Genomic DNA, 61,326 nt, shown 5'->3' with positions numbered 1-61,326 from the left:
CCAAGGTGGGCGTATCACCTGAGGTCAGGAGTTCAAGACCAGCCTGGCCATCATGGTGAAACCCCATCTTTATTTAAAAAAAAAAGAAAGAAAGAAAAGGAAAAGAAATGAATAGTAATGAGCACACATCACAGAAAATCTATGGGGATGCAGTCAAAGTTATACGTGGAGCGACACTGATAAATCACTTGTTTACGTTAGTCAGCATGAACAATCAAACCAATACATAAACTAGGTATTTATTTCAACATTCTAGAAAAACAACTGTAAAATAAACCAAAAAAAAAAGATGAAAGGAAATTAGAAAGTAAAAAGCAGAAATTAGTTATTTTAGAAGAAGGGTAGAATTGATGAATAAAATCGAGCTATTTTATAGCTACTAAGATTTTCCTAGAGAAAAATTCTAGTAAGTGTGACTGAAAGAGAGATAGAACACAAGAGAGAAAAAGAAAATGTGGAACATTCAGATGAAGAATGAAGTCTATTTACAGAGATGAAAAAAGTTAAAAATTATAAAAGAAAATTATATGTAATTGTTTGCCTACATGTTTGAAATCTATATGGAACAATTATACGTTACAAACTGTAAAAACTGATTCTAGAAGAAATTAAAAACCTGAATAGACCGGGCCGGGCGCAGTGGCTCACGCCTGTAATCCCAGCACTTTGGGAGGCCGAGGCCGGTGGATCATGAGGTCAAGAGATCGAGACCATCCTGGCCAACATGGCGAAACCCTGTGTCTAATAAAATACAAAAATTAGCTGGACGTGGTGGTGCACACCTGTAATCCTAGCTACTCGGGAGGCTGAGACAGGAGAATAGCTTGAACCTGGGAAGCAGAGGTTGCAGTGAGCTGAGATCGTGCCACTGCATTCCAGCCTGGGCAACAAGGAAAGACTCTATCTCAAAGAAAAAAGAAAGGAAAAAAAGAGTAGAAACACTGCAAGGAGAGCACGTGGCGCAGTCTGGGGCAGCGAGTGATTGTTATCGTTACACAGGGGTCAGTTTTACTCATCGACAGGGATGCCCGCACTTGCCATGAGGCCCTGCGTGTCACTCTGAGGCTGCCGGAGAGCTGCAGCCAGAAGCCCTGATGCTGCCTTCTCCAATGGCCAAGCGGACGCCCTCACTCAGCTCAGGGAGCCAGCACTGCTGAGAGCAGGCCACTGGCCACGTAGGAGTGAGGATAACGCTTTGACAGCCACAGAGGTGTACATGACTCCCGTGTTAGCTTATCTTCTGTGTGGCAGAGCACCTCTGCCACCTTCCCATCTGGGAGTACCTGAGTCACTGTGGTCACATTTGCAGGGAACAAAGGGCATTCGGGCAGGGATAGACACTTGCTTATCACCACCCACCTGACAGGGACTCAGGTTCACCATGGTGAGCAGGCTGAAGCGGGGGTGACCTCTCAGGAGGACACCCTGAGAGGTGCACACCTGGACACCGGGAAGAGCTTTCCTGTGACGTCACCCACGTTCTGGGCTGACTCAGTGCCTCTCTCTCGGGTGGAAGTCTCATTCAGCGCTGCCGCAGTTCCTCTGACGTCTCCATAGCAACGTTCACGCGGATTTCAGAGAACAGAAGGTGTTTGAGCTGGAAGGGACCTCAGAGATCGGCTCCTCCTGCCCCCTCATTTCATGGAGAGGGGAGCAGGCCCAGAGAGGGAATGCCACAAGCCCAGGGGCACACAGCAAACTGGGGACCCCTCGGAGAGCACAGACTGCTGAGCTCCAGAGGACAGTCTTGGGAGGTGCCCTGGGGGCACCGGCCGTGGGGGCTTTGCTACTCCCTGGCTTGCTAAGAGCCCCCTGAAGTCCAGTCCAGCTCTTTCCTGCTCAGCCACAGAGCAATCCCTCAAGTGCCTGGCAGGAGCAGGAGCAGGCAGGATAGGATCCTGTCCTCAGGAGGCTCACAGGCTGGTGCAGACGACGTGCAGCGGCCAGGACAGGGCTGGAGAACATCCAGGGAGCCAGAGGTGGGGCAGGACGAGCCAGGGCAGGCTCCCTGGAGGTGGGGACCACACACAGAGCCTGGAAGCCTGAGGAGGCCTCACTCTGGGCACACAGGGGCCAGCCCGAGGGCCCCGCTCAGGGGACAGAGTGTAGGGAAGAGGCTGGAGGGTTTGGAAAATGGGGGCCAGAGAGAGACTGTCCCAGTCCGTGGGTCCCAGGGGTTGTAGTGGCTGAGGGTTCATGGCATACATACGTCCAGACACCCAGGATGGTCAGAAGGCACCGGCAGGAGCTACAGGCCACAGTGTGAGGGGCTGTCAGAGGGTAGCAGGAGCGAGGCCCTAAGGAAACCCGAGGTGCTCCCTTCCCTTGAGGACAGGAGCTCGTGGAGACCCTCCCCTGCCTGGCAGAGCCAGCTCTGCACCAGAAGGGTTGAGGGCTGGAGCACCCCTCCCAGGGAAACACAGATCTCACTCTCCGCCTCCAGCTCCCAGGGCTCATCTCAACCTCGGAGCCTGCCTCAGGGACTGCCCTGGCTCACAGGCCTCCTCCTTTCTCCAGGTCAGAAGACGCCAAGAATTTGGACATCCCAAGGCCTCCCTCCTGGCCTTTCCCACCATGCTGGCCTGCTGCCTTGCCGTCACTGGCTGTCTGTTGTAGTTATTTACTGCTATGTAACAGAAACATGTATGAATCTGCAGTTTAAAAAGGCTCCAAGGGGACAGCTCCACTCTGCTCCGCATGGCATCTTGGGCTGGGGCACCCACCGCCAAGATGACTTCTCTCCCTGCACGGCTGGCAATTCGGGACCTCCCCATGTAGGTTTCCCCCAAGGCTACTTGGGCTTCCTCCCAGCATGGCAGCTGGGTTCCAAGAACCACAGTTCCAGGAGATGGAAAGGTCTGGGTCCAAAAACGGATGCCAAGTCACTTCTGCCATAGCTGCCGTTCCAAGTAATCATAGTCCTGTCCAGATTCAAGGACAGGGGACGTGGGCCCTTTCTGTCCTTGGGAGGAGTACCAAAATATTTAATCTGTCTCTTTTTGTTTGTTTTTTGTTTTCTTGAGACAGAGTCTCTCTGTGTTGCACAAACTGGAGTGTAGTGGTGCAGTTTCAGCTCACTACAATCTCTGCCTCCCAGGTTCAGGCAATTCTCCTGCCTCAGCCTCCTGAGTAGCTGGGACTACAGGCATGTGCCACCACGCCCAGTTAATTTTTGTATTTTTAGTAGAGACGCGTTGGCCAGGCTACTCTCGAACCCCTGACTTCAAGTGATCCACCTGCCTCAGCCTCCCAAAGTGCTGGGATTACAGGCATGAGCATTGCGCCCAGCCCCATTTAATCCATCTTTAATCTGCTGCAGCATCCCACTGGTCTCTGTCCCATGGACTCCAACCTTCCCTTCCCTGCCTCCAGGCCTCCAGCTTTTTTCCTGGAGGTCCTCTCTGTTGCTATTATCACTCCCCTGGGTGACTACAGACGCCATCAATCTCATCTCCAGGCCCACAGGCTCCATTGTCCATCCCCTCCTGCCAGTCCCTGGTATTCCTGCAGCACAACGTCCTCTGCTCAAAAACCATGCATGGCTCCCTACTTCCCACTGTACAATTTCCAGGCTCCTTGGAATAACACTCAGGTCTCCCTTCCCAGCTGACCCCGTTCTGCTTACCAGTTTGGATTACCTCCTGTTTCCTCCAAGCAACTGGCCCACACTTTGGCCACCTCAGCTCAAAGTGCCCCGCTCCCGGTGCTCTCGACCTATGCATATTTACTTCTGTCACCTGGCCACTTTGTCTCTCATATTGGACTTTAGCTCAATACTCAAAGACCAGTGCAAATCCTCCCTCCTCCAAAAGGCTTCCCCTCACTACTGACCACTCTTGTCTCAAATCTTTGTTAGCAAGGACGTGTCCTTCTGAAGTGACGCTTGTGTTTCTAAGTCACATTTCTTTCTCTTCTCTCTTTTTGTTTTTAAGACAGAGTCTTGGTCTGTCACTCAGGCTGGAGTGCAACAGCACAACCTCAGCTCACTGCAACCTCTTCCTCCTGGGTTCTAGCGATTCTCCTGCCTCAGCCTCCCAAGTAGCTGGGATTACAGGCCCCTCCACCACACACGGCTAAGTTTTGTATTTTTCATAGACACAGGGTTTCACCGTATTGGCCAGGCTGGTCTTGAACCCCTGACCTCAAGTTATCTGCCCGCCTCAGCCTCCCAAAGTGCTGGAATTACAGGCATGAGCCAGTGCGCCCAACCTCTTTCACCAACTTAATAACCGCTTATGGAGGCCCAGAGCTGGCTGCTGGGGACAGCAGTGACCAAGACAATCTGCTTCCTGTGCCCAGAGAGCTTACACTCCAGAGGGTGAAACAGATGGCAAACACAGGAACCAAGAGACATAATGATCAAAGATTACAAGGCCTGCTGAAGCCAAGAGAGGGGTCTGTGATGCAGGCACCCAGAGCTTCCTATTTTCAAGAAAAACCAGAGACTTGGATTTTTACGTAAACTCTCCTAATTTTAAAGGTTGCCAAAGCAAGCCCGTTTCCTCTGCTCGCGAGAGACTCCCTCCCCGCCTGGCCTCCCACTTTCTCCGGCGCCTACCTCCTTCTCTTCCTGGTGGCCCCATCACACTCCTCCCCTGCAGGATGCCCTACTTGCACCCAAATCCTCCTGCCACCTATGCCCTGGGGATATCTGAGCAGCAGGCAGGAAGTGGTGGGGAGTCCATGGCCCAGGACCCTGGGGCCAGTGCACAGCAGCTGCTGAGGCCCCCATCTAAGACCTTGTAGGGGATGAACACCTGGAGTCCCCAGGGCTGGAAGAGTGGAAGCCAAATACCCTGGCCAGGCCCACTGCACACACATTGGGGGTTGCTCTGGAGGAGTTGGGGGGCCAGAGGAATGAGAAAGGAAGGGAGGCTTGGGGAGTTCTGAAAGGGCTTCCCAGTTTGCCCCCCAGCTCTGCCAGGTCCCTGGGGAATGAGTCTCTGGGGATCTCTGCCATGGGACAGTTTATGTTCTCTGGAGCTAGCATTCCCAGGAGCAAATTCTAGCTCTGCCCCTTCTTAGCCTGCTGACCTTGGACAGCCCTCCTTGCTGTTCTGGGCCTCAGTTTCCCCATCTGAACACTGGAGACCATACCAGCACCCACCTCGCAGGATAATTTTGAAGAGGTCATGTGCCTGGCACGAAACAGCGCTCAGGGGAAGGCAACCTTCCATGGCCTCTGCTGTGCTGGCTGCTGCCAAGCCCTCTCGAGGAATCACTCTGCTGGGCACTGCCCCTCCACCTGTGTTTTCTCAGGCCTCTGATCTGAGAGGCAGCTGATTGGGCTCTGGGCACTGCCAGCTGGGAGGGCTCAGGCCTCAGAAGGGTCCAAGGTCCTGGTGACAGCTGTCACATCTCCAGGGACAGCCGGGTCAACTCTCCAGCTCCCAGAAAAGCATCAAGAAGCCCCCCCATGCCAGGGACACCGCCCCCTGCACCCTCTGCACCACTGTCCCCCAGCTCTGACCACTGCAGTCCCATCTTCTCTGTGGGAGGGGGTGACAGAGTTCCAGTCAGCCCAGGTGGTGGGGAGGTGTCAGCCCAGGTCCAGGAGATAGGTCTGCCAGGGACCAGTTTAGCCAGTTTAAGGTTTGGAGAATCAGCCCTGGTCACCTGAAGGTCCAACCTCAAGGGGAAAACCAAGGGGCCAGCCACAGCCTGGTCAGGGGCGTCTGCCTTCCACCTTCCATACCCTGAGGGCAAAGTCCCAGGGGAGGGGCCCCTCAGGGGGCTGGCTGCCACAGCAACTTCCCCTGTCCCCGGATCCCGAGGCCAGCACAGCGGCAGAAGCTTCGGGGGACAGCACTCTGCCCGCTGTGTCCTCTCAGTGACCAGCTGTCACCCAAGCCCAAGGAGCCTGCCCCAGCAGCCGGGTGTGTTTGCCAAGCAAGTGCTGGAGCTTCCCGGACCCACCTGCCCTGGAGGGGACGGAGCAGTGAAGGGCAGTGGGCCTGGCGGCAGGCTCTGGGACTGAGGGGACAGAAGCCCGAGGTGCCCGTCCATGTCCATGTGGGCCCTCTGCCCCAGCACCCACATCTCAGGACACCTCCTCCCCCTGGTTTGGCAGACCAGTTTGGGGATCACCGAGCTAGGGTGCTGTGTAGCCAGCAGAAGGGATACAGGATCCTGGGGTGCCCCTTGGCCTAGTCCCGCCACCCCACAGCCGGCTCCAGCCCCCGAGGCAGACCGGGACAGGGGTCGTGGGCTGGGGGTGGGGCGGGGCCCGGGCCTCCTGACCCCGCCCCGAGTGGAATGTATTTGCATGTCCCCGCCCCACGCGCGGCATTGGCGGTGGCGGCGGGAGGCCGGGCCTGAGTGGCTGCGCGCCCATGGGGCGGCGGGGGCGGGGCGCGAGCCGGGTGCCCGGGATGATGCCGCTGCCGCCGCCGGGGGAAGGGTTCGGGTCCGGGTCGGGCTCTGTGGGCGCGAGGAACGGGACGGCCTGGGGCGCGACGGCTGCAGCGCCAGCACACTGAGCGCCTGCCCGCCATGTCCAGGAAGAAGACCTCCAAGAGCAAGGGGGCCAGCGCCCCCGCTGCCTCCACGCTGCCCGCCGCCAACGGGCCCCAACCAGCGCGCTCTGGGACGGCGCGCCCCGGCTCCGACGCGCCGCCCTACGGGCCCCCGCAGCCCGGCCGGCCCTCTCTTGGCAGCGGTGGCGACTTCTACGACGTCGCCTTCAAGGTGAGCCAGGCTCCCGCCCCCCAGGCCCGCGCAGCAGGTGGCGCCCGGTCTGAGCCAATGGTTGGGGGTCGGAGAGGGGGTGCAGGGCCCGCGGCCCCAGGGCACGGAGCCGACACGGGAGGCACCCCATGGGGCTGGCATGGTGCATCTCACACATACACACAGCTGTCCAGCCCGGGTCTAGGGTATCCAACAGCTGGCGGGGCCTGACCCCCGAGCCCCAGCCGGCATGGCGGTACAAGGGGCCCCGCGACCATCAGTGCCCGCATCCCGTGCCCTAATGCCCTAGCCCCTGCCTGGGGTCTCATCATTTCCCATATGCTGCCCTCTCTTACCCCAGGAGCTGTGGGCCTTTTTTTTTTTTTTGCTGGGGGAAGAGGTTTGGAGCAAGGCAGAGGCTATGTGGACTTGGCAGGCGGCTGGGAGGGCCATCTTTGGGTTTGGGATCACAGATTTTGGGGAGAGGGCCTTGACTGCCCCCTCGCCACCCCCACCCTCCCCATCCTCAGATTCGGCCCAGGTCCTTCCTCAGGTCGAGATCTAACTCTAACGGAGCAAATTCCTCTTGAGCCTTGCTGGGGTCATGTCCCTGCTGGGATGTGGAGAAGCCCCTGGGACAGAGGCCCCCCGCAAGTCTCTTAGGATGTCCCCAGCTGCCACCCCACCTGCTCCCTGCCTCAGATGAAGCATGCTGTCCACCGTCGGAGAATATGGACGGTAGGGAGGGTGCGGGATGGGGTGGCCGCCCTCATTCCCCACTGACTGAGATGGCCACTGTGCGGAAGGACAGAGCGGCCCAAGCCTTCCAGTGGCAGAAGCTGGGTGTCCAAGCCATTGGGGTCGCTGGCTGCGGTGTCTCCCCCGGGCTCCATAAGCCCGAAGACCTGGGCCGCCTCTTTCCACTCCTGCCCCTCACCTGCAGCCCCCTCCGACCAGGTCAGCTCGGGCAGAACAGGCTCCCCTGACCCTCCCGCCTGTCCTAGGTCATGCTGGTGGGGGACTCAGGCGTGGGGAAGACCTGCCTGTTGGTGCGATTCAAGGACGGCGCTTTCCTGGCAGGGACCTTCATCTCCACAGTAGGCATTGACTTCCGGGTGAGTGGAGGCCCCCGCCTGGCCCCACATCAGCCCACTGAGTCCTGCCAGTGTCCGCGGGCAGCCGGTTTTCTGTTACCACATGGTACCGACAGGCTCAGGAGGCAGGAGCTCCCAGCGGGGCTACCTGAACCTCAGGGGGGACGCCTTAGCCACCAAGCTGCCCACCTCAACCTCCGAACACTTGGGCTGGTGGCTGCACAAGCAATTTGTTGCCCTGTGCCAGGGCTGGCACTACCCAGGGATCATATCCTGTGCCTTGGGGGAGGCAGATGCTGGTACCCACAAGGGGTGGGTCAGAGGAGGCCTTGCCCGGCCCTACAAACACATGCTCCCCGCAGAGCCTGAGCTACAGTGTTTCCAGGGCTTGCTCAGGGAGAGGACCCTGCCCTTGGGTGAGGAGGCCCCCACCTCTGCCACCAGCCTGAATTCCTCGTGCTGAGGTGCTGGCGTGTTCTCGGCAAATCTTAAATTTGCATTTTTCTCACCCTTTAATTAGAGCCGGTTAGCGGGAGGATGGAGGGAAGACTGTTCCAGGGACAGGAAAGGGGGCTCTCTCCAGTCTGGGGAACTGTTCTCTACCCCGTCTGGGGGGCTCCAGGCATCCTCAAGTCCTCTTGGAGGGAGTGAGGAATGAAGTGCCCCATGGGGTCAGGCCAGTCCTGTCTGGTCCACACTTGCCCACCTCTCCCGTCTCTCGGGCGGGCGGTGAGAGGTGAGGCCATCTGGTTCGCACCCTTGTTCAGGATGCCAGGGAAGGCGGTGTCCTCCCCAGCCCAGCAGATGGTCCTGCCTGGTTCCTGGGAGACTGAGAAGCACTCTGACGGCAGCTCAGGCTGAGGGAGGTGGCAAACGTTCCAGCTGCCCAGGGCCTCAGGCTGCGGCTTTGAAGCCCCCTGCCCCCACCTCAGCAGATGGGACTGGGGCTGAGCCACTCCCTGCCTCAAGTCTAGTACTTAACTGGGAGGGCCCGGCTGGGGACGCTGCCAGCCAGCACACAGGAGCAATGGCTGCCAGGCAGTGCTGGGCTCTGTGGTTGTTGCCTGGGTTCAGACAGGCCCAGGTGCAGCCCTTGAGAAGACAATCCCAGCAAGAACAGATTGTCTTTTGAGACAGGGTCTCACTCTGTTGCCCAGGCTGGAGTGCAGTGGTGATCACAGAGGACTGTAGCCTCGAACTCTGGGGCTCAAGCCATCCTGAGAGGCCTTCAAATTAGCAAAAAAGAGCTACTGGGGAGGCGGAGGCATTGTAGCTTGTCAGTTACTGCAGCAGCCATGTGGTGGGGTTCAAGTCAGTCAGCACAAGAGGTTCAGAGGGAGAGATCTGCACTTTCAGGTGTGGACGAGGCCAAATTGGCTCAAGGGGGCACAGGGAAGCCCGAAGGGGCTGGGCTGGACCTGGAAGGTCCTGGGGTATGGGAAGGAGGAAGGAGAGCCAAGAGACTCTGATGGGGCGTGGGGTGGCAGTGAAGCTGGTGGGGCCAGAGCTGGCTGGTTCTGTTTCAGAACAAAGTTCTGGACGTGGATGGCATGAAGGTGAAGCTGCAGGTGAGGTGACTGGCAGAGGGCAAGCTGGGGAACAGGGGTACTAGCGAGGGGCTGGACAGCCTGACCAGCGCCTGTTGCTGCAGATGTGGGACACAGCCGGTCAGGAGCGGTTCCGCAGTGTTACCCACGCCTACTACCGGGACGCTCATGGTGAGCCCCTGGGCACCTGGGCTGGGGAGGGGGTCTGAGCACCTGAGGGTGCAGGTGATGGTGGATGTCCTCACTGCCCTGTCCCCAGCTCTGCTGCTGCTCTACGATGTCACCAACAAGGCCTCCTTCGACAACATCCAGGTCAGTGGCCTTCCTGGTGTGGTGAAAGGGCTCCAAAAGGGCCTGACCCAACCTTAACCTCCTTCTGGTACAGATGGCATCAGGGTTCCAAAGGACCCTGCTGAGAGGCTGAGGGCGAATGACAGCCTTCTGGGCCAGGAGGGGCTCAAGTGGACCTGAGTGCCATTCCAGCTCCCTCAGCGGGACTGTGTGTGTAAGGAACCTGTAAGATGGGCGCCCCTACGTAGTATACAGGGGTTATCACTTCTAAAGACAGGTATCCTGGACAGGCGTGATGGCTCACCTGAGGTCGAGTTCGAGACCAGCCTGGCCAACCCCATGTCCATTAAAAATACAAAAATTAGCTGAGTGTGGTGCTGTGCACCTGTAATCCCAGCCACACAGGAGGCTGAGGCAGGAGAATCACTTGTTCCTGGGAGGCAGAGGTCACAGTGAGTCAAGATTGCGCCACAGCACTCCATCCTGGATGACAAAGCAAGATTGTCTCAAAAAAAAAAGAGATAAAATGAAGACAGGTGCCCTCTACAGTATAGCCTGGTGGGCCAGGGTTCTGGGGCAGTAGGCAAGCGGTGCAGGGAGCCCCAGCCTGGTCTGCTGCCCCCTACAGGCCTGGCTGACCGAGATCCATGAGTACGCCCAGCACGACGTGGCGCTCATGCTACTGGGGAACAAGGTGGGAGACCCGGCAGTCCTTAACTGGGCCGCAGGGCAGGTGAGGGGGCAGGGGCCAACCATGGGCTGGCTGCTACAAAGACCCTGTACCTGGGCCAGGTGGACTCTGCCCATGAGCGTGTGGTGAAGAGGGAGGATGGGGAGAAGCTGGCCAAGGTGAGTCAGGGCTGGGGGTGGTGAGAGGGTGCTCCTGGAGGCTGTGGAGCCTAGGCTGTCCCCGCCAGGCCACCACCTGGCTGGCAGCAGCTGTTTATAGGAGTATGGGCTGCCCTTCATGGAGACCAGCGCCAAGACGGGCCTCAACGTGGACCTGGCCTTCACAGCCATGGCAAAGTAAGTCCTGGTGGTTACCAGGACTCCCCCAGCCCAGCGCCTGAACCCTCTTATTGGAGTCCATGCCATCGTGTCCCCTTGTCACCCCCGCTCTGCAGGGAGTTGAAGCAGCGCTCCATGAAGGCTCCCAGCGAGCCCCGCTTCCGGCTGCATGATTATGTTAACAGGGAAGGTCGCAGGGCTTCCTGCTGCCACCCCTGAACCTGGCTGAGCTCAGTCCTCCGGAGGAAGCTGCCCAGCCTCCAGAAAGCTGCAGGTCTCCAGGCCCTTCTGACTTTGTTGCCCTGTGGCCAATGCCAGAGTGTGTTTCCAGGAGCCCCAGGTCAAGCCTTGCCCCTTCCTCCTCCCAGCAGCAAGCAGTCCCAACAAGCGGGCTTCTGAGAGCCCATGGCCTGGGCACTGGCCGCCACGGAAAAGCGGTCTTCTGTAACAGAGGGTGCGCACCAAGTGGACAGACCTTGCTACGGTGCTCTGCTGCCCCCTCCTGGGCATGCCTGGGTGAGGCTGGGCCAGGGCTGGCACTATGCACAGTGCCTAAACCCCTAGAAAAGCCATGTGTTCACCTGCACAGGCTGCTCAGGCAGGTAAGGGAGGAGGATGCTTGCCCATGCCTGGGACAGACGGCTTCATTGCTAATCACATTGTGCTTTTGTATGTCCTGGGAGCTGCTCCCAGCCCACCCTCTAGGAGGCTCTGGCTCAAACAGCAGCAGGGTCTTCCTCAGTGACCTCGGAGGATGCCTGTGGCCTTGTGATAGAATGTGGGAAATCACATAAACGCCAGAAAAGGGCAACTGCCAGTCCGGCCTCGCCACAGCTGAGGTCTGTGATTTCCAAATAAGCTCCACCTTGCACTAAAGTTGGCCTTTTAATTGCAAGCCTTTTGTTTTCAGTCCTAGTGAATAAAGTTGTGTTTTCTGGAGTGTCTGTCTCACCTGTTCTGTAATCCCAGCACTTCAGGAGGCTGAGGCGGGTGGATCACCTGAGGTCGGAAAATTGAGACCAGCCTAACATGGAGAAACCCAGTCTCTATGAAAAATACAAAATTAACTGTGTGTGATGACTGTAGTCCCAATTACTTGGGAGGCTGAGGCAGGAAAATCATTTGAATCTGGGAGGCGGAAGTCGCCCCATTGCACTCCAGCCTGGGCAACAAGAGCGGAACTCCGTCTCAAAACAAAAAAAACCACAGGCAGAAACGGAGAAGGCAATCCCAAGAGTTGTGAAGTCACTGGTAACATGACTTCCGTTTTCATGTCTCTACACTTTCCCAAGATTGCCAGTGGAAGAGCCAGACCCCTGGGGTGCAAGCATAGGGATTTAAAGACGTTGGAGAGAAAACTCAATCAACTCACTGCCTTTGTTTTATTGCTAAGTACTTCAGATAAACACAGCGCCCACCTTACCACTAGGCCCTCCGGACTGAGGTTTACTTAGGTTCAAAATTTGCAGCCGGCTCACGATGAAACCTGAAAGTAAGACAGCGCCAAAATGTAGACATGAGTCCCCACTCTCCCGTTTCGGGCAACACCCGTTTCCATTCCCAGCCCCTCCCCAACAGGATTGCGCACTCCCAAGCCTCAGTTTTGCAAAATAATCAGACTGCACATGCAGTTTTCATACGAGGTGTCAGAAGTCAAAGCAGTTCATCACAGGCTCGGAGAATAGGGGAACCCAAGCCTGGCCCAGTCTTACCTGCAAGAAGCTGTGGGTCTGAGATTCAGGAAGTAACGTTTAAACGCTCAGGGACAAAGTGGAGCGTAGGCCAGGGCTGGACGCCCGAGGACCTGGCCAGCCTGCAGCGTTCGGCCGGCCCTCAAAGATACGTTCGTAGCCCATTTCTTCCCTGGTTAGTAGCACATGGTGTAGTCAAACATACAGTCACCACCTCACGCTCGACCCCAAAAGAACGGACACGTGCCAGGCTCAAGCTTTAATAGAAACTGTCCCACCTCTGTGATTGGGCAATTCCTGGCGGAAGTGCCCGCCTTTTATTGCAGCTGATACGCTCCACTTCCTACCGTGTTATTTTCACCAATCGTACCTTGGCATTTCTTTTGGAGGCGGTCTCTCGGACCCAGACCTGAAGCACCTCCCTTATGCAGAGTCCGTGAAGCCTAACCGTGAGTGACGGATAAGTATAACCAATAAGACTTCGATCTGCAACATAGAGTGATTCTGAAGCCGCCAATCCCGCCCTGCGACGACGGGGCCGCCGGAAGTCGTAGTTTTAGAAATGCCGCGCCTGAGGCAGCTGCCCGGGCCCCGAGAGGCTGGGAACTACAAGTCCCGGCGGGCGCAGCGGTCGGGCGCTTCCGGCTCGCTTGTCCCTTTCCCGGCCGGCGGCCGAGGGGGCATCATGAAGCGGGCTGGCGGCGTTGCGGCTCCCAGGTGGCCGCGGGCGGGTGAGTGTCCCCGCGACGCGCCCGGCCCGGGGCTTGCGCCTCGGGGCCGCGCGGTGGGGCGGGATCTGGCGCGTCGAGATCTAGGCGAGGCGAGGGATCGGGCCGGGGGGGGCGGGGCTGAGACGATCGGGGTCCGGGTCCGTGTCGCTGTCCGTCCGCCTGTCGGTTGTCCGTCGCTCGCTCCGTCCTGTCCTCGCGCGTTCTTTACTCATTCCTTCTTCCTGCGTTCCACGAGCCGCCCGCGTGCCATACACTGTTCTGGGCGCTGGAAGACTGCGGAGAACATCGTCCCAGTTCTCCTGAGCTCGGCGTCTGCTGCAGGGTTCCCCAACCTCCGCACCATCGACCACGCGGTCCGGGTCGCTCTTTGCTGCGAGGGGCTGCCCTGAACATTGTAGGATGTGGAGCAGCCTGCCTAGCTCCTGCCCGCTAGATACTAGTAAACACCCCCACTTCCTCAGTTGCGATAACAAAAGTCACCAGGCATTGGCAAATGTCTCCTGCGGGCCAACTCCCCCAGTCCCTGGTCTAGACAGACAGGGTGGAGGGATTGACAATAGACAGAATCATAGGGAGCGGCGGTATATGCTGTGAAAGAAAGAAACAGGGTGCTGAGAAAGTGAGTACTGGCTGGGGGTTGGGACGGCGCTGCCGTTAACCAAAGCCTGGTGGAGAAGCAGCCAGTCCTGGGACGTTGCAGGAGGAGCATTCCAGGCAGAGGGAGCCAGATGTACAAAGGCCTAGGGTGAGAAGGGGCCTGGTGTGCCCCAGCAAGCACTGGCAAGTGGAGAGGTGAAGTCGATGAGGCCAGACCAGGTCCACAGGATGCCTGGCAAGTGGCCTGGAGGAAGAAGTGCTGGAGAGGCACTTCGGATCTAGGTCTGGTAAAGAGCCTTCTGTGTGTGCACCAAAGACTTTGGAGTTCACTGGGGAAGCAGGAGAGAGGTAGGCTAGGGCATCCTCTCCTACTCCCCACAGGGGTCCAGCTGTCAAGGCATCTTTGCCTTGAGCCAGCCCAGAGTGGTCATCTGGGGTTGAGTCTGGAGTCAGCAGGGGCCTGCTGGATCCTACCCTGCTCTCGGAGTGGGGGGCCTCTCACTTGCTGAGGAATTTCATGGTGCCCCAGCCTGTCTGCCCACCTTTCTCACCGCCCCTCCGACCTCTTCCTGGGCACTAGCCCTCCCTAAGGGAGGAGACTCCCTCTTCCTCATTCCTTCTCTTGGGGCCTCTCCCTTCCTAGGCCCCTTCCCTGTGCCTCTGCCTCTCTATTGTGAATATCCTGACTTCACTGCTCTGGGCATTTATAGTTCTCCGGAGAAGCCCTGGGCCCTTTGTCCTGAGGGTGAGCAGTGGTTTGGGCAGCCTGGCCGATGGAGGGCAGAGGCCAGGAGTCGGAACCCCAACTGGATGCCCCAACCTGAGGGTCTCTGATAAAGTGACTTTCTCCGTGGCTCACTGGTGCTGAGTGTCATATTTCTGGAAGTGAATGGAAAAGTTCAGGGCCTTTGGTACTCACCGAAAAGTGCCTGTGGCAGATGGAGTGGCGATTGATGGGGCTCCTGCACATCTGTCTGCCTGTGTCCCCCACCAGGCCCCTAGCTCTTCCTGGGTCAGATTCGTGTTCAGCCATCACACGTCCCCATCCTCCTGCATAGGACCTGGCACCCTGTGGTGGGACTCTCGGCCAGCTGGTTGGGCATAGGAATGAGTGGTTTGGGGAAAGGAAGAAGGTGCAGTTGAAGGACCTGCTGGCCAGGAGACATGGGTAGCCTGGCCTTGGGATGCAGCTGCTCCCCAGCTTGGCATGGGACTGGTTCAGGCGCTGCCGGGGCTCCTGGGTGTGTGGCATCCATGGGGGAAGCAGAAGGAATGGGGCTATGGTCACCGCAACACGGACTGCTGGCTGTGTCCCAGGGTGGCCTCTCCGCCTTCCTCAGTCTCCATGGTCCACTCAGCAGAGCTACCATCTGTGGTGCCTTCACTCTTTTTTTTTGAGACGGAGTCTTGCTCTCTCACCAGGCTGGAGTGCAGTGGTGCGATCTCGGCTTACTGCAACCTCCACTTCCCGGGTTTAAGCAATTCTCAGCTTCAGCCTTCCTAGTAGCTGGAATTACAGGTGTGTGCCACCACGCCTGGCTAGTTTTTGTTTTGTTTTGTTTTGAGACGGAGTCTCGCTCTTTCGCCAGGCTGCAGTGCAGAGGCACAATCTCGGCTCACTGCAACCTCCGTCTCCCAGATTCAAGCGATTCTCCTGCTTCAGCCTCCTGAGTAGCTGGTACTACAGGCGCGCGCCACCGTGCTGGCTACTTTTTTGTGTTTTAGTAGAGATGGGGTTTCACCATGGCCAGGATGTTCTAGATCTCCTGACCTCATGATCCCACCTCGGCCTCCCAAAGTGTTGGGATTATTGGCATGAGCCACTGCGCCTGGCCAATTTTTGTACTAAAAGTAGAGGCAGGGTTTCACCATCTTGGCCAGGCTGGTCTCGAACTCTCGCCTCATGATATACCTACCTTGGCCTCCCAGAGTGCTGAGATTACAGGCCGCCCAGCTGTGCCTTTACTCTTGACGACGGGTGCGTGTTCTCTTGGCTCCTTCCAGACAGGGGTCTGGCTCTACTCCATTCTCTCTCCAGAAGCCTGAGGCCTGGGAGGGTGGCAGCTTGCCCAGACACATAGCTGTGAAGTGGCAGAAGTGGAATCTGAACCCAGCTCTGTCTGAGCCCAGTGCCCGGGGCCTTGTCCATGGTGTCACACCGTCTCCCTGACAGACACCCTGCTGGGTCAGGGAGGGCAGGTAGAGAAGGCCAGCACATGCCCAGGCTGAGAGCTGTTGTGGGACTTCACCAGGCACTCGGTGTGGCGCATGCAGGAGGAACCTGTGGAGAGGGACCCACCAACCCCTTGGCCTTCGATAGATTCCCCCGCCGTCCCCAGCCTTGCTCCCTGGAGGAGGAGGGTGCAGCCAGGTGGGGCAGGTGAAAGGGGAAAGTGGGCACTGGAGGCTGGGGCTGGTCACGTGCACACCCGGACACCCCCAGCTGGAGGAGGCCAGCTGCCTGGAAACTTGGGGTGGAGGTGACCCAACCCTACAGGCACCCAGGTGGGAAGTGGGGGGCAGCCGCACAGAGGCCCAGGACTGAGGGGCATGGGACAGTGTGGGGAAGGAGGTGGCGGTGCAGCTGGCATGAGGGCGCTGGGTGATAGAGTAGGTCTGGTGGTCTCTGACCTCGTGTTCCTGTTGCCGCTTCGGGTCCACATCTGGCTGATGTTTGTGTCAGCTCCCCGCTGCTGCAGGGCAGAAGGAAGGAGGGAGCCTGAGAGACCAAGCCACACAGGAAGCAAATGAGAACACAGCCCAGGACTGGGGCGCATGGGCTGAGCGGGGGCACTGCTGGCCCTTGGCTCTTGGGCAAAGCTCATGACCTGTTTCCGAGAGTCTGAGGCCCACGTGATTTGTATCAGAATCAGAAACACTCCCCAGCTCAGCGGGCTGAAGCTGGGTCTCTTCCTGTGCCCCAGAATACTCTCCCCACTCCGGATGCCAGTAGCCTCGTCCTCCAGGAAGCCCTCTGTACTTCACCCGGACTGGGCCAGCCAGGTCCCCACACAATAGATAGCAGTGAGATAGGGAAAAAAAGGACTGAGAGATGTTGCCAGCTCCCAAGGAGCTGGAGGGGCAACAAAACGCACCCTTACTGTGAAGTCAGGGTAAAACCTTGGCTGAGCTGGGGGGACCCCCTCCCTGCAGCAGAGGGAGCTGTGGATACTGGATAGGCTTGGCCAGGGCAAGACAGGCTTGGAGGCTGGGTGGATGCAGTAGAGACAGAGCTGGGGGAGGAGTTCAGAGGCCTCTGCAGAGCTGGGGCTGTGGGTGTGGTGGGCAGGGACAGGCGAGGGGGGCGAGGTCCTGGGCCTCGGTGCTAAGAGGGAAGGGAGGTCGGAGCTGACCTCAGACCAGGGCCTGCTGGGGTTCTGAGGAGATTCTGAGGACCAAGGCAGGCAGAGGCCAGGGACACCCCAGGGGCCTTCGACGTCACACCCTGCCTATTTGGGATGGAAAAAGCGTTCTAAGGGACGGCAGGGAACAGCCGCGGAAGTGCGTGTGGCTTTGCTATAGCAACCAGGACTGTTTCTACAGAATTTAGCGGCCTGGGCTTGGGCCAGGGGGCCGAGGCAGGGGCCAGGCTGGGGCGGGCAGTCTGTGGGTGCCCTGGGTGGGCTCCGTGATGCCAGGGGCCGTGCTCAGAGCTCTGGCTGCAATCCAGCCATATACAGTCCTGTGGCAGACCAGGCAGAGACTTCTGGAACCATCCCAGGCACTTCCCAGGGCAGTGGTAGGCCTGATGGGCACACCCACCCCCTGCTGGGTTCACACACCCCACCTGCTAGAGGAGCTACTTTAAGGCCAGGTCTGGCTCCAGCAGGGAGCTGCATCTGGAACCCCCAATTCCTCCACTCAGCAGGGCCCCCCAGGGCTGCTGCCAAGTGGGCAGTGACCCCTGACTCAGACCCCCTCCAGGTGTGTCTCTGGGGATAGGGGTGGGGGTTCACATCCCACATGCCCCCAGGGCAATGCCCCAGCAGAGCCCTCCAAGCCCAGCTTGGGGGTTGTTGGGGAGGGCTCCTGGGGGATTTGCTGAAGCGGGTCTGGGGTGGAGGCAGAGAGGGACTGAAGAAGACCTCCAATTCCTTACTGCACAGTGGGTGCTTCCAGGGCCCCGGGAACCCCTCCTGTGTGGATGTGGGGTGGACAAAGACCCTGGGCCTGAATCCCAGGCTCAGGTGAGGTCAGGGAGGGGCTGCCCTGCATTGGCCCAGGGTGGAGGGGACGGTGGGAGACCAATCCTGTCCCTCCCCTCCGCACAGTGCTGCCCCACGCACCTCATCCCTGAGGTCACAGAGCACTGGCCTTCCCCAGGTGGATGCTGTGCTTCCTTAAGCACTTCTCTCTTTCAAAGATCAAATCCCCTTGGAGCATCCAGCATGGGTTCCGTTGGAGAGGCAGGTGGTGTGGGCAGGACGCGGTCCTCAGGCAGACTTGGTGGGGACCTGGAAGGGAGAGGAAGGGGGGCGGATGGGGAAACCCCTGTCTCCACATCCAGCTGCCCCTCATGGCTTTTCCCAGTTTGGAAAGAGGCTGCTTGTATGAAACACACCCCCACTTCCCCAGCACTGGGAACTGGAGGGCAGAGAGGCCAAAGAACCAGAGGGGAATTCGCACTCTGGTTGACAGCTTCCTGCCCAGCCAGCCGACAGCCTCAATGACTGTGGGGTGGGAAAAGAGGTGCTTCCTGGGGTGGAGGGGCCAGGGCACCCCCCCAGGACAGCATCCAAGCCATTGGGGCATTCTGAGCTATAGTGCTTTCTAGTTGTGGCCTGAGGGATCCTCTCCCTGCTGGGGAAACTGGTATTGCAAAACCCAGCCCCTGGGCACTGGGATGAGAGGAGGCCTCTGGCATCCTGCTTAATTCAGAGGTGGAGGGGGATGGATCTTGCCTTAGGGCGGGACACAGAAGTTCTTCGCTGGTCTCCTGCCCAGCGTCCTGCCCACCTCCGTGTCCCTAACTGGGGCTGAACACTGAACCCGAGTGAACTGGAAAGCAGCCTCCCATGCAGTGCGGCCCCTTCCTCCATCCCCCTCCCTCCTTCCCGCTCAGCTGGTACTCAGTGGGGTCTTGTGCCCCCCCCCCCCAACAGGTCCTGTGGTGGTGTCTCCCTCCGTGGCCCAGTTGCTGTAGGCCAGCTGGGACTTTCTGACTGATTTGCGCGTGGCCCTGCATGCCTTTCTGTTCACTTCACTTCAGAGTGAGGGACAAGACACTTGCTCTCCCAGACTGTGAGACTGTGAGCAACAGGCACTGGGGCCAGCCCAGCCTGTTGGGGGGAGTGCCTGCTAGGGTCCTGGCCACCTGGGCCCCAGGCAGGTGTCACTGGCAGGGCTCGAAGCTGGCCCTGGGGCCCTGGAAGCTTGCAGTGCAGCTAGCGGATGGGTTTGTAAATTGTAGGTCAGTGTCTCCTAGTGGCTGCGGGTAATCCCCTCCCTGCTCCCGTGGGGCAGGAGCCAACCTGGAGCTCCTAGAAGGGTTGAACCTCCCGTGTGGAGTCACAGAGCCCTGCAGTTCAGGCTGTCTGGGCCTCATCCCAGCTGGGATGGGTGGGGTCCTTCGCAGCCAAGGGTGATTCCTGCATGCCTTCTCCCTGCCTCCAGCCCCTAAGCCTCCATTCCCCTCCTCCCCAGCTCCCTGGGACTGTGGGTGACCTTCACAGGTTCCAGGGGCAGGCCCGCCTCTCACCTATGTTTTCCTCCGTGCACGCAGCTTGTGCGGAGTTGGGCTCCAGTGACTTCACCTTGCAGGTTCTTTCTCTAGGGTGTGGCCGGTGTCTCTCCATCCGCAGCCTGGTGCTGGCTGGGTCGTGACCACGCCTGCCGTGGCAGGAAACACATTCATCTTGTCTTAGCTGGTCCCCAAGTGACTGGGTCCTGCCATGTAGGCCGTACCCCGGGCCTATCCACCAAGGCCCAGCCTTGGCCACAGGGACATTCGGCCTGGAAATGACTGGCTGTGACTTAGGACCCAGAAGAGTAGAGAGAGCCAGGCAGGGGTCCTTCCACCTCAGAGGCAGAGCTGGGTGGGCTCTTCAGGAGTTCAGAAGGGCTAAGCCTGGAGGGATAGTGACACAGCCGGGTGGCCATCCGGGACTGCGCATACCCAGGGTGTGTGGGGGCCAAAGCGCCTTTGCCTTCCATAGGCCTGCCCCAGCTGGTGCTGGTTGGGGAAGGTGCTGGTGGGGGAAGGCGGCTGCGGCGGCCCGAGGCAGGTCTGCACACCTGCAGCAGCCCAGCTGGCTCTTGGGGGCCTAGGCTTCATCTCTCAGGCCCCTCATCTGTGCTCCACCCACAGGAGATGCTGCCCAAGGACCCTAGATGTTTCTTTAGAGCATGAGCTCGGGCAAGAGTGCCCGCTACAATCGCTTCTCCGGGGGGTCCACCAACCTCCCCACCCAAGACATCACCACCGGGGTAAGGGTCTGCCTCTCTGCATGCCCAGCATCCATAGGGACCTGGTGCTGCCTGCAGAGCTCCCAGTACAAGCCCCTTGCTAGCTCGGGTCTTGGGGAACGGTGCTGTGTGTGTGTTGCCCGGGCATGTGAGTGCCACACGGAGTGGCCTGGTCACGTGTTAAGCATGTGAGTGGGGTTCACATGTGCGTGTCCTTCTGTCTGGGGACGAGGCCAGGTCTCCCCCTTCTCCCTCTAGACCAGAATGGAAACGACCTTCGGACCCACCTTTTCGGCCGTCACCACCATCACAAAAGGTGAGCCCTTAAGCCAAGGCCAGCCCAGGCTGGGAATAACTAGGGCACTCCTACACCCACCCTGCGAAGGCCTGAAGGGCACTTCCTGGTGGGCTGGTGTTGGGCGTCGGCAGCCTAATGCCCCAGCCTCTGTTTCTCAACAGCCTCTCGGCCCTGGGCCTCCCGGCTGGACAGGAGCCGGACATCCAGCTCCTTGCGCCTCGTGACTGTGCTGTGCCCTCTTCCCCTGCCCTCTTTGTCCCTTCCAGGGAGGCTGCCCTGACATCCCCAGCACCACCACACAACCCTGTCCTTGTCACGGTCCCAGGCTCCTGGCCAGCCTCCAAAGGTCCTGTGTGCCCAGGGGTCCTCTCTGGAGTTTGGCCCTAGGACTTCAGTACCAGTGCTGCACTTGCTAAATATTCATAGGATCTCTAGAGGAACAAAGAATAGAAAAAATATATATATTCATAGGAAAGGAGAGAGTGGAAGAGGCCCGCACATCTGTTGTCTTTTTTTTTTTTTGAGATGAGTGTCACTCTGTCACCCAGGCTGGAGTGCAGTGGTGTCATCTCAGCTCACTGCAACCTGCGCCTCCCGGGATCAAACCACCCTCCCATCTTAGCCTCCCACGTAGCTGGGACCGCAGGCACCACCACACCTGGCTAAGTAATTTTTGGTAGAGATGAGGTGTCGCCATGTTGCCCAAGATGGTCTCAAATTCCTGTGCTCAAGTGATCCTCCTGCCTCGGCCTCCCAAAGTGCTGGAATTACAGGCATCAGCCACCAAGCCAAGCCCAGTAAATCTTCACCTGCACATGACCGCTGGGCAGGGTACACAATGGAAACCTGAAGCTTCCCTGCCCTGCTCCACAGTCCTACCCCTTAAGAACCAGCGTGCTGCACTTTGAACCCCAGCACTAAGCTCAGGGAGGCCACGAGGATGTGGCAGTGCAGAGGTGGCCTCCTTCCCGGGGGGCAGGGCGGGGGCTCTGGGGTGACTTTGTTCTCTCTCCTTTCTGGCACTCTGCCCTTTGCAGAAACACACCAGTGGCTAATTAGCTTTTTAATTGCTTTCCCGTGGTTTCCTCTGATAAACCTGGCCATGGAGTCACAGGGCCGCCAAGGACACCTGTTCACACCAGCACCTCTTAGGTGCTGGTGACCCCTCGGGGCTCTACAAGGGCCCTCTTTTTTTTTCTTGGATGGTTCCTTTGGAGGAAAAAATAAATGTCACCCCTAATTCCACCCCCCAAGAAATGGTGCCTTAATTTTTTATCTACCTTCACAAACCCCTTGGCCACTTTCACATGGTGGAAGGCGCCCAGGATGGGGAATGGCATAGCTGCTGCACCTGGCCCCTTGGCAGCAGGGATGGGCAAAACCAGGCAGCAGGGTGCCCACAGGTGCCCAGTCACAGGGCAGCCTCTTAAGGCCTCAATCTCAAGCCCACGACTGGTTGTGACATCTGAGCCTGGCTGGTCCTGAGGCCAGGAGGTGGCTCTCTCTGGCTCCCACGTAGACTGACCAGCCCTTCCCAGGGCAGCCCTGCCCTCTGGCCCTGGCCAAGCTGGGGTGACATGTGGGCAAGAGGAGGGAGGGCACCTCAGCTCCTGCCCCAGAGGAGGCCACCAAGGCTAGGGCCCCTTCCTGGTCCTGGCTGTGCCAGAGACACCAGGATGCAGTCCCAGCCCTTTCCCATACCAGCCCAACACCTCAGCCTCAGCTTCCTCCTCTGTAAGTGGAGGCTGTCAGAGAACTCACCTGTTAGAGACACCTTGAGAGTCAAATGAAATGGCACCTCCGGCTGCTGCCAGGCGGCCTTCAGAGTGATGGCTTGGTGTCAGCCATGGGCCTCAGCTGGCTCTGGCTGGGGTGTGGGGGAGCTTGTAGAGGCCCTTCTGAAAGAAGACCCTGCCCAGGGTAGGCAGGGCAGGGGCAGGGGCAGGGCCTGCCGGGCTCAGCGCTGGGACTGTCCAGGTGTAGGCTGACCCCAGCGGCCACGCTCCAGGCGCTGGTTTGACCTTGGGAGGGAACCGAAGCTTCCCTGCATCATCCCTGCATGGCTTCCTGCCTGCCTGGCCCTGGGGAGGGCTGTGAGCTACGGGGGTCCACAGGGCTGGGTGTCCAATACGGGCTCCACCTCCCCCACATCTTCAGAGAGAGACCCCTCAGGCGCCAGCCCTCTTGCCTTGCAGCCGACGGGACCAACACCTATAAGCAGCACTGCAGGACACCTTCCTCCTCCAGCACCCTTGCCTACTCGCCACGGGACGAGGAGGACAGCATGGTAGGTCCCCTGAAGGAGCTGGTGTGAGCCTCGGCCTCCCTCCTGGGGGACCGGGTCCCAGGAAGAGCTGACAGTGAGCTGGTGAGGCAGAGGGGAGGAACAGCACCTGTGGATTCCCTGAGGCCTTACCATCCATGACGAGTCTGTGAGAAAAGGGTCTCCCGGGGCTGGACCGTGGGTGGCAGAAGGCAGCCAGTAAGAGCAGCTGGGCCCGAGGGTGTGGCACCTGCAGGCCAGGATGAGGCATGTTTGACTCCATCTTAAGGGAGGTGGGAGCCACAGAAGGTTCAATCAGGAGAGTAACACAATAAAACAAATGCTGTGAAAGCTTGCTCTGGGCTGGGTAGGGAATGAGTGGGGTTGCTGGGTCGAGGCAGGGTTTTAGGAGGGGTCCTGATGAGAGGAGGGAGAGGAAACGTGTGTGGACCTAAGCTGTGGGGACACCAGAAGCAATGGGGTGGGGGCCGCAGAACCTGTGCTGAGTGCTGGGGGAGCCAGAGAATTCCCCGTTGCTGGCTGTGTGGGGTGCAGAAGGGTTCAGGGCAGTCAGGGACTGGCTGCTGGTGCCTGAGCCCTGTGGCCAGGGTCTCAGTGGCCATTCCCTGCCATCCTGGTCACTGGCACTCATTGCTGGGCTCTGGAGGGCAGGGGCGCCTCTCTCCAGTGACTCAGTCACCAGGTGTGGCAGCCCTGCTGGCCCCCTTTGGACTAAGGCCTCTTCTTTTTTACTTTCTAACAATAACAGGAAAAGTTTTTTTTTGTTTTTTTTTTTAATCATTTTGTTTTTTGAGGCAAAGTCTCGTTCTATCACCCATGCTGGAGTGCAGTGGCGCAATCTCAGCTTGACTGCAACCTCCGCCTCCCAGCTTCAAGTGTTCTCCTGTCTCCGCCTCCTGACTAGCTGGGATCACAGGCGTGCGCCACCATGCCGGGCTAATTTTTGTATTTTTAATAGAGATGGGGTTTCCCCACGTTGGCCAGGCTGGTCTCAAACTCCTGACCTCATGATCCATCCACCTCCGCCTCTCAAAGTGCTGGGATTACAAGGCATGAGCCATCTTGCCTGACCAGAAAAAAAATTTTCAATTAATTGACCAAAGACACCTGTGTGCCAGGCACTGTGCTAGGCCCTGAGGATGAGTTGGGTTTATCTGGGCCCCTTCCCTTGGGTCTCTACCTGCCCCAGTCTCCACGACCCGAAGGCCATGAGTCCGCCACGCCTGTGGTTCCCATAATTGCCTGCTATCCCCATGGGTCACGATGGCTTTAAGGAGGGGCGGGTACCTTCTCTGTTTGCTGTTAGGCCCACACGGGTGGTCCCCCTCCTGCCCTCTCCCCTGCCCCCAGGCCTGGCCGCTGTCAGCCCCTTTGCCCAGGATGGTGGGAGACTCTGGGGTAGTGGTGGGCAGGGCAGGCCAGAGAGAGGGGGTCCCGTGCCAGCTCCTGCTCTGCTGTGACCGCTTGGGCTCCCCCTGCTGCCGTGGGGCCTTGTGACTCACTTCCTCCAACTGCCCCCTGCTCTCCACGTGCTGTTTCCTTGCAGATGGGCCCTTGGGACCTGAAGGGAGGTGGGTACACGGGATATAATGCTCCCTCCGCTGGCCTCAGGACTGGCTCTGCCTCCACCCTCTGTGGGTTTCATACCTAGGCCGCCGGGGAGGGGGCCAGAGGCTCAGCAGAGCAGCGGCAAGCAGTGCTTGGTGGCCCCAGGTGGCTGTGTGCTGGGGCCAGGTCCCTCTGCAGTCAGAGCACTAGGAGAGGAGCCTTGGGCAGCCATGACTCTTGGAAACTTCTGGAGGTTTCCAGGCCAGAGGGGAGGAAGGGGCAGTGCCTGCCCCTCCCCCAGGCTCCCTTGTAGGTGGCTGAGGCAGAAGCAGACACCTGCAGCCCTCACTGCTGCCCTTGGGAGGCTCAGCCGAGGCTCTGTGGGGGCCTGGCCCTGCCTTCCCTCGGAGCCTCCCGGCTGCGCCTGGTGTCCCTGGCCAGCGAGGCCAGACCAGCAGCCAGTCCCGGGGGGACACCAGGAGCCCAGACGCCTCTCCCTGCCAGCCTTCCTGGCCCCTCCATCCCGCGGTCATGGCCTCGGCTGCCCGGGATTGGCTGGTGGAGGTGCCCCCTCTGCGGCCCACATTCCCTCACGGGAAGCAGGAAGCAGCCCGGGTGTGTGGAATTGAATAGCAGGAAGTCTCTCCATTTACACAAAGAGAGGTGGCAGGCCTGAGCGGGCAGCCCAGCACCGGGGCCCAGGCCGCCCAGGCGGGCAGGCAGGGACGCGGGCTGCACCAGCTCCCCATGCTCACCCACGGCCCCTGCGGACGACGAGAGTGCCCGCGGGGAGAGGGGTGGCCCCGGGGGCACCGCTGCCCTCCCGTTTCTGCCGAGCTCAGTCCTGTCCTCCCCACGGCCCTGACCCCACGCAGAGCCCCCTGACTGGTGCCTCTCCCTCTGCGCAGCCCCCCATTAGCACTCCCCGCCGCTCCGACTCCGCCATCTCCGTCCGCTCCCTGCACTCGGAGTCCAGCATGTCCCTGCGCTCCACATTCTCACTGCCGGAGGAGGAGGAGGAGCCGGTAGGTGTGGGGGACTTCCAGGCTGTCACTGCAGCAGTGGCACGGAGGCACCTTCACCTCTGCTGTGCCAGCCCAGCTCATGGAGAGGGTGGCTGGGCCTGCAGTGCTTGCTGGTCCGAGGTGGGGACTCGAGGGACCAGGTCAGGACCCCTGGGCACATTCTCCCACTCCCCCTTCTCAGTGCTGCCCGGGAACTGGCAGTGGGAAGTATGGGGCTCCAGCTGGGCCCTTTCCATTCTCACCCCAGGAAGGAGGTGGGTGAGGATATGTGAGACTGATCGGCTGGACTCACCCTCCTGGGTTGCGCCCTGCCTCTGGGGTCACAGGCCTTGCTCTCCCTCCTAGGCCCTGATCAAGCCCCCCAGATCTAAGCTGGCTTCTCTCAGGATGTGCCCGCATCCCCAGAGGACAGCCGGGCCTGGATAGGAGAGCCTGGGTGCTGGGTGGTGGCGGAGCTGAGGGTGGCCTCCTGCCATTGCCTGCCTTTCCTGCTCGGTTCCAGGAGCCACTGGTGTTTGCAGAGCAGCCCTCGGTGAAGCTGTGCTGTCAGCTCTGCTGCAGCGTCTTCAAAGACCCCGTGATCACCACGTGTGGGGTGAGCCCGCCATCCTTCCCAGCCCCCATGCTGTGGAGGCCCCCTCAGGGCTCTCAGGGGCCGGTGCCGCTGTCCCCTGACCTGTGGAACTTGGGCGAAGCCTGGTCTGACTGCACTGGGCTTAGGGAACAGTGAGGCCTGTGGCTGCCGTGGCCGTGGACTTGGGGAAAAAGAGAACCTTGCAGCCGCCCTCAAGTCTTCCCTTTGCCCCCACAGCACACGTTCTGTAGAAGATGTGCCTTGAAGTCAGGTAGGCTCGTGCCCCGGCCCAGGCCTGCCAGTGACCAGGCCCATGGCTGCCAAGCAGAGGCGGGCAGCTTCTCCCTTGTCCTCTGCACTGCATCTGGACCTCTTTGGCCTCTGCTGGGGTTGGGATGGGGCTGCAGCAGTCCCGGGGGCGCTCGGGCTGAGGCTCGGGACCTCCAGGAGCAGGGTGGGGCCACCCCAAACTCGGAGACCCCGCAGTGGGTGTGGGCCGGCGCTCCTCAGACAAGGGCTGGCGCTCCCTGGGGAAGCCGTTCTCACTGGTGAGGCTGTCGACCTCCCTTGCCGTGCCGGCTCCTGCCTCTCCACCCTCTGCCCTCTGCCCTCTTGGCCCCTACCCCACGCTTTTCCAGGCACATCTGAGACTGTCACAGGTGACACTCCTTCATCACCTGCTGCTCTTTCTTGGTGGCCCAGCTGTGCCCCCATACCCATGTTGTGTGCCTCAGAGGGGCAGATGGACAGGAGATCTGGCCGCCGCTAGAGGCGCGTGCCCACCTGGGTGAGGGAGCGTGTTCCAGGCAGGCCTTGGGGGTCAGCATAACCTCCTCCCACAGAGAAGTGTCCCGTGGACAACGTCAAGCTGACTGTGGTGGTGAACAACATCGCGGTGGCCGAGCAGATCGGAGAGCTCTTCATCCACTGCCGGCACGGCTGCCGGGTGGCGGGCAGTGGGAAGCCCCCCATCTTTGAAGTGGACCCCCGAGGGTGCCCCTTCACCATCAAGCTCAGTGCCCGGAAGTAAGTGCCCCTCCCTGCCACCTTTGCCTCCCTGGGGGCTGCCTCTTGGGGCTCTGGCTCAGGCCTCCCTGCGTTCCGCCCTGGCACAGGGACCACGAGGGCAGCTGTGACTACAGGCCCGTGCGGTGCCCCAACAACCCCAGCTGCCCCCCACTGCTCAAGATGAATCTGGAGGCCCACCTCAAGGAGTGCGAGCACATCAAGTGTCCCCACTCCAAGTACGGGTGAGTGGGGAGCAGGCAGGGGCGGGCAGGCTCCCTCCACATGGTCCCGGGGAGGTGGGTCGGAGCCAGGGCCACGCCGGGGTCTGTCATCCTCCAGGAGGCTCAGGAGCCCAGCAGGGGCCCAAGCGTCCGGGAAGGCAGGCATGGGTGCTCCCACAGCCAGCCCAGCAGGGTCGGATTTGAGCAAATGCTGGGGTTGAGAGCTTTGGAGAGGGACAGGGGGTGGGAAGAGAGGTAGAGGCCCAGTTCTTGAGGGCAGGGAGGCTGCCGAGGGGCGTGGGTTTTATCCTCAGGGAGGGAGGACCCCTTGAAGAGCTCTGCAGGGGTGGCGTGATAGGACCTCGCTTGTGAAGCAGCCCGGGGGTGGTTGGGCATGGAGGAGAGGCAGGAAGGCAGGTGTGGGTAGGGGCCTCTGGACCTGGGGTGCAGCGGCCACAGGGCTGGAGCACTCGAAGGGGATTCTTGGGGATGGGGAGGTATTGGTAGGGACCGCCAGGCAGGCAGGTGGGCAGCTTTCCTGTCCCCACAGGTGCACGTTCATTGGGAACCAGGACACTTACGAGACCCACCTGGAGACTTGCCGCTTCGAGGGCCTGAAGGAGTTCCTGCAGCAGACGGACGACCGCTTCCACGAGATGCACGTGGCGCTGGCTCAGAAGGACCAGGAGATTGCCTTCCTGCGCTCCATGCTGGGCAAGCTCTCAGAGAAGATTGACCAGCTGGAGAAGAGCCTGGAGCTCAAGTTTGGTAAGGGTGGGCACCGGGGCAGGTGGGGGCCTGGCCACTGCTCTGGGCACCAGTGACGCCCCCTCTCCTCCTGCTACTCAGATGTCCTGGACGAAAACCAGAGCAAGCTCAGTGAGGACCTCATGGAGTTCCGGCGGGATGCGTCCATGTTGAACGTGAGTGGGAGGGGCTTCAGGGGCTGGATTGTGCGACCCCTGGAGGCTGGCAGCCCCAGCAGGAAGGCTTCCCCTGGCCTTGGGCCCACTATTCAGGATCAGGGGTCTGAGTGTGACAGGGGCTGCTACTGCCCCTGCCCACCCCTGGCACAGAGCAGCAGGGACAGAGGGGCTGCACTGGCCCCGCAGCAGCCCCGCCCACCTGCCCTCTGCCCTGCAGGACGAGCTGTCCCACATCAACGCGAGGCTGAACATGGGCATCCTAGGCTGTGAGTATGGGACTGCCGCGGCTCCCACCCGCCCTCCCCGAGGCCCCCACTGGGTCCTCACCAGCTGCTCCCATCTCTGCAGCCTATGATCCTCAGCAGATCTTCAAGTGCAAAGGGACCTTTGTGGGCCACCAGGGCCCTGTGTGGTGTCTCTGCGTCTACTCCATGGGTGACCTGCTCTTCAGTGGCTCCTCTGACAAGACCATCAAGGTGGGCAAGGTCCTACCTCAGTCTCTGCAGCCTGGCCAGGCTGGGTACTGCTGCATACCTGGCACTGCCAGCCTGCCTATCTATGGGTGGGACCTTTTCCTGGGCGGGCTTTCTCCCATGGTGGGGGGCCTTCTTTCCTATAGGCAGGGCTCCCTTACTCATTCCTGCCATGCTGCCTTTTGGCACTGGGCTGACCTTCCTGGGACCCACTGTGGCCTTGGTCCCTGCAGGTGTGGGACACATGTACCACCTACAAGTGCCAGAAGACACTGGAGGGCCATGATGGCATCGTGCTGGCTCTCTGCATCCAAGGGTGAGTCCAGGCACGTGTGTGACCAGTGACCCTCAGGACAGGAGACACAGTGCTGCCACCCCAGGGGCCATGAGCCTCGAGCTGGAGCCTGTGTAGCTATGTGTGTGCCCCACCTGTAGGGCGCCCTCCCCTCAAAGCAGTGCTGGCTCCCTGGGTAGCAGTGTGTGGGCCCCTGTGTGGCCTGCACCATCTCCAAAGTGGTGCATTCCGATACGTGGATGAACGCAGCCAGTCTTCCAGCAGAGCCTTGCCCTGGCCCGGTGCACCTTGGGCAGCCAGGTGATGGGTGGGACCTTAGGAGGCGAAGGCAGGAAGGAGCTGAGCTGTCCTCGGCCTGCAGTCAGAGCCCTGGGCACAGGGACCTCGGAGTACCTACCTCAGCCACCTTTTTGCCTCCAGGGTGGCCTGTCTGCTTCCTGCCTCCTGCCTCACATTGTGAGGCTTTGTGGGAGCGAGCAAATGTGTGTGTGTGAGAGACGCTCTCAGGAGGCGGCAGCTTGGCTGCCAGCACCCGGCTCCAGGACTGACTCAGTGCTAATGGGCGGGTAATTACCTCCCGGCTCGCTGTCAGATGCTTTCCAGGCAGGCATCAGGGGCTGGCCCACCCCTCCCAAGGTTCCTATGTGGAGACTGGAAACAGGCTGGGGCTTAGGGACACAGCAGTGGCCTTGGCCCTGGGCCATGCTGCTGGGTCCTGATGGTTGGCACGAAGCTCAGGCCTGGCCAAGGAGGCGTCAGCAGGGACACAGCTTCTCCCACCTTGACGAGTTGTCTCTGCTTCCCCAGGTGCAAACTCTACAGCGGCTCTGCAGACTGCACCATCATTGTGAGTGGGGCCTGCAGGCAGGGGAGGTGGGAGGCGGCCCAGGCCTGCCCAGTATGTGGGTGCCCCAGGGACCTGTTTCTTCCCATCTGGGCTCTGGGCTCCAGACTCCAGGTGGCAGGGCTTGGTGCCCTGAGGCTTCTGGTCCTCCCGCAATCAGGTGTGGGACATCCAGAACCTACAGAAGGTGAACACCATCCGCGCCCACGACAACCCGGTGTGCACACTGGTCTCCTCACACAACATGCTCTTCAGCGGCTCCCTGAAGGCCATCAAGGTATGGGCAGAGAGTGTGCCCCCATGTGTGGGTCACTGAGGCGTCCCTTGCTCGCCCAGCCCACAATCCCTGCAATCCCTGCAATCCCTGCAGGTCTGGGACATTGTGGGCACTGAGCTGAAGCTGAAGAAGGAGCTCACAGGCCTCAACCACTGGGTGCGGGCCCTGGTGGCTGCCCAGAGCTACCTGTACAGCGGCTCCTACCAGACAATCAAGGTAAGCCTGAGCACACCTGGTGGCCACAGGGCCTTGCCCCCTGCCGGCACTTCCCAGGCCAGCACCCAGGGCTCCATCTCCCCGTTCCTAACTTTGCACACGCCCTGGCTGGGTGGGTGGGCTGCCCAGCGGTGCTGAAGCTCTGGGGGTGCAGAGGCCCTGGGGATGAGGCACCTGGCCTGGAACCAAGTGGCCCGCAATTCCTTATAGATCTGGGACATCCGAACCCTCGACTGTATCCACGTCCTGCAGACGTCTGGCGGCAGCGTCTATTCCATTGCTGTGACAAATCACCACATTGTCTGTGGCACCTACGAGAACCTCATCCACGTAAGGCCTGGGTGCCTGGGTACAGGGCCAGACTCTGGCCTCATCTCCCCCGCCTTGCCCAGTGTCTTTAACCCACCTGTGCCCACCCCTCCCAGGTGTGGGACATTGAGTCCAAGGAGCAGGTGCGGACCCTCACGGGCCACGTGGGCACGGTGTATGCCCTAGCGGTCATCTCCACGCCAGACCAGACCAAAGTCTTCAGTGCGTCCTACGACCGGTCCCTCAGGGTGTGTGCTGGCCCGGTGGTGGCGGGAGGCTCAGAGGGCCGGCGTCCAGGCTCCGGCAGGCCCTCACGTCCCATGTGCCCCCAGGTCTGGAGCATGGACAACATGATTTGCACACAGACCCTGCTGCGTCACCAGGGCAGTGTCACCGCGCTGGCCGTGTCCCGGGGACGGCTCTTCTCAGGGGCTGTGGATAGCACTGTGAAGGTCAGTGCCCGAGGCTTGGGCCATTCAAAGGGGCTTGGAGGGATTGAACAGGGGAGGGGAGGGGAGGAGCTGGCAGCCCCAGCATGAGGTGGTAGAGGGCAGGTATGTTATATCAGGTGTGGCTGGGGCAGGGCAGCCGGCCACAGGACACCCTGGTGAAGCAGCCCTTTCCCTACAGGTTTGGACTTGCTAACGGGATCCAGGCCAGGCCATGGCTTCCACTGGACCGGCCCTGGACCTTTCTGAGCCAGGCTGGCCACATGGGGTGGTCTCTGGGTTTCCGCCTGCCCCGTGGGCACAGGTGGACAGGCTCTGGCAGCCAGGTAGTGCCCTCCTGCCCCATGCTCGGCGATCCTCCCTCTACTCGGCACTGTCCTCACTGCTGCCAGGACAGAGCCCAGCCCCTCTCTCTGGGTGCCAGGTACGACACTTGCCCGGGCCCACCCTCCATCCCCACCCTAGATGGAGCGAGGGCCTTTTTACTCACCTTTTCTACTGTTTTTAGACTGTGTGTAGATTTGATTACTTCCTGGTTGAAATAAACACTCCACAGACTGTGGCTGTGAGCGGGGACAGCTCCTCAGACAAGGGGGTGTGAGTGGCCTTGAGGTCGGTGTGCACAGGCTGCCATGAGTGGGGGGCATGGGGCAGTTCCTTCGGCCCACGCCAGGGCTTCCCCTCCCTGGTAGGAAGCAGCTCGTCATACCCAGGCTGCTGGCCTCCAGTTCCACCTCCCCCAACACATGCACCCCCAAAAAGAGCCAGGCACCTCTGTTTCCTGCTGTTTATTGACAGCCAATGGCAGCGCCTTGCCCAGACCTCCCCTGCCCGCCTGCTGAAGCCCAGCCTGGGCTGCCCACTGAGGAGAGGCCCTGGGGGACAGCTAGGCACTTCCCTCGAGGGGAAACACCGGTTAAGACAGCGGAAGGGGCCCTGGATGCCTGGACACCACCTCCGCCAGCCACCTCCACCCGCCCCACACCACAATCGCTGGTTTTCGGCATTTAAAAAATTTTTTTAAGAAATGTCAAAGTTGTGCCCAACACTTGTGGATCAGCAAACACGATAGAGGAGACCAATCAGTACTTCTTGGATGAGGCAGGGGAGGAAGAGAGAGGAAAAGGGAGGGCAAGAATGACCACACGACACAGCCTTGGACCATGAGCAGAAGCGTCCATGTGAACGCTGGCAGGGTGGACGGGCTGCCTGTGCAGGCCCTGGGGAGGGGGCAGGCACACCCTCAGATGAGCTGCAAGCCCATAGCCTCGCCTGCTATGCACCCTGCTTTCATGTGGCCACTACGCTGACGTGCCCATGTTCACCACACCCACCCGCGCCACAGGACACAGCCACGCCAAGAGGACATGGCCGTCGCGAGCAAGGCACATCCTCGAGTTGTTGGGGTGCAGAGAACTTAGGAGAGAAGCTCGGGGGAGCCCCTGGCAGAGCACCTGCCTCCCAGCCCCAGCCTTTCACCTGTGCTAGGGGCCTGGGGCCTCCACTCTGACCAGAGGGAGGGAAAGACCGGCAGGCAGACGGCTTGGGCCTCTTAACAGCTTTTGTCTGGAGCTAGACTTGTGTCCTTTCAGTTGGTAAATTGTTTTCTATAGAATCAATAATATTTCTTTCTTTAAATATATATTTGTTAAAGTTATACCTTTTTGTTTCTCTGGGGAAATCTGCCTCAGCTCATTCCCAATAAATTAATACTCTTGATAGCTTATATTCTGGGGGTGCGGTGGGGCAGGGGAGCCCTGACCCTGGTCCCCTGTCCCTTGTGCTGCGCCCAAGAGGCTGGCCGGGCGTCCCAATGGGCAGTTCTGTGCTGGGCCCGGGCCTGTGCGCTGCCCCGTCCCTGGTCCCGAGGCGCCCTCCCCTCCCGCGTGGGCAGGAGGCCCAGCAGGTATTGCACGGGAAGCAGCAGGTGGGGCGGGCCCGCGGGCGCGGGGTCTGCACAGAGCCCTTGGAGCCCCCGGCCATGCAGTCCTCGGTGGGCGCCCCAGCCCGGGACCAGGGGCCGGAGTTGTGCTTGTGCGGGGCCCTGCCCAGCCGTTCGCGCCGCACCCAGACGCGCCCATCCTGAGGTATAGGTCAGTGTGCGGGAAGGGCCCGGGCGGCGCGGACGGGCCCGGCGAGGCGGCGCTCACTCCAGCATGGCGTCCAGCTGGTCGGCCAGGTCATCGAACATGCTGCCGATGTCGTCCAGGATGCTGCCGGTGCTCTTCGCCGCCGCCGAGGCGCTGCGGGGCGCGGCACGCAGGGCGTGAGCGGGCGGGGAGGGCGACGCCCACGCCACGCCCATCCCCGCTAGCCCCACCCTCCGCCCCCAGGTCCCGCCCACACCTACCGCGGACCCTGCCCGTCCTCCTGCCGGATCTTTTCCTCCACTGCCTGCAGCGCCGCGGCCAGGCAAGCGCTGGTCTCCTCCAGCTTCTGCCGGGCGCTGTCGCCGGGCGAGGTGCCTTCTGGCGCGGCAGGGGGCGCAGCGGCAGCTGCGGCGGCGGCGCGCGGGGGCTTGGCGGGCACGTGCAACGCGGGCGCGCCGGGGGACGGGGGCTTGGCAGGGCTGGCAGCCAGTGAGGGCGGCGTGCTGGGCGGCTTGGCGAGGGCGGCGGGTGACTGGCGCGCGGGCGAGGGCGCGGGCGAAGGGCCGGCGCTGCCCGAAGGCAGCCCCGCGGCTGCCTTGGCGGGTTTGGGCGCTGTGGGTGGCGGCGGCGGCTTGGGGGACACGGGCGGCGGCGTGCCATGGGCGCGCTTCACCTCTGCGGGGAGGACCACGCTGGCACCGGGTGGGCAGAAGCCCCCCCGCCGCGCCCCCTGCCCCGGCCTGCTCGCGGACGAGGAAGGACCCTGCTCAGCTTGCCCCCAGCCCTGGACATGCTCGCACCCCACCATCAACTCCAGGAAAAGGAAAACCCCCCAGACCACCGAGTAGGGAGGTGGAACAGGGTCCTGCCGCCCCCTCACCCCACCCTGGCTGGTCACATACGCCTACCTGGGCTGCCAGGGCCTGGCAGCGGCACCTTCTTGGAGGTGGGTGTGGGTGAGCCCTGGATCTTGGGCACGGGCTGCGTCAGAACGGGCTTGGGAGAGACTGGCGGCTTGGCCGGCTTCCGGGCTTCGCCCTCAGGCGGGGGCAGTGGGGGTAGGTGCACCAGGTCGGTGGGCGGGGGTTCGGCAGGCGGGGGCGGTGGGGGCAGCTCCGGAGGCCCAGCCTGCTCTGAGGCTGGTCGGCGGCGCACGGTCCCAGTGCCGTTCTGGTACACGGACAGTGGCGGTGGTGGCTCAGGCCCGGCCTCCCGCTCCTTGGCTTTGGGCCGGCGCTTGACTGTGTCAGACTCAGTCAGGATGAACTTGACGTTCTCCTGCTGGTTCTGCTTGGCCCGGATGCGCCTCTTGAGTGTGGCGCTGGCCTCCACCCTGGCCAAGGGCGGGCCCTCGACACCCGCTTCACCCTTGGAGGGACCCCGAGGCCGCTGCCGACCAGTGCCATCCTCCACAAAGGGGCCTGGGTCTGCCGACTCCCCAGGCCCCCGGCGGGCAGTGGCCAGAAGTCCGGTGACTGGACCGCTAAGTGTGCGGCGCCGGTTCACCACCTCACCGCCAGGCCCAATGGCCTCTTTGTGCTTCACTGAGGCCAGCACCGTGGCCACCCGGCCCGGCTCTGGGCTGGCAGGGCGGGGAGTAGGGTGGCCCTCAGGAGGCCTACGGGCAGCCCGGCCCCCACCCCCAATGGAGGACAGCTCCAGCATGGCAGCGATGCTCTTCACGCTGCCGGCACTGCCCGTGTCCACGCTGCCAGCCAGATCACTGGCCCGCCGGCACTGTGCCCGGACCCCCAGCAGGCCGTCCTCAGGCTCGGCATCTGGCACTGGCTCATCCACCAGGTTGGCACTGGCCAGAGCCGAGCTGGAGCGCTTGGGCGGAGGCGGCGGGGGCCCCTTCTTTCGAGGACGCACTGCAAAGGACTGGCTGCGGTTGACGTTCTTGTCGGCGCCCGCGGGCGCCCTCACCGAGTGGCTGCGGCCAACTCGCCGTTGGACTGTGGCATAGGGACCCGCAGCAGCAGGCACCAGCAGCTCGTCCCGCTCAGGCTCGCTGTCGGAGGCCGCGTAGCGATTCAGACTGTGGGCTCGCTTCTTGGGCCGCCCCGGCTCCGCGTCGGCTTCGGGGGGCAGGCACAGTGTGGGCACAGCTGTCGGCACAGGTGGGGGCGCAGGCCCTGGGGCAGCCTGCCCCGCCTCGCCCTCCACAGGCTGGGGCAGCACGTAGGCAAAGCCACGGTGTGTGGGCGACTGAGGCAGGGAGCGGGGTGACATGGGGCGCTCTGTTGGCGGCAGCAGCTGTGGGGTGGGCTTCACCTTGGCTGTAGCTGGGGCTGGACCATGAGGTCCCCCAGGAGCCTGGGGAGAGCCTGGCCGGGTTTTGGTGGGCGTCTGAGGGGGCGTGAAGTGGCTGGTACCTGGTGGGAGGACCTGCCGGGGCTTGCCAGGCACAGGGGGCACGCTGGCCCTCTTCACGCTGTGACCATGACGGCCTGGCCGGCCCTCCTTGGGTGGAGTGCCGGGGGCCGGGCCCTCATCCAGCAGGTACTCCTGGCTTCGAGACATGGGACTGCTGGGCCCAGGGGGCCCGTCGCCCAGCAGCTCCTGTGAGCTGCTCATGTGCCGTGCCCGGCCACCCAGGCTGGGTTCCTGCCGTGTGGTGGCCCTTGGGGTAGGTGGCAGGTGGCTGGAGGGCTTGTCGGTGGTGGTCCCCACCTCACCCGGGCCAGTCATGGCAGCCTGCAGCTCGTCACTGAGCTCGCTGTCCTGGAAGGTGGTCATCTTAGGGGACTGGCAGTCAGCCGGTGCGGGCTCAGGTGGGGGTGGCGACTCAATGGCCATCACTTCAAGTGACTGGGGTGCCTTCCGGCGCAGGGGGCCCCCCTCATACTTGGCGTATTCAGCCTTCTGCAGTTCTGCCAGCTTCCTAACAGCCAGCATCAGCTTCTTTTGGTGTCCTGAGTGGGGCACAGGGGGCAGGTCAGGTGGACCAGGATGTAGAAGAGCAGGGGCTGGGCTACCGGCTCAGCTGGGGGCTAAGGCTGGGGCTGGGGCTGGGCCTGGGGCGGGGGCTGGGCCTGGGCCTGGGGCTGGAGCTAAGGCTGGGGCTGGGGCTGGGGCTGGGGCTCGGGGCTTGGGCTGCACTGGGGCTAGGGTCTGGGCTGGAGCCTCACCCAGCTTGGTAATGCCGATCTCCTGCAGGTCCTCCCAGGTAATGTCAGTGATGAAATCGATGTTCTCGTAGCCATTGTCCACCAGCACCTTGTAGTACTGGGCTAGGCCGATCATGGACAGCCACACGGCCAGGTTAGCCTATGGAGCAGAGACAGACAGGGGCCACCTGGGCTGGCTGCCTGCACCCTGCCCACCTACTTGGAGCTGGAAGAGGAGGGGACACTGGGCCCCTGGGGCACAGACAGACAGAAGGACGAACGGATAGCCCAAGGCGTTGGCACCAGAAACGTAGGCAGAGCCTCGGCTCAGACACCAGGCATTGTGTGCCACACAGTGAACACATGTGCACACACACATGGCTGACTACACACACACGACTGACTGCATCCACAGGACACCCTTGTCAGAGCAGGGTGGAAGAAGGCACTTTCCCACCTGGCCAGGCAGCCACAGGCACAGCACCGTGAGGAGACACACCCCAGAGTCGTGGACACAGACGCACAGGGCCACACCTGGTACAGGAACACACACATGCCCTGCACGCTGCACTCCCAGCCACACACGGGAACCAGCACCCCATCCCACGTCACACTCTGACCTCTCACTGTTTTCCCACCCGCATCAGATGCACAGCCACACACAGCCACAACACACACCCGTGCCAACACACACAGCAGTCTGCACCGACAAACACCGATCACTCTCCGAGTGGCATCCAGGCATCCACGCTCCCAGCTGGAATTCACTCATGCACCTGCTCTTGGCACACTCAGCCACCCTGGGTGCACAGCAAGGCCTGTGGGACCAGGACATGACCCCCAGGAGGACCACTGAGCCACCAACTGAGTGAGGCAAGGTAGGGTGAGTGCAGACCCGCCTGCCGGGTGGCTTCTGACAGCCACCGATCCCCTCTCCCACTGGGAACCCAGAGAGTCCACTTCAGTTTGGGCTAGGCCTGGGCCCACCTTCTGCAGGCCCAGAACCCATCCCACCGCACGCGCACCTCCGCTAATGACCACACCCGCCATGGCGTGTGCAGGGATCACCGGAAACGGGGGTGTCGGCTGTTGGTGAGGGCCACCCGTGCGGTGGAGCATGTGTGCACAAAGGCAGCTGGTGGACGCCTGCAGGGTGTTCTGTGGGCCAGCACATGCCTGGGTGCGTGTGAGCACAGGCCATAAGCATGGCCCTCTGCAGTCTGCATGTGAGTGGCAATGCTTGGAGGCACGGTGGCTGGAGGGTCCCTGTGTGACAGTCTGCATGCGGAGGGAGTGCTGGTGACAGCATGGACATGGGGAGGGGACTCTCCTGACCTCACGGTCCCTTAGCTCCAATGGCCCCTGGGCAGCATCACCTCGCCCCTGCCCCAGTGACAAAACAGGGACCGCCCAGGAGGCTCCCTGCTCACAGGACATGCTCCATGTTCCTCTCCCAAAAGCCCTGAGGGCGGGTAGGGGCTGTGGCCAGGCAGGCAGGCTCTCTGTCTGCCCGTCCTGGGCCCAGCCCCTGGGGTGCGGGTGGCCTTACGGGTTTGTGCTCAGGCAGCCAGTCGGGGATGCTTAGGCCGCTGATCTCTGCCACAATCTTCTTCCGGTGGCCCGGCTTGGTGACACCAATGGCCGTGAGGTCCTAAGCAGAGGGGAGGCTTGTCAGCTGGGGGCTGCATCTGTCCATGGGATGTAGCTGGCGCTGGCAGTGTCTGGAAAGCTCACCTCGGGGGTCATGCGGCTGATGGTGGGCAGGTCGTAGCCAGCACTGATGAAGTTGGGGGCATAGAGCTGCAGCTGGAACGCGGTGAGCCACTGGCCCACGGCCTCGGCGCTCTGGAAGACACAAGGCACCCGCTGCAGCTCGCCTGCCCGGCTGTGCCCTGCCACCGCAGCGCCTCCTTCTCTGCTTGGCCGGCGAGCCATGCAGCCGCTGAGTCCGCTGTCCGCTGCTCCATCTGCAGCAGGCCCTGGCAAGCCTGGCCGGTGAATGATCCTCAGTCCGCGGTCCCCGAGGCACCTCCTGGAGCATCCTCCACCCTTCTGCCTTCGTCTTGGATCTCCACCAGGGTGGGGGCTGCTGCTGTCCGCCACACGCCTCCCTGACTGTCCCCTGCTCCTGCACCAGGGACGCCCTGTGCCATCTTGGGGAGGCAGGTGGTGTGGCCCCATAGGAGGGGACTCTGGGAAAGGGGCCTGGGGCTGCACTGCAAGGTGGACTCTGTGGCCACAGGTAGGGGCGCCTTGCCTCCACCGTGCAGGACTCAGCCAGCAGCTTACGCCTCCCCCACACACAGGTGCACTCACACACCATGCACTGTGTCCATGTACACACTGCACTGTCTCATACCCAGCCCTCCACCTGTACACATGTGCGCAGCTCGCAGCCACACCATCATACACGCACCCCGCACACACACATGCACACACAGAGGCACAGGTTGGCCCACACACACAGCCTGCACGACGACGACACCTGTACACGCGGGCGGACACACACACGACACACACAGAGGAAAGGGTCTGGTCTGGCAATGCCCCCAACCCTGCCGCAGCCAGGCCAGGCAAGCCATGTAGGTGCCCATCGGCCTGACCGCCTCTCCCTGGAGCCCATGCTGGGAGCCCCCCAAGCCCTGTACCTTGCCCTCTGATGCCGGCTCCAGCTTCTTGGGCGGCTGCTCCCCATAGACCTGTCCAGCGTGGGCCACTGGAGGCTGGGACCGGGCCGCACCTGGGAATGAGAGTGGGTGGGGGACAAGGGCTGTCAGGCTGCTTCCCTGCCGGGCTGTGAGGCAGCATCCTTGCTCTTACCTGCGGAGCCTTCCGGAGGCTTGATGGGGCTGTCCCCCGGGCTGGACTCGGAGACGGACTTCTGGGAAAGCACCGTTGCCAGGAGCTGCAACCCAGAAACACCGGCTTGCCCGCCCGCTCCCAGCACAGTCACCCTGGCCCTGGCCACCACCCCACCTACCTTGACACCCTCGGAGCCCGCGTGCAGGGCATGGCCCCCGCTGCCCCGGCCGCCAGCCACACCGCTCACACTGCCGCTTCGTTCCCCACCTGCTGGCGCGAGGGGGCAGGATGAGGCCGGTGCTGGCCCCCGCCTGGCCCCACGGTGGTGCCTTGTGGAAGTCCTGCCACCTCTGCCCTTCGGGGACCCGGCCTACCTGCAAAAGGCTTCCTCAGCACCCAGATCTCCTCTGGGGGTGCGGAGGGTCCCGATGAGCTGCCTCCCTGGGGCAGGCTTGGTTCAGTGCCTGCTCGAGGACCTGTGGGCCGAGCACAGCCTCCTGAGTCCTAGGCTAGTGTGGGTGGCTGCTGACACAGAAGGGACATGGGGCAGAGGCCAAGTGGCCACACCGGGGGGTCCTCTCTGCTCACTGTTGTCCCCAGGGAGCTCAGAAGCCCTCGGAAGACCCTTCCCACCCCAGGCGTTTAGAGCAGGAGAGGGGCAGAGGCAGCCCAGCCCAAGCATCCTGCAGGTGGCCCTGGGGTCCTGCAGGCAGGCAAGCTGGGGACTGCTGGACAGTGTGAACGTCTCCGTGCTGGGGACCAGGGGGCAGACAAGGAGCCCCCGCACAAGCTGGAGCCAAGGCTCCCACTCAGGAGCTAGATGGCCATGGCGGGGGCTGGCCCTGCCTGTCAACCTCCGTGTCCTCCATTAGAAATAAACTGGTCCCGGGCCGGGCGTGGTGGCTCAAGCCTGTAATCCCAGCACTTAGGGAGGCCGAGGCGGGTGGATCACGAGGTCAAGAGATCGAGACCATCCTGGTCAACATGGTGAAACCCCGTCTCTACTAAAAATACAAAAAATTAGCTGGGCATGGTGGCACGTGCCTGTAATCCCAGCTACTCAGGAGGCTGAGGCAGGAGAATTGCCTGAACCCGGGAGGCGGAGGTTGCCGTGAGCCGAGATCGCGCCATTGCACTCCAGCCTGGGTAACGAGGGAAACTCCGTCTCAAAAAAAAAAAAAAAAAAAAAAAAAAAAAAAAAAAAAAAAGAAATAAACTGGTCCCTTGGAGCCGCCACGTGGGGCTTCATAGCCTGGGCCCCTGGCCTGGTCCCTCTCCTCAGCCTCCTGTTCCTCAGATGTGCCAAGCTTTTGCCTGCCTCAGCACCTTGTTTTTTTCTTTTTTCCTCACCAAGAGCAGACACTTGAGTGCCTTTTTGTTGTTATTGTTTTGAGACAGGATCTAGCTCTGTTACTCAGGCTGGCACAATCTTGGCTCACCGAAGCCTCCACTTCCCAAGCTCAAACAATCCTCCCACCCCAGCCTCCCAAGTCCCTGGGGCTACTGGCACATGCCACCGCCTTTAGCTAATTTTATTTTTTGTAGAGACAGAATCTCAGTCTGTTGCCCAGACTGATATTGAACTCCTGGGCTCAAACTCTCTCCCACCGCAGCATCTCAAAATGCTGGGATTACAGGCGTGAGCCACCACGCCCGTCCCCGTCCCCTTTCAACACACAGCTCCTGCCAGTTGGAACCACTCACCTCTCAGGGCATTCTCTGGCCTTCTCTGACTGCCCCATCTCAAGCAGGCCCTACCCGTGCCCTGGGTCACTGGTTGGTAAATGTCCCTCCATGTTTACTTTGCTGTCCCTGCCGCTTCTCACCCCAGGGCAAGCTCCTTGGGAGCTGGGTTCCCATCTGCCCTGGTGGCCAGTTCAGAACCAGAACGTGGCGGCACACGGGGCTTGGTGGAACACATTAAGTAACAAGTGTGGGAATGGACAAAGAGACAGCCGCTGGGGCACTGAGATGCTCCCCACTCAACCCCACTGCGGCGTCCAGAACCCCAGCCCTGCTGGACCCCTACGCCTTCGGCACACTCGCCACTTCCAGCCCCCAAGCCCAGACTGCTGGGTTCCTGCCTGCCCCTCCAGGGCAGGGTGGGACTTGCCTGCCCGCTTGACAATGGCCTCGCCCAGGGAGGATGGGAAGTAGCCCACCCGGTCATTGCCCGTCCGGTTGTCATGGATACAGCCCTTCCATCGACCATCCGGATGCTGCTCGAGGACCTGGCCAGTAAGGTAAGGAGCGCTCAGGGAGATGCCCCCTTTCTCAGTGCCTCCTGCGCAGGGCCCCCCAGTTGCAGCGGGAGGGTGTTCTGAGGTGCGCATGCCCAGGTCCCACCCCCTCCCTGCCGAGACGACCCCTGGGGCCACGCTCACAGTGATGATGTCCCCCGCCTTCACGTTGAGGCTGGTCAGGTCGTAATTGTTGCAATAATCCTTGGTCGCCCGGACCTGCAGGGCCGCCGAGGCCTCTGGGGATACAGGAGGGGGCCCCCCAAGTCCTGCAGACTGATCTGGCCCAGCTCCAGCCCCAGCCCCTGCTCCTCTGCCCTGCCCGGGCCCACCTCGCAACAGCTGCTTGATCTCCCTGCTGGCCTGGGACGTGGTGAACTGGTGCACGATGTCCAGGGCTGTCTGGCTGTAGGTGTTCCTCACATGGGCATTGATCCCGCTCTGCACACGCGAGATGTGAGGCCCTGTCAGGAGCCCCCACGGCCCACTGGGCCCAGCGCCCCTGGCCCCCAGACTCACATCCAGCAGCAGCCGCACCACCTCCGTCTTCCCGCAGAGCGCAGCCTCGTGCAGGGCGGTGCCGGACTTGGTCTGACGGTTAATGTCGATGCCAGCTTGGAGGAGGAGCCTGGCAGGAAGGCGAGGTGGACAGGCGGAGCTTTCTAGCAGGAAGCCAGCCCCAGCACCCCCAAACCAGGCCTCCATTTCCAGGTGCCCCAGCGGCCCACTAGGGGGCTGAGGACTGTCCAGCCCTGCTCCATGTTTCTGACATACACTGAGTGCTGAGCGCTTTTTCTTTTCTCTTTTTTTTTCGAGACAGGATTTGGCTCTTCTCACCCAGGCTAGAGTGTAATGGTGCGATCTCGGCTCACTGCAACCTCCACCTCCTGGGTTCAAGCGATCCTCCAGCCTCAGCCTCCAGAGTAGCTGGGATTACAGGTGCCTGCCACCATACGCAGCTAATTTTTTGTATTTTTAGTAAAGATGGGGTTTCATTATGTTGGCCAGACTGGTCTTGAACTTCTGACCTCCTGATCCAGCCTCCTGAGCCTCCCAAAGTTCTGAGATTATAGGCGTGAGTCACTGTGTCCAGCTTGCTTTTTCTAAGTCTGGGTCTCTGTCACCCAGACTGGAGTGCAGTGATGCAATCGCAGCTTACTGCAGCCTCAAACTCCTGGCCTCAAGCAATCCTCCTGCCTCTGCCTCCAGAATATCTGGGATTACAGGCATGTGCAACTGTTCCCAACTCTTTTTTTTTGTTTTGCTTTTATTTTTTGTAAAGACCAGGTCTTGCTGTGTTGCCCAGGCTGGTCTCTAACTCCTGGGCTCAAGCAAGCCTCCCGCATCGGCCTCCCAAAATGCTGGAATTGCACGCATTTTGAACCACCGCACTCAGCCCACTTTTTAAGAAAGTAGAGATGAGGCCGGGCACAGTGGCTAACACCTATAATCCCAGCACATTGGGAGGTTGAAGTGGGTGGTTCACGAGGTCAGGAGATCAAGACCATCCTGGCCAACATGGTGAAACCCCATCTCTACTGAAAATACGAAAATTAGCTGGTCGTGGTGGTGCATACCTGTAATCCCAGCCACTCAGGAGGCTGAGGCAGGAGAATTGCTTGAACCCAGGAGGCAGAGGTTGCAGTGAGCTGAGATCACACCACTGCACTCCAGCCTGTGACAGAGAGAGATTCTGTCTCAAATTAAAAAATAAATAAATAAATTAGAAATAGGGTCTGTCACCTAGGCTGGAGTGCGGTAGTGCAGTCCACTCACTGCAGCCTCAACCTCATGGGCTCAAGCAATTCTCCTGCCTCAGCTTCCCAACGGGCTGGGTCTACAGGTGTGTGCCACCACAACCAGCTAATTTTTCTGTGTTTTGTAGTGATAGGATCTTGACATGTTGTTGCCTAGGCTGGTCTTGAACTTCTGGCCTCAAGCAATCCTGCCAAAGTGCTGGGATTACAAGTATGAGCCACTGTGCCCAGCCCACAGTGAGTGCTGTTGAAGGGATCTTCCGGCGCTAAGACTTCTCAGCTGCTGTCTTGTTTGACACTAGTGTAGGCGCTGCTGTGAGCCCCACTTTATGGATGGGAAACCGAGGCTCAGAGTTCAGCAACTGGAGTGCACCCAGAGGCAGCAGGGCCGGGAAAGAGCAAGCAGAAGCCCCCTCCCCAGCCCCTCTAGCTCATCCTGTACATGGGCGCTAGAGGCCATGCCAGAGGCTTGACCATGGACCTGGGACCCTGCATATTCCTGCCCTATCCCCAAGCCAGAAGCTGCTGCCCTGAGCCCCAGGCTGCTACTGAACTCCAGGAACCCTAAGGTGGAGGCCCTCCCTGCCACCGGCTCTACCTGATGATGTCAATGTGGCCGTTCTTGGCTGCGAGATGCAGAGGGCTGGTGCCGTTGGGGTCAGTGGTGTCCCCCGGCCGGGGCTCTAGCAGCGCCGCACACATGTTACTGCTGAGGAGCAGCTGGACCACCTTGAAGGAGAGTCAGGGTAGAAGGGTCCTGGTGTGGGGCTCCCCAGCTCCACCCCATGGGGCTCCGTGGAGGACTCACCCCAACACGGCCGAACTCGCAGGCCAGGTCCAGGGGTGTCTTCCCCGAGTTGTCTACCATGCACGGGTTGGACTGGTGCTGCAGCAGCATCTCAGACTGGAGGCCAAGGGTGCAGTCAGGCCCTCACATCCTCAGCCTGCGAATCCTCAGCCCCGCACACCCTCAGCCCTGGGCATCCTCAGCCCCGGGCATCCTCAGCTCGGACATCCTCAGCCCGGGCATCTCCAACCCCGGGCATTCTTACCCCGGGCATCCTCAGCCCCAGGCATCTTCAGCCCAGGCATCCTTACCCCGGACATCCTCAGGCTATGCTGCCCCTGCCTCCGCCCCCACTCAGGCCTCACCACATCATAGTGACCATGCTGGGCTGCCAGGTGCAGGGGGATGTGGCCCTCATCGGATGGGATGTTCACAGCAGAGCCTGCCTTCAGCACCAGCTTCATGGGCTCCTTCCGGCCCTGCCAGGCAGCGTAGTGCAGCGGCCGCATGCCTGGGGGGTGAGGAGATGCTGGGAGCCAGCCTCTGACCCCAAGCCCACCCTGGGGGTGGGAAAGTGCTGGAAGCTGACCCCTGACCCCACCTGGTCCACCCCGGGTTGGGGATGCTGGGAGCTGAACCCTGACCCTAAACCCAGTGCTGGTGGGTGGGGGTGCTGGGAGATGACCACTGACTGCAAGACCAACCCTGGGGGATAGAGGGTGGTGGGAGCTGACCTCCAACCCCAAGCCCAGCGCTGGGGGCTGGAAGGCTGCTGGGAGCTGACCCCTGACCCCAAGCCCAATGCTGGGGAGTGGGGGATGCTGGGAGCTGAGCCCTGACCCCAAGCCCAATATGCGGGTGGTAGGGGAATGCTGGGACCTGATCACTGACCCCAAGCCCACCCCTGGCCTCCAGGACCCTGATCCCACAAGGACATGCCTGAACTTAGACTGAGACCCTGGGCTGAGAACTCAGCCAAGGATCCACGCAGGCCCTGGGGAGCCCCCCCACTGCCTCTGCTCCCGCCAGAAGCCCTGGGCCAGTCTTGCCTTTGTTGTCCTTGATGTCCACAGCGGCCTGGGCCTCCAGCAGCAGGCTGATCAATTCCGTGTTGCCATTCAGGGCCGCGTGGTGCAGAGCCGAGAAGCTGGCACAGGCAGACGACGCATAGAGCAGAGGCCCCAGCACCCATCCCTCCTCAGGAGCCGCCCTCCCATGCAGGCAGGCACTGTCCGGCTCAGAACTCACCCATCAGGGTCCTGGAAGTTGACGTTGATCTTCTTGGTGGAGCCCAGGAGCTCTGGGGATGGAAGGAGACTTGGTGAGGGGAGGCTGTGCCAGCCCCTCCAAGCAGCCCGAGGGCAGGGAGAGGGTGCCAGCTATCTCCCTGGCAGGCACAACTCTGCTGGGCTCTCAGTCTGCAGACACTCGTCCACTCCCACACTCACACCTTCAGCTCTGCCCTGCAACCAAGTGTCAGCCGCTTGGGCCTTGGTGTCCCATTGTCCTGAGATGTGGGGTTTCACAGTACTGAGGACTCTGGCCTGGGGTCTTTGTTCCCACCTGGGGACAGTAGGCAAGGCCATGCACCCACACAGGCACACACATGTGCACGCGCACCCCTCCCTTGGGACGCTGGCTGAGCACCTGCCAATGGTGGGAGGGAGAGAGCCGGCCCAATCTGTCTCTCAGAAGGATCCAGATGGGGCCGGGGGTGGCCAGGGAGGCTGGAACACCCGGAAATGGGGGTATCTCTGGGGGAGGATCTGCATCTCCACCATGCAGCACCCCCACTGCCAGCCCTGGGCCAAAGCCAGTGTGGATGAGCAGAAGGGGGAGGCGGGCGAGTGGGCTGGCACCTCTGAGCGACCTCACGAGAACGGCCGCCTCCTCCCTGGCGGGGCTAGGAGCACCTGAGGCCAGAGGGGCCCACGCCCTCCCTTCAGGGCCCCAGTGTCCTCCTGGGCGCCCCCAACCTGATCTCTTCCAGCCAGCTACCAGAGGAGGGAAGCCCACCAATGACCTCCCAGTGGGCTCCAGTCCAAGCAGACAGGCCAAACCCCCGCCTATCTGGGCCGTGGTTACATAACCCATTTGTGGGTCAGTCACTCTGAGAGGGGAGCTGGTAGGACAGAGGCCCCTTTGTCCAGGCCCAGGACGGGGGGGTGGGCGCTGAGGACAGGGGAGTTGAGGGAGTCGAGGCACAGGGCTGGCTGCAGGGCTTGCACAGTGAGCCACAGCAGCCCCGGCTGCCCTGGCCTCGGTCTCAGCCACTGGACTCAGAGTGTGGGTCCCCTGATGACCCACAAGGCTGAACAAGGGAGCCAGACAGCTATGAATTCAAATCTCTGCTCTGCCACTCACCAGCCTGTGGCCTTGGCTGCTGGAGCCTTCCCTGAGCTAGAGCAGTGGGTGCTAACAGGGCCTCCCAGAGGCGTGAGAGCATTTCCAGACATAAAGCTTGCAGGGCCTGGCACAAGTCAGGTCTTGGTGTGTGGCGATTACTAATATTAGCCGTACAGGAATCCAACCCCCACCTCTCTCCAGCCAGTTCTCCTAGCAAGCAAAGAGGTCTCCAGCCTCGCCGGCCCCTCCTCCTCTGTTCAGACACTGCTGGCACTGGTGTCCCTCTTGGTTAGTGGCAATGCCATCCTTCCTGACCGTGGCCCAGGCCAAAACTTTGGAGCCAGCCCTGGGGCCTTTCCTGTGCACCTGTAGCTTCTCCGTCAGCCCTGACTCCCAGACACCCCAGAGCATACTTGAAACCCTAGCCCATCTCCCCATGGCCACGGTCACTGCCCTGGTCCAAGCCGGCATCTCTGGCAGGACTGGTCCAATCCCCTCCTCACTGGTGTCACTAAGATCCTCCTACATCCCTTGGTCTAACCTCCACACCCACTGCATGTAATCTCACCACACGCCTGTAATCTCAGCACTTTAGGAGGCTGAGGCAGGAGGATCACTTGCGGCCAGGAGTTTAAGACCAGCCTGACCAACGTAGAAAGACTTTGTTTCTACAGAAAATAAAAGAAACAAAATTAGCCAGGCATGAAGATGTGTGCCTGTGGTCCCCACTACTTGGGAGGCTGAGGTGGGAGGATCACTTGAGCCGGAGGGGTTGAGGCTGCAGTGAGCCATGACTGCACCACTGCATTCCAGCCTGGGCAACAGAGCAAGATCCTGTCTCAAAAAAAAAAAAAAAAAAAAAAAAAAGACAGAGAGAGAGGCCAGGCACTTTGGTTCACGCCTGTAATCCCAGCACTTTGGGAGGCTAAGGTGGGTGGATCACGAGGTCAGGAGTTCGAGACCAGCCTGACCAACATGGTGAAATCCTGTCTCTAGTAAAAATTTTAAAAATTAGTTGGACATGGTGGCACATGCCTGCAGTCCCAGCTACTCAGGAGGCTGTGGCAGGTTAATTGCTTGAACCTGGGAGGTTGCAGTGAGCTGACATCATGCCGCTGCACACCAGCCTGGGCAGCAGAGCCAGATTCTAACTCAAAAAAGAAAAAAAAAGAAAAAGGAGTGAGAACATGAGTCAGATCCTCCCACCCCTCTCCTGAAGACCCCCTGCCTGGCAGCACCCGCCTCACTGGGAGGGGAGGCTGAGACTGGACAGTGACCATGCCAGAAGGGGAGGCTGGGATTGGACAATGGCTGTGTGTGAGGGGCTGCTCTTAGCTCCCATTATTTCCATCACTCCTGCTGCAGCTACATAGGCCTCCAGACCCCTTCAAACTACAGGCCGCCCTGTGGCAGTGCCTTTGCACGTGCCCTGTGCGCATGCGCGACTCCTCTTCCTAGTTATTCCCACGGCCCTCCTCACCTTGTGCGCATGTGCGGCTCCTTGTCTCTAGTTCTCCCCACGGCCTTCCTCACCCTGTGTGCCTGTGCGGCTCCTCTTCCCTAGTTATCCCACGGCCTCCGTCACCCTGTGCGCATGTGCAGCCTCCCTCATCCTGTGCGCATGTGCGGTTCCTCTTTCCTAGTTACCCCCACGGCCTCCCTGACGTTTTTCAGGTCTTTACCCACAGGTCACTCACTCATCATGCTCTCCCCATCTGAAGTGAACCCTGCCCGCCTCGCAGCTACTGTGCTTGACTCGGTGGCCCTCATCACCACCTGACACGTCAACTTCCTTCTGCTCTTGCTTTTACCCATCTCCATCACTCAACTACAAGCACCAAGGGGACAAGGGCCATCATCTGTTCTGCTCACTGCAGAATCCTCGGTGGCTGAAACAGTGCCCTGTGCAGACAAGGTACTCAGTTAGCTGGGGACTGGACTGATCTCCTCGTCCCCCACATGCTGCCTGCCCACCTCGGTGGCTTCAGGGGTGTGTGGCCTGTGCTTGGCTCAGAAGGGCCCCCATGCCTGGGGATGCTCCCCTGTCACCATCTTGCAATTCCTTTTCTTTTTTTTTTTTTTTTTTTGGAGACAGAGTTTCACTCCTTTTGCCCACGCTGGAGTGCAATGGCGCAATCTTGACTCACCGCAACCTCCACCTCCCGGGTTCAAGCGATTCAGCGATTCTCCCGCCTCAGCCTCCCAAGTAGCTGGGATTACAGGCATGCACCACCACACCCGGCTAATTTTGTATTTTGAATAGAGATGGGATTTCTCCAAGTTGGTCAGGCTGGTCTCAAACTCCTGACCTCAGGTGATCCGCCTGCCGCGGCCTTCCAAAGTGCTGGGATTACAAGCGTGAGCTACCGCGCCAGGCCTGAAATTCTTATTTTTTGAGCAAAGGGCCCTGCGTTTTCATTTTGCATGAGGACCTGGGAATTATGTTGCAGGGCTGCCATTGTCTCTTGCCCATTAGCTGAAGGGAGTACAGATGTCACTGTCCCAGGCATCTCTGCCAGGGCCACACTCAGGAGGTTCTCCCCCTGGAATGCTGACCCCGGCTCTTTTGTTCCAGGGCAGTCAGCCCTCAGCATGTCCTCAGGGCTGCCCAAGCCTGGCCCTGTCCTCCCTTCCCCAACTAAGGCAGCCAGAGAGCTCAATGTGAAACCCACCTTCTCACCCAGCCACACCACACCTTCAGGGGCTGAAATCTCAGAGGGGCTGGAGGTCAAAGCCCAGAAAGTGACAGATGCTGGTGGGGGAGGGGAATCTCCCTCAGGAAGGGGACCACCCCCACGTGAGGAGGGGTACATGACTAAAGCCGTCTCATCCCTCTCCCCATCCATGGTCTCCTCAAGAGGGAAAATAGCTGAAATTGGATGGGAGTAGCTTGAGGTCTTGGGACATGCTAACCCCAATTCCTTTGGGGGAAAGTGGTTACCCAAGAAGGTTCCAGAACTGAGAAGGGCCTGGGGCTGGGGGCTGTTTCACCTGAAAACAGGTTCTCTGGATGAAGAAGGAGCAGAGCATGGCTGGAGGGGGCTAGAGCCAGGATGAAAGTAAAACCTTCACCCCCCCAGGCCAGGTGCAGTGGCTCACGTCTGTAATCCCAGCACTTTGGGAGAACGAGGCAGGCAGATTACGAGGTCAGGAGTTTGAGACCAGTCTGGGCAATACAGTGAAACCTTGTCTCTAATAAAAATATAAAAATTAGCCAGGCATGGTGGCACGCGCCTGTAGTCCCAGTTACTCGGAAGCTGAGGCAGAAGAATCGGTTGAACCAGGGAGATGGAGTTTGCAGTGAGCCGAGATTGAGCCACTGCACTCCAGCCTGCGTGACAGAGCAAGACTCCGTCTCAAAAAAACAAAAGAACAACAAAAAAAACCCTTAGCCACGACCAGCCCTCTCACTGCTGTCCTGAGCCTGTCCCCACCTCTGGGGTCCAATCCATACCCCAGGCTAGAAGGGAGCCATTAGTGGGCCAAGGTGAGAGGGTGGCGGGCACTGGCCCTTGGTGCTCAGAGGCATCCTCCAGGGCATTCTCAGGCCTGCCTCCGTGGACAAGGGGCATCTATGGATGGGGTGTGGGTCAGAGGGAAGAGTGGACTCCTCCCAGCCAGCAGGAGGCCAGCCCCTGCCCCGGCATCTCCCCCAGGGCAGGTTCCTCTTCCCCTCAAGGACAGCTGCTAAGTGGTGTGCGTGTGCAGGCACAGGAGGCTGCCTTCAGGGTGGGGCGACTGGGGGGCTGGCTGAGCCTGGGGTGACTTTGGAGCTGGGGGATGGAGGGAAGGGGCCGGGCACCCAGAAGGGACCCTGGAAGCAAGTCTCATGGTGAAAGCCCTGGGCTCAGGGGGCCGTGGAGGACACTGCTGGACACCCCCCACCTCGTGGCCCAAACTCAGCTGTACTTTGCTGAATCAAAATACATCTTACTCCAAAGCAGGCCAGCGTTGCCATGACAACCGAGCTAATTCATGGAGGGATTTCTCCTCTGATTTATTACACCCGCCCCTGTGAGTCAGAGAGCACAGACGGGGCCAGGGCAGGTGTCTCTCCTGCCCCAGAGGCCAGGCAGAACAGGCAGAGACCCAGGTGAGGGTGGGAGCCCCCACACCTCCCCAGAATGGCCACAATAGAAGGGAAGAGGAACCCCCAGAGTTGAAGCCCCCACTTCTCCTGCCCCTGGCCTAAGGCCGAGGTCGTTGCTGGCATTTACTGAGCACTTACTGAATGCCTGGGCTTCAAGTGCCAAGGCTCACTGGTCTTAGGACCCCAACGTGAGGCTGACATCCCATCCTACAGATGAGGAGACTGAGGTCCACTGAGCTGGAGTTGTCTGTGCCCAAGGTCGTGCGACCACTAGGTGGAAGCCTTTACCTAGCCTTCCCTCTCAATCCCCACACCTGCTTTCCAGGCTCAGCTGAGGCTGCCTCTGTCCATAAGCTCTCCCTTGCTGAGCCCTGGGACTTGAAATCAGCTTCAGGCCAGCCTGCAAGGCACCAGTGCTCCCTTGCTCTTACTGCACACAATAGACAGGAGCTGGCCAGCCAGTCATGGGCCGCTGGTGAAGCGGGGAGGGAGAGCGGTTGTCCCTCTGGGACTGTAGGTCCTCCCACCTCCCAGGAGCCAGTCCTAGTCCTTGGCATCCCCCTGGAAGAAGGGGAGGTGGACTCCCTGGATTACAGTCTGTGGGGGTGGAGTGAGGAGGGAGGATACCCAGACCCCACATGCCGACCCGCAGAGCCCTGCCTGTGCCCGCACAGGTGCCCTGACACACTGACACGGCTATACGTGCGCAGCCGCACACGCGGCTGGTCCACACACCCATCCATCCATCTCCAGCGGCCCCCAGGGAGGCTACGCGCTAAGCCAGGATGAGTGCTGGGATCAGGGCTCCCAGCTCCCAGCCCTTTACCCGGGCCCCCACAGCGCAAGCTAGGGATGGCCAATGGTGGTCCCCGACTCCCTCATGGCCTCTTTTCCCAGCAGGGATGCTGAGGACCTGGGTCTGCTGGAGCCTGACTGAGCAGGGCCACAAGCCCTTGCCCCCAGGCCGGCCCTGCCTGGAGTCCAGCCTGCCCTGGGCTGGGCGACCTTGGGCCTCTGCTCTCCCATCAGTAAATGGCCCCCCCACCGGCCACGCCAGGGCAGCCACACCCCCAGCGTGGTCCTGCCCCCACCTTCCCTGCAAAGCGTGTTATTAAACATGGGGCTGGGAGGGGGTCTGCCAGGGACTGTCAGCTCCCGGGTCGCTCCTCGCCACAGGGGCCCCCCTCCCTGTCTGCCCGGTGCGTGTGGTGGGGGGGGGGCATCCGCCTCGCCCTTTGCAGGCCCCAGCAGAGACCTCCAGCTGTCAGCCTGCAGCCTGAGAAGGGAGGGGGACAGAGGCAGGGAAGGAGGGATGCGAACGCCCGCGGCCCAGGAGGCGGGTGCCGCCAGGTGCCCGCTGGGGGGCTCAGGGTGACAGCCGGCGCTCGGGGCCGCCCCATCTCCAGTGCTGGGGGCAGCGGGTGGGGGGCACGGACTGAAGGTCTGGGAGCTGCTGGCCCCGCCCCGCCCCCGGGGACCCGACAGCGTCCCCTCCCCGCCCGTCGCCGGGCGGGGTAGGGGCTTCCGCGCCGGGGAGAGGCCCCGGGGCTCCCGCCCGCGCCCCGTGTCCCCGGCACTCACTGGCCTTCCCGGGCCGCGGCCTCTGCAGCAGCCTCTGCGCGGTCCCTACGTCCTCCGCCTTCACCGCCTGCACCAGCTCCTGCTCCTTCCCCATGGCGCGGCCGGGGCCGCAGCGACGCGGCTGCGCTCGTGCGCTCGGCGCGGCTCAGAGGCGGCGGCGGCCCCGCGGCACCGGCCGCCTCCTCCGCCGCCTCCTCGCCGCCCGCCGCCCCTTCGCCCTCCTCAGGCTCCGGCTCGGGCTCCGGCTACCGGCGCGGAGGGGGCGGGGAGCGCGTCACGGGCGGGGGGCGGCCCGGGGGCGGGGGCGCGTGGCGGGCGCGGGGCGGGGGCGCGGCACCTGGCGCCGCCTCCCGGACGCCGGGGTCCGCACCCGGGCCGCCGACCTCCGTCAGCCCGCGCCGGCCGCGCGCCCGGGCCCGTGGCTCCGCCCTCCCCGCGCCCGCCCCGGGACGCCCCCTCCCCACGTGCGCGCCGCGCGCTCAGGCTCGGCCTCTGCGGACGCGGGCGGTCTGGGGCGGCTAACCCGGTTGAGGACGCGGCCGCCGGGGATGGACTGGAAGCCCCGACGCGGCGGCGGTGGCGGCGCGGGGCTGAGCCGGGAGACGCTTCCAGAGGCTGCGGGACCCGCGGGGGAGGGTTCCGAGGCAGCGGGCGGGCGGGGACTGGGCACTGAGAGACCGAGGCGCCAGTGGCCCCGGAGCCGGCCCGCCAGGCTGTCAGGCGTTCCTGGCCCGGGGTTCCCGTGGGAGGTGTCGAGGGATTGTGAAGAGGAATCTCCCAATAATGAATTCGGTGTCAGGGAACCCGCACCCCAAACCCCCAAGCATCCTTCTGCTGATCTCCGCAAATAATGCGGGTGCCACAGCTTCCCCCAGCCTCGGTCCGAAGCCAGACCTCAGAGTGGTCCCCACTCCCACCACGGAGGGAGCTCAACTCCCCACTCCCGGCACCGACTGGGGGTCACCTCCATCTCCACCCCTACAGGACTGGAACTTCCCGCGGGCACCAACCTGCCCCCGGTCTACACCTGTCCACTCTCCAGCCTGCAGCCCAGGCAAGCTGGTCCGGCTTCATGGGTGCTGGAGGCCCCGTCTTGTCACCCACTGAGCTGCCTGAAGGCTTGGGCCACCCTGTGCCTCAGGCCCCCTCCCATCGGGCCTGCAGCATTCTAGAGGCAGATCACTGGGGGTCTGAGTCTGGGCTCCAGTTCCATTTCCCTCATCACCCAAGCAGGCAAGGCTGTTAGGGGAATTTGGGGAGGGTGGCACCCATCCTATGAGGGTGGCCTGACACCCCCACTCCCTGTGGCCCCAGACCATTGAGCAGGTCGAGGGATGGAGGAGGTCAGAGGGCAGAGACAGGGAAGGTATCAGGGAGTGGGGTCCTGGCGTCCTGTCCGCAGCTGGCAGTTCCCTCTGTGGGATCTCCTGTTAAGTTTAGGTAGCAGCCCTCGGTCTTTCAGCATATGCTGGGCTCCTGGGGGGTCCCTAAATGCTAGGGCCCTTCCTCTTGCCCTTTCCAGCAACCAGTTGAGTACCTGCTGGGTCAGGCACTGTGCTGGTCGCCTCCTAGATGAGATTGGACTCACTGTCCCCATTTTACAGATGAATAAACTGAGGCTTGAAGAAGCTAAGGGACTCACCTGGGGTCTCAGAGTCTTGAGGTTGTGAGTCTGGGCTGTGCACCCATACCTCTGGATGTGTCCTATTTGCCCTCTTAGTTGGTTTGTGACCATGAGCTGGTCACTTTTTCTTTTTTATTGAGACAGGGTCTTGCTCTGTTGCCCAGGCTGGGGTGCAGTGGTGCCATCATAGCTCACTGCAGCCTCCGACCTCCCAGGCTCAAGCGATCCTCCTGCCTCAGCCTCCTGAGTAGCACCTGGATAATTTTTTTGATTTTTTTTAGTAGAGATGAGGTCTCAGTATGTTACCTAGGCTGGTCTCGAACTCCTGGCCTCAAGCAATCCCCCCACCTCACCGTCCCAAAGCACTGGGATTACAGGCGTGAGCCACCATACCTGGCCCACTTTGCCTAAGTGTCTGTTTCCCTCCCTAAGCATGCTGCCTCCCCTTTGGTGAGTGGACGGTAAATTGCAATGGTATCCACAAAGCACCTCACGGCAGGCCTGAGTAAGTGCTCACAAAAATGGCTGCTGTAGCTATTGTGATATTCTTGGGTCTCTCTGCCTGCGAAGCAACTGTGTTTTATGCATCTTTGTATCAAGGTACCGCACTGTGAACAGCACATAGGAAGAACTAACACTAAAACTAAGATAGCTACTGGCATTACTATTATTTTTATGTTTTGGCATGTTACAGCAGACCACCCTGACCTGTGCTTACCATACAGAGGTTCATGTACCAAGTATTCAAACATTTAAATGATACAAATCATGCCAGTAACCCATTAAAAGCATGTTCTGTTTTCCTACCTTAACTATACCTTCATTATGACCCGAAAGCCCAAGTTCAAATGGAGAATCCTCAGATTCCTTGGGTGAGGAGCTGGCCCCTGTTTGTAGCAACTCCACCTATTCTCTGCTCAGCTCCAGCACTGTCCACATGCCACAAACAGCACCTCCAGGGTTGCTCCTCAGAGCTAGGGTGGGCACCTGCTCTGCAGCCCACCTGCAGGAGGACAGACTGGACAGACTGGGCTGTGTGGGTGCTGGGAGTGGGCTCAGGTCTGTTTGGGCAGGGAACTCCAGGGTCCTAGGTGCTCAGAGTATGAGCTACAATGGGGGCCCAGGCTCCAGGTGGGTTCCTGCTCAGGACCTCAGAGATTCCTCACCCCATAGGGGTGCAGCATGGCAGGAGGAGACCAGAGCCTTCTGCTGGGTGAAGCTGAAGCCCAGGAGCGGCCGGGAAGCCTCAGATCTGTTACTGCAACCAGTGACCTTGGATGAGTCCCTGATGCTCGGCTGCCTCATCTGTGAAATGGGCCAGCAGCTCTGCTTGCAGCCTAGGGCTGATGAGAAAACAGATGTGCACATCTGCCTGGGGTCCCCGAAGCCTGGGGTTGGGGGAGGCAGGGCAGGCAGCCGCTCAGGCTGGGGGATGAGGATGCACAGGCATGGGACTCCAGGAAGCCAGACCTCTGAGGATGATCCTGGGAGGGGGTCGCTGAGCCAGCAGAATTGCTGAGGCTTAGCCTGGAATGGAGCTGGTGACAGCGTCACTGCAGCCTGGGCTGGCCTCCTTCCCAGATGCATGGCATGCGCTAGCCAGCCCGCAGCCCCTTCCTCCGCCCACCGGCTGTGTGTCTGCTCAGGGGCTCCCTGGTGGTCCCTCGAGCCCCCGTCCCTCAAGCCCCCAAAGCCCTGGAATGGGCATGAGGAATGGGCCCTCCCGAGTCCTGTGCTGCCTGCTATGGCTCCTCTCATTCCTGCGATGCTGCCTCTGACCATCACTGAGGATTGGCCCCCAGGCACCACTGCCCCCGCCTCCTGCCCCACAGAAATGCAGAAGCCACTCAGACTGGGCTGGGGCCATGCCTGGTTTGTCAGCTTCCCCCAGGCTTGGAACACATGCAGGCTCCCAGAGCTGCCCCCTGCCCTCAGCCCCCTGGCACCGCCCAGAGGCCCCACAGAAAAGGCAATCAGTGCAGGGCCCTGAGACACGTGGGACCCCAGGCACCTGGCTGAGCCTGCCTCAGCCCCAGCCTGTCTCCTGCTCTCTGCTCCCGGGTCTATGATCCAGACGCTGCTGGGGTTCACACGTGCTTCCTCTTCCAGCCATCCAAGCCCACACATTCATCTCTACTCCACAAAGCTGCTTCAAGCCTGATGTGGAGCCTGACTAGCCAGCCCCTGTCTATGGCGAGAGGAAGATGAGGAAGACTATGGCATGCAGGGGCGACCTGGGGACTAGTCACCTTGCCAGAACGGGCATGATCAGCTGCAGGTGGAGCCCAGCAGGACGGGGCCCAGCCTAGAACGAAATCTGGACTCCACTGCCTTCCAGCCCTATGCGCTCTACATGCAATTCCGCATCTCTGAGTCTCGGTTTTCTCGTCTCCAGAATGAGGGCAATTCCTCCCTAGTGGAGTCATTGTGAGGACTCCACGCATAACGGGCGTAAAACACTCCTATAGCCCAGCAATTCCACTCCAAGTGTTTATCCAAGAGATGCAAACACATTCTCAGACACTGGCACACAACCATTAATTCACAACAGCCAAAAAGGAGGAAACAGCCCAAATGTCCACCTATGGACGAGGAGATACATGCAGTGTTCTCTAGTCATACACTGGAATATTACTCAGCCATAGAAAGATAATGCTTTGGCTGGGCATGGTGGCTCATGCCTGTAATCGTAGCACTTTGGGTGTTTAGAGCTGTTATCTCTCACCTCTCAGCACAAAGGTGGGTCTATTGCTTCAGCCCAGGGGTTCAAGACCAGCCTGGGCAACAGTGAGACCCCTGTCTCTACAAAACAAACAAAAAGTTTTCTTTTCTTTTCTTTTTTTTTTTTTGAGACAGAGTCTCGCTCTGTTACCCAGGCTGGACTGCAGTGGCATGATCTCAGCTTACTGCAACCTCTGCCTCCCGGGTTCAAACAGTTTTCCTGTCTTGGCCTCCCTAGTAGCTGGGACTACAGTTGCAGGACAGTACTCCCAGCTAATTTTTGTATTTTTAGTAGAGACAGGGTTTCACCATATTGGTCAGGCTGGTCTTGAACTCCTGACCTCAAGTGATCCACCCACCTCAGCTCCCTAAAGTGCTGGGATTACAGGTGTGAGCCACCATGCCTGGCCTACACCCAGCTAATTTTAAAAAGTTTTTGCCCAGAAGTCTGCCATCTTGCCCAGGTTGGTCTTGAACTCCTGGGATCAAGTGATCCTCCCACCTGGGCCTCCCAAAGTGCTGGGATTACAGGTGTGAGCTACCATGCCCAGCCAAAAGAAAATATTACTAGAGATGCTCAAAACCAGTTTGGCAGGTAAGGGGTAGAGAGAAAAGCATCCCAGGCACAGTCGAGGGCTCAAAGGGGAGATTATGGTTGGGTACAGTGGCTCACACCTGTAATCCCAGCACTTTGGGAAGCCAAGGCGGGCGGAACCCAAGGTCAGGAGTTTGAGACAAGCCTGGCCAACATAGTGAAACTCTATCTCCACTAAAAATGCAAAAAAATTAGCTGGGCTTGGTGGCAGGTGCCTATAATTCCAGGTACTCAGGAGGCTGAAGCAGGAGAGTCACTTGAACCCAGGAGGCAGAGGTTGCAGTGAGACAAGATTGAGCCATTGCACTCCAGCCTGGGCAACAAGAATGAAACTCCATCTCAAAAAAAAAAAAAAAAGTGGGGAAGAACATGTTTCCTCTGGCCAAAGTAGAGGACCAATGCGGTATTATTCTATTTTCATACTGCAATAAAGAACACGTGAGATTGGATAACTTATAAAGGAAAGAGTCCTTTCCTGAATTGACTCACAGTTCAGCATGGCTGGAGAGGCCTCAAGAAACTTACAATCATGGCAGAAGGCGAAGGGGAAGCAAGACACCTTCTTTTAAAGGCGGCAGGAAGGAAAAGTGGAGCGAAGTGGGAGGAACCCCTTGTAAGACCAACAGATCTCTTGAGAACTCACTCACTATCATGAGAACAGCACGGGGAACCCGCCCTCATGATTCAATTACCTCCACCTGGTCTCTCCCTTGACACTTGGGGATTATGGGGATTACAATTCAAGATGAGACTTGGGTGGGGACGCAAAGCCTCACTGGATCACATGGAGAGGAGATGGAAGCCACAGGGTGGGCCAGGGCCAGGAGTCTGGAGAGGGACGGGACCCCTAAAGTCTTCTAATGGGGTGATGGAAGTCATTCCTAGGTTTTGTTATGAGTTTCTGTTTTGAGAAAAGATCTTGCTCTGTCACCCAGGCTGGAGTGCAGTGGTGCAATCACAGCTCACTGAAGCCTCGAATTCCTGGTGAGTGATCCTTCCACCTCAGCCTCTCAAGTAGCTGGGACGACAGGCATGCACTACCATTCCTGGCTAATTTTTACTTTTTTGGTAGAGAAGGGGTCTCATTGTATTGTCCAGGATGGTCTTGAACTCCTGGCCTCAAGTGATCCTCCTGCCTCAGCCTTCCAAAGTCCTGGGATTACAGGCATGAACCACTGTGCTGGGCCCAGACTGAGGTTTTTAAAAGGCCATTCTGCCCTGTGGAGGACAGTCTGGAAGGGGGCCAGAGTGGCTGGGGCAAGGGAGGAGGCTGTTATGGGGGCTACAGGGGTGAACTAGAGCCAGGGTAGTGGAAAGGAAGGTAGGTGACAGGTAAAATCGGCAGTGGAAGGGAAGGGTGAGGGAGGGGAGCTATCGGATCTTGCCCAGCTGTAATACAAGGTGGGCACTACCCACAGAAGGGGCTACTCAGCAATGAGTTGTCTTGGCCATGGAAGGTGGTGGTGTCTGCGGGGCATTCTAGGGACAGTGTCCAACAGGGGACTGAGGCCATCAGAGCTAGAGACAGGGTTGAAGGTGCCCAGCATTGGGACAGCCGAGGAAACCTTGGAGCTAGCAGTTGCCAGCCCCCTGGGATCTCGTTGGGTGCAGAGGGAACTCTGGGGGGGGGCAGTCTTTGGAGGGAGGCAGGAAAAGAGACTAAATACCAAGGGGCTAAGAGAAGGCAGCCTTTCAGGCATGGTGCTGCCAACCATGGTGCAGATGTGTCAAGAATTGGGAGGAGGCTGGGTGTGGTGGCTCATGCCTGTAATCCCAGCACTTTGGGAGGCTAAGGTGGGCAGATCACTTGAGGTCTGGAGTTTGAGACCAGCCCGGCCACCATGGTGAAACCCCATCTCTACTAAAAATAAAAAAATCAGCCTGATGTGGTGGCAGGTGCCTACAATCCCAGCTACTCGGGAGGCTGAGGCAGGAGAATCACTTGAACCTGGGAGGTGGAGGTTTTGCAGTGAGCCGAGATCCCACCACTGCACTCCAGCCTGGGCAACAAGAACCAGACTCCACCTCAAAACAAAACAAAACAAACAAAAAAAACAACAAAACTCCGGGTGCAGTGGCTCATGCCTGTAATCCCAACACTTTGGAAGGCTGACGTGGGTGGAGCAAGAGGTCAGGAGTTCAAGACCAGCCTGACCAACATGGTGAAACCCATCTCTACTAAAATACAAAAATTAGCTGGGCGTGGTGGTGCATGCCTGTAGTCCTAGCTACTCAGGAGGCTGAAGCAGGAGAATCGCTTGAACATGGGAGGCAGAGGTTGCCCTGAGCCAAGATCGTGCCGCTGCACTCCAGCCTGGGCAACAGAGCACGACTCCGTCTCAAAAAAAAAAAAAAAAAAAGAAGAAAGAAAGAAAGTGGGAGGAAAAGCATCCACTGGGATTTAGCAAAATGAGATTGTCAGTGACCTTGAGGAATTTCCATTGGAGAGTTAGAGAGCCAGGGGTAAAAGGCAGATGACTAGGGCTGCAGAATGAGTGGGAGGTGAAGATGTGGAGCTAGAAAAATGGTCAGGACCGCTACTGGAAGAGTTTGGGATTGCTTTATGGTGTTTAAAGTCTAAGGGGCAGGAAGGAGGAGAGGTGAAGGTATAGAAAGGAAGGCTCCTGCGAACGAGGGCCTGGTCAAGGGACAAGATGCACCCTGTTTGCGGCCAGAGGAAGGGCTACAGCCGCGTCTGTAAGAGCAGTGGGAAAAAATATGTGGGAGCCTGTCTAAAGGGTGAGGGCACCGGCGTGGGTGTACCGGCTGGAATGAGGGACCGTGGTTTTGAGGCGGATCCTGGGTTCAGTGTGATGTCCTGAGGGTCAGGCTGGGGCTGGGGCGCCAGATCTAGCAAGTAAAACTACAGGATGCCCAGTTAACTTTGAAGTGTAGGTAAGCAAGTAAAATATTTTAGCATAAGCATTTCCCATGCAATGTCCGGGATATACTTACACTAATATATATGTATATATATGTTACTTATCTGAATTCAAGTCCTGTAATTTACAGCCAACCCTAGCCCAGCGTGGAGAAGTAGTGGGTCAGGGAGGGCACCGGAACGGCGCGACCCGACAGCCTGGGAAACCGAGTGCGCCGTGGGGAGGAGGCCGGGGACAGAACTGCGGCTTCCTTCCACGCCCCGCGGGGCCCGCCGCGGCGCACGGAGACCGCTCAGGATTCGTCCTGGCGGGAACTCCCCGCCCTAGAACTTTGGTCTCGTCCCACCCACCCCCGCCCGCCCCATGGTCTCGCCCTAGGGAGCCATCGATAACTCTACGCTCGGTCTCGGCCTCGATCGACTCGCTCCGGCTCCCCTCGCCGTCCTGGACACGGTGGAGTGCGGAGCCGCCCGTAAGGTACGGAGGCCGCGAGCCAGGGGCCGGGAACCAGCTGCTGGGTGGCTGGGAGAGCGCGGCCGGGAAAGCCAGCCAGCAGGACGGAGCAAGGGCGGTCGGAGGAAGACAGGGGAGCTCAGGGGATTCAGCCAGATAGCACCCATTCCCATCAGGGCCTGCAGTCGGCCTGCTACGCATGCGCAGCCGCAGCGCTCCGCTTCCCCAGGCCCTCCCGCCGCCTTGCGCACGCGCGGCGCGCCCCTGCGGCAGAGTGGCGTGTGCGCGTGACTGCCCCCTGCGGGCTGCGGCGGGGACGGCGCCCCCTCCGGCTGCGTGGGGCGGGGACGGAGCGCGCGCCCTGGAGCCCCAGCGTCGCCCGGAGCCGAGTGTCACGCGTGTCCCTGAACCTACCTGCGCTTGTTTTCCCATCTGTAAAGTGGGAATGATAAGCCCCATCCGGCAGCGCCCCATGGGCCTGTAATCTATTTAGCACAGAGGGTGTTAAGTACTGCATACCCCTCTCCTCTGCAGATGCTCTGACCTTTCACTCCTGCCGTTCAGCTCTAGGGCCCCTGCTGGCCACACCATGAACACCTCCCCAGGCACCGTGGGCAGTGACCCGGTCATCCTGGCCACTGCAGGCTATGACCACACCGTGCGGTTCTGGCAGGCCCACAGTGGCATCTGCACCCGGACTGTCCAGCACCAAGACTCTGTATCCTCCACCCGGGGCGGGCAGCATGGCGCTGTGGGGGTGCCTCATGTGGGGACAACAGCCTGGCTGAAAACCAGATGGTGGAGGCCTGGGAGCCCCTGGCCCAGGGCTGCTCTCCCCTCATCCTCCCGTCATCCTCCTTAACAGTCCCAGCAGGTGAATGCCTTGGAGATCACACCAGACCGAAGCATGATTGCTGCTGCAGGTATCTGTGACCCCTGACCTCTCACCCCTGACCTCTGGCGGGTCGACCTAAGCACAGCCAAGCTTCAGTTCAGCCTATGTCCTTAGGTTACCAGCACATCCGAATGTACGATCTCAACTCCAATAACCCCAACCCCATCATCAGCTATGATGGTGTCAACAAGAACATCGCATCTGTGGGCTTCCACGAAGACGGCCGATGGATGTACACGGGAGGCGAGGACTGCACAGCCAGGATCTGGGACCTCAGGTGTGGTGGGGAGGGGTCTGCTGCCTGGGGCTGGGGTGGGCCGCTCCTGGGAGACGTTTTTAGGTTGGGTTCTTTCCAAGCAGAGGCTGAGACAGGGAGCTTCCTATGACCGACTTACTGAAGTAAGGACAGGGGAGTGAATTGCATCAAAGCCCGAGTCTTGCCTTGAGCCGGGAGGCTGCACATTATACCCCTTCTGCCAGTACTGGCTTACACTCCTCTCTGGAGTGGAGGGCCCTGCATCCCAAGTATTTCCCGAGCGGCGGGTCCCGTCAGTAGATGGAGGGGAGGAGTGGCCA

The 61,326-nt window shown here is 60.4% G+C and overlaps 4 protein-coding genes, 1 long non-coding RNA gene and 1 other non-coding gene across 14 annotated transcripts in view; 3 read left to right on the top strand and 3 right to left on the bottom strand.

Moving 5' to 3' along the window:
• The first annotated feature begins 6,339 nt into the window (after window positions 1-6,339).
• On the top strand, window positions 6,340-11,546 carry RAB26 (RAB26, member RAS oncogene family). Of its 3 annotated transcripts, XM_032268122.1 has the most exons (9): window positions 6,341-6,687; window positions 7,671-7,781; window positions 9,287-9,328; window positions 9,412-9,478; window positions 9,567-9,619; window positions 10,227-10,292; window positions 10,391-10,447; window positions 10,548-10,624; window positions 10,723-11,546. In XM_032268122.1, the coding sequence occupies exons 1-9, from the start codon at window positions 6,493-6,495 to the stop codon at window positions 10,823-10,825; spliced, it is 771 nt and encodes a 256-aa protein (XP_032124013.1). In that variant the 5' UTR covers window positions 6,341-6,492; the 3' UTR covers window positions 10,826-11,546. The 3 variants fall into 3 exon arrangements, with proteins under 3 accessions (XP_032124015.1, XP_032124013.1, XP_032124014.1); XM_032268123.1 differs by lacking the exon at window positions 10,227-10,292; XM_032268124.1 differs by lacking the exons at window positions 10,227-10,292; window positions 10,391-10,447 and having other exon boundaries at window positions 6,340-6,687.
• Window positions 11,547-11,969: 423 nt separating this feature from the next.
• On the bottom strand, window positions 11,970-12,542 carry LOC116542909. The gene is made up of 2 exons (XR_004265405.1): window positions 12,319-12,542; window positions 11,970-12,092 (listed from the first exon to the last, which is right to left on the bottom strand). It is a non-coding gene; the product is annotated as an uncharacterized LOC116542909 (long non-coding RNA).
• On the bottom strand, window positions 12,199-12,281 carry LOC116542960. Its single transcript, XR_004265421.1, has one exon. It is a non-coding gene; the product is annotated as a small nucleolar RNA SNORD60 (small nucleolar RNA).
• A 369-nt stretch (window positions 12,543-12,911) lies between the features above and the next one.
• On the top strand, window positions 12,912-32,434 carry TRAF7 (TNF receptor associated factor 7). Of its 4 annotated transcripts, none has more exons than XM_032268118.1 (21): window positions 12,912-13,028; window positions 19,933-20,051; window positions 20,289-20,346; window positions 22,524-22,615; window positions 25,069-25,185; window positions 25,688-25,780; window positions 25,997-26,030; window positions 26,602-26,785; window positions 26,875-27,009; window positions 27,539-27,756; window positions 27,838-27,911; window positions 28,132-28,180; window positions 28,263-28,390; window positions 28,621-28,703; window positions 29,490-29,529; window positions 29,687-29,803; window positions 29,897-30,019; window positions 30,230-30,349; window positions 30,445-30,576; window positions 30,661-30,780; window positions 30,959-32,434. In XM_032268118.1, exons 2-21 carry the CDS (start codon window positions 19,971-19,973, stop codon window positions 30,971-30,973), a joined length of 2,013 nt encoding a protein of 670 aa, XP_032124009.1. In that variant the 5' UTR covers window positions 12,912-13,028; window positions 19,933-19,970; the 3' UTR covers window positions 30,974-32,434. The 4 variants fall into 4 exon arrangements, with proteins under 4 accessions (XP_032124009.1, XP_032124010.1, XP_032124011.1 ...); XM_032268119.1 differs by having other exon boundaries at window positions 12,933-13,028; window positions 20,268-20,346; window positions 30,959-32,419; XM_032268120.1 differs by lacking the exon at window positions 12,912-13,028 and having other exon boundaries at window positions 19,944-20,051; window positions 20,251-20,346; window positions 30,959-32,419.
• Window positions 31,775-51,835, bottom strand: CASKIN1 (CASK interacting protein 1). Of its 4 annotated transcripts, XM_032268113.1 has the most exons (20): window positions 51,581-51,835; window positions 44,812-44,863; window positions 44,613-44,710; window positions 43,929-44,074; window positions 43,585-43,680; window positions 43,375-43,505; window positions 41,539-41,647; window positions 41,352-41,460; window positions 41,164-41,258; window positions 40,893-41,010; window positions 39,154-39,255; window positions 38,958-39,046; window positions 38,798-38,882; window positions 38,626-38,717; window positions 37,712-37,822; window positions 37,527-37,628; window positions 35,999-36,137; window positions 33,776-35,782; window positions 33,128-33,542; window positions 31,775-33,020 (listed from the first exon to the last, which is right to left on the bottom strand). In XM_032268113.1, exons 1-20 carry the CDS (start codon window positions 51,672-51,674, stop codon window positions 32,924-32,926), a joined length of 4,287 nt encoding a protein of 1,428 aa, XP_032124004.1. In that variant the 5' UTR covers window positions 51,675-51,835; the 3' UTR covers window positions 31,775-32,923. The 4 variants fall into 4 exon arrangements, with proteins under 4 accessions (XP_032124004.1, XP_032124005.1, XP_032124008.1 ...); XM_032268114.1 differs by lacking the exons at window positions 37,527-37,628; window positions 37,712-37,822 and having other exon boundaries at window positions 51,581-51,742; XM_032268117.1 differs by lacking the exons at window positions 43,929-44,074; window positions 44,613-44,710; window positions 44,812-44,863; window positions 51,581-51,835 and adding an exon at window positions 43,829-43,855.
• Window positions 51,836-59,561: 7,726 nt separating this feature from the next.
• The window catches only part of MLST8 (MTOR associated protein, LST8 homolog), a 4,212-nt gene continuing 2,447 nt past the window's right edge, over window positions 59,562-61,326 (top strand). The window contains exons 1-4 of the mRNA XM_032268239.1: window positions 59,562-59,879; window positions 60,420-60,573; window positions 60,727-60,778; window positions 60,865-61,027. Coding sequence (XP_032124130.1) covers window positions 60,445-60,573; window positions 60,727-60,778; window positions 60,865-61,027 — 344 coding nt within the window. The 5' untranslated portion in view covers window positions 59,562-59,879; window positions 60,420-60,444. The remainder of the gene's footprint in view (window positions 59,880-60,419; window positions 60,574-60,726; window positions 60,779-60,864; window positions 61,028-61,326) is intronic.

This window comes from Sapajus apella, unplaced genomic scaffold, assembly GCF_009761245.1.
Source record: "Sapajus apella isolate SASKATOON/1434 unplaced genomic scaffold, GSC_monkey_1.0 scaffold175, whole genome shotgun sequence".
In the NCBI taxonomy this organism is placed as follows: domain Eukaryota; kingdom Metazoa; phylum Chordata; class Mammalia; order Primates; family Cebidae; genus Sapajus; species Sapajus apella.
This window is presented reverse-complemented; position numbering and strand designations above follow the sequence as displayed.

Coding starts and splice junctions, on each gene's coding strand:
- RAB26 (XM_032268122.1), top strand. CDS start 6,493: ATGTCCAGGAAGAAGACCTCCAAGAGCAAGGGGGCCAGCGCCCCCGCT. Junction 6,688..7,670: donor TCTACGACGTCGCCTTCAAG/GTGAGCCAGGCT, acceptor CGCCTGTCCTAG/GTCATGCTGGTGGGGGACTC. Junction 9,329..9,411: donor GCATGAAGGTGAAGCTGCAG/GTGAGGTGACTG, acceptor CTGTTGCTGCAG/ATGTGGGACACAGCCGGTCA.
- TRAF7 (XM_032268118.1), top strand. CDS start 19,971: ATGAGCTCGGGCAAGAGTGCCCGCTACAATCGCTTCTCCGGGGGGTCC. Junction 22,616..25,068: donor GGGACGAGGAGGACAGCATG/GTAGGTCCCCTG, acceptor CCCTCTGCGCAG/CCCCCCATTAGCACTCCCCG. Junction 25,781..25,996: donor CCGTGATCACCACGTGTGGG/GTGAGCCCGCCA, acceptor TTGCCCCCACAG/CACACGTTCTGTAGAAGATG.
- CASKIN1 (XM_032268113.1), bottom strand. CDS start 51,674: ATGGGGAAGGAGCAGGAGCTGGTGCAGGCGGTGAAGGCGGAGGACGTA. Junction 37,823..38,625: donor AGCCGGCATCAGAGGGCAAG/GTACAGGGCTTG, acceptor TGTGTCTTCCAG/AGCGCCGAGGCCGTGGGCCA. Junction 36,138..37,526: donor GGCTGCCTGAGCACAAACCC/GTAAGGCCACCC, acceptor TCTGCTCCATAG/GCTAACCTGGCCGTGTGGCT.